We start from the raw sequence: 72,089 nt of genomic DNA on the forward strand, positions 1-72,089 counted from the left end.
TTCATAACCAGTTTTTTTTTTAATGAGCTTGCATCACTGATGGGAGATCAGAAATAGGCGATCATGTGTCCACTAGAGGGTGTAAGTGCAGTACATGGGGCAAAATGAGAATTTGGGATTAGGAGGAAAAAAAAAACTCAACAAAACTTTACATGGTTAGTTTACTCAAAAATGGACATTTCCTCACCATTTACTGAAGTGTTTTAAAACTTTTTTGATTTTTTTTCTTCTGTTGAACACAAATGAATATATTCTGAAGAAACTGACATCCATATTAGGAAAAAAAGTGTTATTGGCTGTTTGTTTTCAACATACTTCAAAATATCTTCTTTTGAGATAAACCGAAAAAAAAAATTATTGGAGGGTGAGTAAATGATGACAGAGTTTCTATTGCATGAACTATCCCTTTGAAATCTAATTTAAAATATTAACAAAAGTAATATATCAATGATACAAAATTAACATTGGTATGAAAATAAAATTATTCGAATTAGTTGCTCAATTGAAATGTTTTTTTGTTTTTGTTTCAAGCAAATAAACAATTTTTTTTATGGTTTTAGTTTTAGTTAAGGATCAAAACAGACCATATAGATGTAATAAAGTAACAGTCCACATAAACGTTTCAGATTGCATCATTTCAAAGCATGAGGACGCATAACCTCATCTAAGATATGAACTATATTCATATCGTATGAGCAGGAGAGTCATTTGCCCTTTTAGAACAACATAGATGTTGATCTGTGGAATATATGAATAGAGCCATGACAGTGACATTTAAAAGAAAATGTCATTGTTCTTCAAAAAAGAAAACCAAACAAGAAATCCTTTCTCTTCTGTTTCATTTCTTTATGAGATTTTTCCCCTAGCAGATTCAATCAGTAGGAGGTTTCATACTCCTAATCAAACAAATGACACTGGCTAGGGTCTTTCTAGCATAATAAGACAAAATTATGATGGTAAAATAGGAGTCTGTCATCAAAAATCTGGTACACTTTCTCTAATAATGTCTTTCTCAGAGCACATCTGCTCCTTCGCTTGAGTTCTAAGAAGCAGATTAATCTCTCTTTTCCTCTCTTAGCATCAATTTACTGTCAGATTCAATCCATTCGGGTCTAAACACAGCAAATGTAGCTGTTTCTCACTAACAAGTTGCAAAACTGATGAATGTACTCAAACAGTATGCTTTTATTTTGTGCTGTTGTGTAATATTTTGCTCTTTAATGTTTATCTGCTTTTGTATGATTCTTGTTGCTGCTGTTTTGCTGCCTTTAGGGAAAAACTAAAGTTGAGAGATGGAATATTAGATTAAAGCAATAAGATTTTGATATCTGGTAAGAAACCATTTCTAGTAATTTGAAAAAACTCAATTTATCATTCATTTAGTAATCTTATACCACGAGACTATAAAATACATTTAAAAAACAGACAGACAGAACCTTAAAGCTCAGCAGATCTCACAGTATTCAGAATTTGTTTGTTAGTTTGATTTTCAATTAAAGGGATATAGTTCCCATAAAAATTTTAATTCTGTCATTATGTCTTTACTCACACTCTACTTGCTCACGACCTGTGTGAGTTTATTTTCTTGCTGTTGTTGAACACAAAATAAGACATTATGAATATTATTGGAAACCAGTAGCCATTGACTTCCATAGTATTTTTTATTTTTTACATTTTGACTGGATGTCATGACTAGACGGTGAATAAATGGTGAGTTGACTGACATTTTGGGGTGTACTATCTCTTAAAGGAGAAATTAAAGTTTATGCAACCTTAGAGCCTAAGGACATTAATCAAAAAAAGTGGCAAAAACAATACACTTTAAAATGCATTCATTCATTTTCTTTTTGGCTAAGTCCCTTTATTAATCAGGGATCGCCACAGCAGAACCGGCAACTTATATAGCATGTCTAACGCAGCGCATGCCCTTCCAGCTGAAACCCAACACTGGGAAAAACCCATACACACTCATACACTACGACCAATTTAGCTTATTTAATTCACCTGTACCTTATCTTTGGACTGTGGGGGAAACCAGAGCACCCGTAGGAAACCATGCCAACATGGGGAGAACATGCAAACTCCACACATAAATGCAAACTGACCCAGCCGAGGCTCAGACCAGTGACTTTCTTGCTGTGAGACGATCGTGCTACCCACTGTGCCACCATAACACCCTTTTTTAAAATCAAACCATTTTTAATTCAATATGCTTTAAAGTGTAATTTACTCCCAGTAGGCACACAACATAATAAGAAATTAATATTTGGTTGGATTTAGGTCATGACGTCAGGTGAACAAAATTGAATGTCTAGCCTGCATCTAAGGACAACGTTATTTTGACTTCCAATAAAACGTCAAATGTAACGTTTAGATCATGTTGATAAGTGACCAAAATCCAACTATGAGCCAACATCTTAAACATCATATTGACACCAAATACTGACATTTATTTGTCAGGTATAGCAATCAAAATCCAATGTCTGATAGATGTCATATTGGTAACGTCCACACAACTTCAACCTGTAACATCATTAGACATTAATATTTTGTTGATTTTAGGTTGGACTTTGGACACTGACGTCAGCCTGACATTGGGTTCTGATGTCAACATGATTTTCATTACCAAACAAAATGCAACGTTTCCATGACGTAGGGTTACAACGTCAATCTGACATCATGTTAACGTCCAGTGCCTGCTAGGCTCCTGTGATGGCAACGCTAAATTTTTAACCTCAAATGATCCCTCAGAAATCATTGTAATATGAGGATTTGGTGCTCTTATTATTAAATATTGAACATAGTTGTGGTGCTTAATATTTAGTACACTGAAAAAACGGCTTCTGCTGCTTTTTCTAAATGCTTATTTAAAATGAGTTGAAAATGCAATTCTTACGTTTTTTTGGGACAACTTAATTGTTTTATGTTCAACCTACTTAAATTTATAAAAATGATGAAGTTAACTAAATCGATTTGTGTCGGGAAAACATGAAGGAATTGTGTGGAACCAAGTATTTTTCACAGTGTACAAACTATGACTAAAGCTGAGACATTGAGGTAAATTTTCTGCATACTTCACCAGACAGTGGTTTAGCTAGTCAATATGCCATGTAACAGAAAAAGTAAGTAAACTATTATTATTTGGAGTTAATTGTAACCCATCTGCACTGGAAATTTATGCCAGAGCCCCATTCCATCTGAAAAGGAAAGAATTTGATGACTCAGAAAATCCTAAACTTTTAACAGGAGCTGTGTCAACCACAACGAGCAATTACCTGCACTGCAGGTCAGACAGTTTGTTCTTCCTTGTATTGCTGATGGCAGGATGACATAGGTACATTCTGCCATTTAACATGTAAAGACCATAAGTGAACCCAATTTTAAAAACTCAGTGTATTCTGTGGTACCTATTATCAGAATGACGTGAAACACTTCAGTAGCGGATGTCTGGATCAGTGTGTTTTCTGGAAAAAAAATTAAAGTACAAAAATTAAATCAAGAGCTATACACTTGCTCCATTTGTTGATAAAATGAATGCTGAATGGGGATATTTGTTAAAATCTTTCTCTCAACACGATACTAGAAAGCACTAAAGCTTTTATCATTAATGAATAGAACTAAAAAATAAAAAAAAAAACAGCAAATGTCAAGCAATAAAAATGTTTTGCCAAAGTGAAATAAAATGTGAGCTTGTATTAACAATAAATGACTAAACTCAAACTGCACTTAAGCTGCTCCATAATAAGAAAATGAACTAAAAATACTTCCCAGAAGTCCCTGTGTATCAAACTTATCACTTTTAAATCCACATAGTTATAGTAAATGGCTTATTTTTCAGACCCTCTGGGTGTTTTATATTGTATTTATTTGTTTAGATCATGTTTACTGCAGTAATTTAGGGTTGTACTTTATTATGATTTGTTCTTTTCTATCTTACACCATTTACAATCTTTATACAAACATTAAACTAGATCACTTATGACGAACTTTGATTCACCACGTGGCCATTTTAGCACCTGCATTGTTATGACTGTTATCCATATTTGGTTAAGTAGGTTATTATGTTCAGATTTTATTTGTGGAATGAAATGTACTGCACAGGCACTATAGTTGTAAATATATGACAACCACGGCGTGCAACCTTTATGGAAAACAGACATTGCATTATAATTGTATATTTTAGTCTAGTATTATCACTGACATGGTGACTATATCTATAACCACAGATTTACTTAAGATACCACTAAACATGTCTATACATTCATGGATATAACTGGTGGTTTCCAAGATTTATCTAGAAAAAAAAACAAAAAACAAAACATTTATTTGTGGTTTATTTTCGTAGGGTTTATACTTTTATGTAACATTTTTTAATTACAACAAACCAGGAGTAAATATCATAAGCCACACTGTGGATAATTTTAAATATAGTGCATAGTAATATGTAATAATATAAGTATCCTATACAGTATGATAATTATACACCGTGAAATATGAGGTCATACAGTAGCATCAGCAGTAGCCTAGGTCATACTAACCACTGACCTCGCACAACCAGTATTATAGCTTTACAACACTTCTTTGGTTAACAGAGTAACCTGTAATGCTTACTCTGTTCGTGAAGTAGAACACGGTCTTCTTTGCTGGCGCTCTAGACCGACTCACGTTGAAGGCTAAAGTCGAGGGGTCTTTAAGGGAGTTAACGAGTAAGCCAATAGTTAATCTTCTCCTGCTGTGCTAAAAAATAATAAAGCAAAAGTAATAAAGTTGGAGACCAAGCGTCAGAGCTGCGGCACGTCTAACTGGAAAGACAAGGGAAGGAAACAGTTCTAGTTTGTCGCTATGGACCCTGCAAAGTTTTCCAAAAAGCTCTGGTGCGCGCGCCAACAGCTCATCCTGGTACTCGCGCCGCTGCTGCTGCTCCCGCTGCTCTTCGTTGTGCCACCGAAGGTAAAACGTTGTTAAAATCAGTCACCTGCTGCTTTGAGCCTTTTAAATCACCCAGTTCATTAAAATTACTTAAATTTGTGCGTATATTGACTTATTCTTATATTTGAGATTAGCGCGAGCACTTTCTGAAGGGATAGTTCACTCCAAAGTGACTTCTCCATCATGATTGATTTAACCCTCATGCTACAAAATGACTTTTATTTTTATGTATGTAAGTCATTTTATCCCCTGTGGAACACAACAGAAATGTGTAGTTTTTAGGAGAATTTTTAATTTTTACACCACATTGGTGCAAGTAAACGTTGATGTAGCCTATTAGATCAGGTGTTTACATGTGAAGAGTTCAGATGCAAAAACCTCTAAATGCCATTAGAAATCTTCTTCTTAAATGAGCATTTTTCTTTTTTTTTTTTCCTGTGCAGTTTCAGATATTTCTCTTTTATGTCGATCAATAGGCTACTTTCATTGCTTTTCAAGTTAAATAGCAGCATATAAACATAGGAGACTGAAAGAAAATGCTCATTCTAGAAAAACATTTCAGATGGCATTTAGAGGTTTTTGCATCTGAACTCTTCATGTACAGATGCATACATGTGATATAGGCTTACAGAGATCCACAAAACTATTTGAGCTTGAAAAAAGGTGCCATTTGTTTTACAGAAAGATAGCACAAAGGGTCTTTTGAAGCAAAACTATTTACTAGAAGAAGCATTTTAGATTTTGTAAAAATAATAGATGCATCGTCAAAATGAACGCAGATGCTTTCTGTATGTCATATGGTCTTAAACATGCTTATAGTTAACATTATGAACAACACATGCACCCTTCACACACTGATCTGTTTAATAATGAGGCAAGAAAGAGTTAGTTAAAATAATAATAATGCATAAGGGCTAAAAAGTGTCATTATCTGTTAACATATTTGCAAATGCCAGTCTGTTCAGTGTGAAAAGTGTATATAATGTGTCTGAAATACGAGAAATTCTGCTTCAAATCTCATATTTAATACATTGCTTAGGGGTTTTAACTCTCAGAGAGATTTACACTAGCATAAATGTGCTGCCTCTGACTCTGAAAATGTTGCTGATGTACATTTACTGTAGTCCTAAGACCAGCAAATTAATTTCCATTAAGTCTCAGTAATCTCCAATAACTCATCATTGGATCCACATAACATATCCATCTGTTTTTTTGTTGTTGTTGTTGTCAGGAGGGCAAATGTTTGTATGTAGTACTGCTGATGGCGGTGTACTGGTGCACCGAAGCACTTCCACTGGCGGTCACTGCTATGCTTCCCGTGTGCCTCTTTCCAACCATGGGAATCCTGCCATCCAAGAAGGTCTGTCCACAGTACTTCCTCGAGACGAACTTCCTGTTCCTGAGTGGTTTAGTGATGGCGTCTGCTATAGAGGAGTGGGGTCTCCATCGCCGCATAGCCCTCAAGGTGCTGAAGATTGTAGGAGTGAAACCTGCATGGTGAGAATAATTCTGTGTCAAAATCAAGAAACATTGTAATCTCCACTCTTCAGTTAGATAGTACACATCTATAGTGTAAATAGTGTAAACAGTGGCATGGAAATCAGGTGTCAAGTCTGATAGATTACCTTATTAAATTTTTATTTTTTAAGGCACAGTATGTAATTTTCACCTCTAGAAGGTGCATATTCACCCATCATACATCAGAGGTGTATTTTGAAGATACCATGACCATGAGTGTGGAATCATAGGTGCTGTCGTGTTTATAACTGTGTCACTAGTTAAAAAAATATCTTTATTTGAACATTCTTAGAAACATTTGGAATAGTCTAAGTAAATAAATCTGTAAAAATATAATAATAGTAGTGGTTTTAGGACATTTTAATGAAAAAAAACCTTACAGTATTGTGCCTGTATTAAATCTGTATTATTCTTTTGAAAGTTACATGTAAACGAGGATCTATTTCTAGTTTTTAAGTGTTAAAGTCCAAGTTTTTTTTAACAGTGTGGCCTATTTGATACCTTTGATACAATATGTACATAACAAGTTAATAATTGTAGATAGGATTGGCTGTGAAGTTGTTTATTTTTATGACAATATAGAGTCTATACAGAAACATAATGCTTATAGAATATAGATACTGCATCCAGTGTCTTATTGACATATTTAGCACTGATTTCTTTGTGGCTTGTATTACTATGCACAGTACTGTGTGTACATTGACAAATTTTTTTGGACCAATAATTGAAGTAATAGTTGCATAAAAGCTTTGACATGGCTTGTCTTTTTTCCCTAAAGGCTGATTTTAGGCATGATGATCACTTCCTCTTTTCTGTCAATGTGGCTGAGTAATACAGCCACAACCGCCATGATGCTGCCCATTGCTAACGCCATACTGGAAAGCCTGTTTGGAAATCTTGAGACTCTGAAAGAGAACTGCAAGACCAGGAGTGATCCAGAGGGTAAGTACAGTAGGAACAAACTCATAACGTGTGTTGCAAGAGTGTTCAGAAATGAAAGTTCCCTCTTATTTACCACATTTTTATTAAATCATCAGTCTTCATGGTATGGGTCAATGATTACTTTGGTCTGAGAATTTTTGTTTTGTTATATGCATGCAATCAACCTGCACACATGAGAACATAATATACAACCCGAACAGAGAACTTTGCACTAAATTTTTCCATCAAAGCTTTTTTGCTGGATGTTAGAATTCCTTTTAACACAGACACTGGTATGGCTTTACTTTTCAAAAGATTTTTTAAATCAGAAATTAATTTAACATGAAGGTTACTCATATTTGAAAAGTATTTCTAATTAACAAAACATAAAAATTCCTCTGCAGGTGATTCACAGGTGAAGATGCATGTGCTTCCTGAAAAACAGATATTGACTGTAGAAGACAGGTGAGTGAGACTCCTAAAGCTTAAGGACTAAAGATTTTATATACATTTACTGTGAAACTATTATTTTAATTGTGGATTGACTCAATTATTGGATAAAATTATGTTTATATGTCACAACTATTCCAGGGCTACATATTTGAAAAACCACACATATTGTATGTGCCCTGGCATATGCATTTTGTGTTGATATGGGGAGGTATGAAGATGCTGACCACTGTTCCTTTTTGCCCAAGTGTATAGGTTTTCTCTTGACAATGGTGGGAACCTATAAATCTATGAATGAATGGTGTGTCACCCACCTCACACACCTTATTCTTACATAGTGAAAATTCAGTAGTTTTGGTGCTGTTACATCTGAACATATCTACATTGATGCTAAGTCTATGCCCCTGATTTTGGCGCTATTGCACTGTTACCGAAACCAGGTAAAACAAAACCAAAAAAGGCACTATGAAATCATGGTAAAAGCATGTGGGCGCAAAGCAATTTTCTCTTCTAGTTTGTTTTTGAAAACACTATTGGTTGGGATAAGTCGATAGTCAGTACAAGCTGACATACCCACAACAATCCAACAAGGCAGACTTTTTTTGCACGAATCCAAGAAGGATGTGTAAATGCCACTTATGATGAGTAAACAGGGATCAGTAATGTATTTCAGATTTGCAGAAATGTACACAACAGCCTTTAGTGAATTTACGAGAATGATGTATGGCAAGTATGAGAAATCGGTGTTGTTCGCTTTTGAGATTGCTATAATGCACAGTACATTGTGGCCTGAAATAAATTTGTGAATTAAAAAATGCAAGCTTACGACCACATATTTCACAATTCCCAAAAATGCAGCCCTGGGCACATATTCCACTGAACCTTGGTTGCATTTTTTAGCCTAATGTAATGTGAACTACTCCATAAACGTATTAGATCATCCTTTCATACTCTTAACGACTAAAAGACTCTATTCACTCTGTAACCTCATAGACCCGACTGGACAGACAGATCCGAGCAAAGGAACCAGGAAGAGGTCAGAAGAGAGGCAGAATACCAGATGAAAGTGTGGAAAGGATTTTTGATATGCATACCTTATGCTGCAAGCATCGGAGGAACTGCAACCCTTACTGGCACAGCTCCTAACCTGATCCTGGTGGGTCAGCTCAAGAGGTATACCCTTTTTACTAGGTTGCCATGGCAAATTGCTAAAGTAATACTTTTGCATTCAAACTTTTATGCATCTGCATTCACTCACCAGACGCTTTCATCTAAAGTGACTTGCACAGGTGGAATGCACAAGCTGTTTATCTTAAAAGCATCTTTGTGAAGCAATGCAAGTTTCAAATTACTCTGAAGAGTAGAGCAAAGTGTAAGAAACAGTGAGGGATTAACATAAAAACCTCACTGTAAATGCACATGGGTTATTGGGTAACACTTTAAAAGGCTGTACTTGTTCATGTTCGTTAATGCATTAGTTAACATGAATTAACAATGAACAATACATCTGTTAAGCATACTTAATATGTGTTAATGTTAACTAGATGTTTATTAATGTGTTAATTTATACAATAGTTAACACATTAGTTAATGTATTAGTCAACATAAATAAATAATGAACAAATGTTAGTAACACATTAGATAATGTCGGTGTAACTGAGGACGCTGACAACAGAGTAAAGGATCCACATGCAGTTTATTACAAGAGTAGGCGTACAAGCAATAATTACACACAGGGCTAAACGGGAACATGCAGGGAAATCCGGAAGAGTCGTCACGTAACAGGAAGATGGTCAATGCAGAATAACAAATAAAACAAGCAAGGGTCAAAAACATGGAGAGACTAAAACAGCAAACGCTTTGTAACGTTACAAGGTTTGAAACCAACAAGACTCAGCATTGTGAGTGTTTGAGAGGTTTAAAAATAGTCTGTTTCATTAGTCCTGAACAGCTTCAGCTGTGTGTGTTTGCAACCATGGGGGATCTGAACCAGGTGTGTGATTGAAGTGCATGGTGGTATTTGTAGATCATTAAAGTGGCAGATTTGTAGTTCTTCAATGATCTACACAGGCTGGATTGCTTGTGACCGTTACAGTCAGAGTAGTGTACACTACATACGGTTCCTTATTTCCTTAACAAATTAACAAATGCTTTGTTGATGGTAAATCAAGTTATTTACTCTTGTCCTATCAGTGTTTTTTTTTTTTTTTTACTTGTCAGCCACTGCCAGCATTTTTCATGATTTTTTGATGATTTAGTTCATGACATGAACTAAGTTTGCCCTCAGAATCTTCTGCCAGGAATATATGATAGCATAGTATATTCCACAACAAAGAACCAAGCCTCTGATTTTAAACAAAAATAAAAAATAAAAATAAAACATTTTATTCTATCTTTATGTGTTTATGTTTTATGCAGGTAGGTTTCTTCATGCAAAAAATATGTTTTTGCCTTTAAAGTGAAATAACTGAACACAAACATAGGATGCTGAGAAAAATGCAATAAAAATTTTAGAAGAAAATGTCAGGTGGCACTTCATACTTTTCATAGTTATACAGTTAATTCTCAGCTCTAAAATATTTAACAGCTTAGTACATAAAGCATAATATTATCAGCCTGATAGCAGATGCTGTAAGAATACTGCTATTCATGTCAGTATTATCACTGGACGACACCAAGGCAATGTTTTTATTGCAATCTGCAGTGTTAATGAAAAAAAGTCAAAGATGAAAATATGTTTTCAGATCATACTTAATTTCACAGAATTCAATCAGTGCTGTCAAATTGAGTGCATTAGCTTTAATTAAATACCATCATGAAGAACATTTCAATTCTCATTGCCATTGGATGAACCTTGAAAACATTGGATGAGCTACTGAAATGTTTAGTATAGATTTCTATTCTTAGCTCACTTGTTTTTAATCCATGTATGAAATGAAATAAGACACAGTTTTATGGTTAATTGAAAAGCTAGGTTTTAACGGAACGCAAAATTTACTGAACTGTTGCAACTAATGCATACTAACAAGAATTTTAGACAGTGCAGGCTATTGAAAAAGCTGTTTTGTCAAGCATTTAGGTCACCAACAACAAGCCAGAAAGGAACATAGTTTGATTTCCTTTCAGGATTACCACATAGTTTGGCCAAATCCCTAGGCAACATTAAAACAGTATTACCAGGCTAGACAAATGCTTTGAATTTTCCTAGGTAAAAATAAGCAATAAGCTTATTATTATCAAATAAGCTATTAGCAAAATACAAAATATAATAATATAAAATTCTTAAAGCATAATTCAATTAATCAAAAATAATGGTAAAGTCACAAGTGAAAGGGGCTTATATTTAGCAATAATTAACACACTGGCAATGATCCATGTTACCTAACATAATTTGAGAATGGTCCAAAGAACATTTCGTGTTCTTTGCTTTGACCTTTTGTAAAGACTTTACATGTTACATACCATAGATGTACTTTTGCTTAGGAAATGCTACAGAATGTTCTGATTGTTCTGTATTATGCCATAACTAAAATGTTTACATAATTATTTAGGTTTGTTCAAAATCAATTTAGAGGCGACAAAAAAATATTTCTTTTTGTGGTTCCAGGTTTTTGAGTGCCTCAGTATTTATTTATGATGTAGTTTTAGAGTCTTACTTAGATGCCATTAGGACCAAAAGATATGGGTTTGAAAGTAAGTCCTGCTGTGTGGAAATATGTGTAGAGAGCTAGTTTAGTGAATGTAGGCGACTGTAATTTACTGCAGCTTTGTAGCTAGTTTGTTCATGACTTGAATATAAAGGATGTTTTGAAAGCCAGAAGTTTGAATTTGTAGATCATATTACACCAAATATTAAAAGAGATAAACAGAAATGTAGTTAATCTCATAGTTTGCTATCAGATCTACACTACAGGGCTGTTGAATGATTCATTCTGATTGATGACGAATATTTTAAGTGTGAAGTCAAGTTTTTTTTCCAGAAAACATACAGCTAAAGAAATTCCAGGAACATACATTTACAGTTCTTCATGATTTCAGTTATTTAAAGTACTTAAAGCTCACAATAGCAGAAAAACTAAAGACAAAGATCTTGAAATGTGTACAAGTTACATATTATTATTGGTTTTCACAGTTTTTTGAACATTTTGTATACATACACATTATTATGCCATTTTATCTAACAAAGAAAAACAGCTGTTGAAAAAAGGAAAAGACCACTTAAAGCTATTGGTTCTCTGGATTTTTTTACATAAATACATTTTTATATTCGCCTAATAGATTTTTCGCCAAATAATGCTGTAAATGATAATATTCTTGTTTATTAGTAGTTTATAAAACAAGCATTTTAACTAAAACCATGTAATCTTGACACAGTCTCTTTTCCAGTCATTTTTTTACAGAGCTGTAAACACACAAACAACAGAAACACACAAAATGTGTTGCCTCATCTGCCTTGTAACATGATTTAAAAAATGCTCCGGAAGTCCAGTCAAAATGTATTCTATAGCACAATTAAAACAAAACAATACATAAAATCAATAAAGGAAGCAGATATCATATTAAAAATATAAGGAAAAGAAAAGAATCTTGTCATAACTGACCTCAATCAAAAGCCTGACAAAAATAAAATTTAGGAGCAGTAGTAAAGGAGCAAATCTCACAGTTTGAGGCTACCATTTTAGTCAGTGATAAATTGCGTCAATAAGAAGAAGCAGCTTACTTAGTCAAACTGATCTTTGAGACATGTAAGGAATCAAAAGTTCACTCGTTTATTTTGGTGCAGTCCAAATAAAGTCATGCACACAATTACAATTATTTTTAAAATCAATGTTAAAGTTTACTGGAAGTCAGTGTAAAGACTCTAAAATTGGGGAAATGAGATTCCTCTTTTTATGTACTAGTAAGAAGCCTCGCTGCAGCATTTTGGATAATTTGCAAATGAGAAATGTTTGTTTGAGGCAGGCCACAGTAAAGGGAATTACAGTAATCTAGGGCGTGATGTTATAAAAGCATGGATTACAGTCTCCAAATCTTTGTGGGGCAGAAACTGTTTCAGTGTAGCACTTGATTTTAGAACTAATGTGCCAATTTGTTTATCAAAATTAAGAAACAAATCAAATGTAACTCCAAAAATTTTTACAAATAATAACCTCACCATTCCTAAAGTAGTTTATTAGTAGAGACAGGGCTGCCAAAACATTAATAAGAGACGCACAGACCCTGTTTCATAATTCACAATCATTCGATTCTTACAGCTAATTTAACAGCTAATTTGATTCTTACAGCTAATTTGACACAGCTATTTCTTAATCAATCAATCAATCTCTATCGTTAATTGTGTCTGTGCCTGAAACTGTATTAGTGTGCATTTTAATGGCTGATGCTTAGCTATAAAACATGTTTTGTAATCTACTGGTGGCTGGATTTAAAATAAGAAATTAGTCACACAAGCAACAGCACCTTATGGACAAACCTGTCCAATTTTTAAAATAAAATAAAGCATTTAAATTATTATTATTATTATTATAATTTTTTTTGATGATGAGGTTGCCAATTTAGCAATTGTGTTGCTTGATTAAGCAACTGTTTGTAGTACCTACAGTTGAAGTCAGAATTATTACCCCCCTCTGAATTTTGGCTTCTTTTTTCAACATTTCTCAAATGATGTGTAACAGAGCAAGTCATTTTTCACAGTATGTCTGATAATATTTTTTTTTCTGGAGAAAGTCTTATTTGTTTTATTCCAGCTAGAATAAATGCAGTTTTAAAATAAATAAAAACAATTTTAAGGTTAAAATTATTAGCCCCTTTAAGCTATTTTTTTCAATAGTCTACAGAACAAACCATCATTATACAATAACTTGCCTAATTAAGCTATGGTTAACCTAATTAACCTAGTTAAGCCTTTAAATGTCACTTTAAGCTGTATAGAAGTGTCTTGAAAAACATATAGTAAAATATTACTTACTGTCATCATGACAAAGATAAAATAAATCATTTATTAGAAATGAGTTATTAAAACTATTATGTTTAGAAATGTGTTAAAAAAAATCTTTCCTCCGTTAAACAGAAATTAAAGGAAAAAATAAACAGGGGAGCTAATAATTCAGGGAGGCTTATAATTCTGACTTCAACTGTACACTGTAAAAAGTCCAGGTTGCCTTACATTTTTTAAGCTGAATTAAATTAACCTTATTTAGTCCATTGAACTTATATTATGTTATACTGACTTAAAACAGATTGCATAACTTATATAATAAAGTTAGAACATGATTAAGTTAGTTAAGTTAAAATAAACTAACAACACATGCTGTCACGACTAATTGATCATTTAAATTTTGTATCAAACAAAATGCACACAAATTTTTAGCAATTTTTAACATTCATTTGTCTACTTTTAGCAACTTTTAAAAAGTGACTCAAATTAAAAAAACTATGGACTGCAGGCTTAAGACCTCTTTCAGTCTTTTTTTGCAGCACTGTCACTTAATTAAAGTGACAATGCATTGATCATGAACAAAAACACATTGAATGAAAGTAAAAAGTGGCAATTTTACTAATAAGTGCATGAAAAATATACACAGATTTTTAAATGAACTTAAATTATTAAAAAAACACAACAAATATTCTAAAACACTTTGGGTGTCCAAATTTCAAAACCAGACACCACAGTGTCATTTAGCAGCTTATAGCAACAAATTGTTCCAACTTTAGCCACTTCCTCTGAACATTAGTTGACAACAGTGGTGAGGTACCCAGTGTAAGCTGGTTAATCGACTACTTTATTATAGATTTAGTTTCTAACCTCTGTTGCTAATACATTGCATATTTATATAAATAATTTGTCCTCACATTACATAAACTGTACAGTATGATTGACCGATTTTACTCGTTGACCGGATGAATTTTCCTAAGGACCTAAGACTGAACCGATTGTGCTTACTTTCTTATGTTCAGCTTGCGCATACATTTGTAAATGTCATATAGTAAAATATCAAAGGGATTTACAAAATAAAAACAATGCAGTGTTGTGAATCAACCTTCAACCTTTCCAGAGGTCGATTCTGTGTGGAAAAAGCCCAAGAAGTCGAGCTGCATATGTCAAACGGAAACTTACTCACTGAGAGATTTATGTAGTGTACAGTGCATGTTTTAGTTGCTTGCATACTTCCGATGTGATTAAATGAAGGTTTGTAAATGTGTTTCAGCCATTGAAGATCCACTATCAGTTTGGGAAACATTTCCCTCAGTAACTGCAGGCTCCAATCATTTACCATAATTCATCATTTATGTTTAATCAGTGAAGAACAACATGTCTCATAATGACTAGACAAAACTGAGAGCCTGAAGAACAGCTGAGGTTACCAACAAGGTCTTTACTCCTACTTTGGACTTTAATGGAAGAGTGTGTTACAATGAATGAATATTTAATAGAACAGCAGTTTTATCAGAAGACATAAGATGACACAACTAAAAGTCCCCTTTGTTAGCAAATGAGGCTACGCACTGGTGTGCGGGAGATTCAGAGTAAAAGCCATTCTCCCAGATCAACAGTTACCTTTCCTCATTATACCCTAAGCAAAGTATTGTCAAACATGAGTGAAAACCAACCCCCAAAACCAGCTGAACATGAGAGCAAAGTTGAGGAGATAAAGTGGGGGAGAAGAACATTAACATACTCTCCTCAGGCCATGACTCAACAATTGTAAATATATTGTATATTGAAATACAATCAATCAATGTCTCTGTTGATTTCATCACTACAAAGCTAAAGTCATAAACTGTCAAATGACACCAATGATTTTTGCAATACACATTAAATATTTTTTTATATATAATTATATTATTTATACATGAATGCCGATACAATATTTAGGAAAGTGGCAAAATTAAAAGCTGTTCTGTTCTGTTATCTCAGTCTTTCCCACAAAGAAAGGCATTATTTAAAAATATAGTCTCAAATATAGCCAATATACTATTATCAAACTATAAAAAATGTTTAGTTTAACATGATGCACTATAAAAACTGCTGGGTTCCACACGATTCCTTCATGTTGTCCCAACACAATTCGATTTAGTTAACCTAACTGATTTTACAAACTTAAGTGGATTGAACATAAAACTACTAAGAGTTCCCAAAAAACTCAATAATTGTGTTGATTCAGCTCATTTTAAATATGTAGTTTGAACAAGCAGCAAAAAACATTTTTGTAGTGTGCTAGTGAATTACAGGGCTGGTTCTAACATATCCAGACTATTATCCCATTCTTTCTTAACATGTAAGAACCAGGACCAATTTGTCCTCGCAGGCATATGATGGACATATAAAAAAGACAAATTGGGCCACTAAACATGTTTCTGTTTGGTTGCTTTTGGAATACAACCTCCATCCACTGAAAAAAAAAATTTAAGTTGACTTAAAATAGTAGGCAATTGCTACCCAGTTTTTTTTAAAGTTGACTCAACTTTTAACCCAAGCAGTGAAATCAACTAATTAACTGCTGTAAGTTGTCTTACAGTGTGAGAAATCTGAAATGTTACATGTACTGTATATAATATTGGGCATTTATGATACATTTTTAATGTTGAGTATGTTATATTAGGTGTTTATTTGTCTTATTTACTCCAATTAAACGATTTTTATTATCCTTATCACTTTATGACTTCTTGGCAGTTTTAGGTGGATGGACTTTTTAATAATAATTTCTGCGTTTAGTAAACCAAAGGTGCACATAACATTGCAAAGGCTTTGCAGAATTTCATCTGGTACTCACAACACACATTCTTGGACAGTGGTGGTGAAAACATGCTGTGAACTGTTCATGATTGCACAAGATTTTTGCCAGTGGCAAGCTCTGCCTGGAAGCTCCTTTCAAAATACCTTTCATTAAAGGGATAGTTCACAGAACAATGAAAAAGTACTCAATATTTACTCACCCTGAAGTGGTTCCAAACCCTTGTGAGTTTCTTCTGTTGAACATAATAGGAAGAACAAATATGATGGAAGTCAATCAACAGACGGAAGAAACTCAAGCAGGTTTTGAACAATTGAAGGGTGAGTAAATAATAAAAGAATTTTCATTTTGGAAATGTTGCCATGCCAACAAAAAATTGCACATAATGGCTGCCTTTGGACATCCAAATCAAATTTTCTGCTTCACTTCCAGTCTCGGGAGATTCCTTCCTCTGATCAGATTTTGAAGGCAGCATAGATGTGTCTTTTACCGGCTTTGTAATTCTGTGTGTTCCATTTATGACAGTTGAGCTTAAAAAACTAAAAAAAAAAAACATGATGTCAAAAACCTCACTTACAGTGTCATTTTGTGTGCATTTTTTTTTTTTTTGTCATGCTATTTTACCCTTTACAGCACTCATTTTCTTTTATTATACATTAACCATTAACCTAATATTCCTTAATTCATTTATTATAAATAATGTATTGTAATGTATATTAAAAGAGAATCAATATAAAGTTATAATAAGAGTTTTTCCTTTTTCTTTTGTTGTAGAAAGTGCATAGGGTTCCTAGCGGCCAGATATATGACAGTGTAACTATATTTTCTATAAGTTGTAATAATTAAATGTCGAGTTACTTATTGTAATTAACAAAACTTATAATGGCTTGAATAGTATTAATGTAGACACATTACTGTCACAATCACTAGCGATCTAGCCCATGCAGATTGCTGGAGAACTACAAATCTGCCACCAAATGAACTACAAATTCAATCATACATGTACTCTCGCACCTTCTGGTGAAACTTTGATTGCAAACACACACAGCTGAAGCTGTTCAGAATCAGGACTAATCAAATGGGCTATTAAGACACACACATTGTTGCTGAGTCTTGTTTACTGTGTATGACATTATGATGCGTTTTCCTTTGCCTTGCCTTTCTGTGTTTGACCCTTGTTTTGTTTGTTTATTTACGTTGTATGCTGCCTGTCTTTTGACCATCCGCCTGTTTATCGACCACGACTCTGGATTGCCCTATACATCTATTTGTTCCTGTATTGACTATTACTTGCCTGACCATTCTGTTAAATAAGCCTTTCATTTGGATCTGCACTTCCTTTTCAGCTCATTGTCAGTTCAGTTTTTAAAAATATTGAATTCGAAGACACTGGAAAGTATAGTTTTGACTTATGGTTGTAATCATGAATAAGAGGCTGACTAGGAAGTACACTGAAAAAAATGATTAATTGGATTTACAAAATGTTTTGGTTGCAAGCAATTTAGATGGGCTGAATGAAACCAACAAATTAAATTTAAAATTCAACTTAATTTGATTGTTCAAATTCAGCCCTTATAGATTGTTTGCAACCACTTAAATTTTGTAAATCCAAGGAAACATTTTATATGTAGACGTTGACTGTAATTGTAATGGTAAAACGTCTGTTCAGTTAGATAGCTATCTAGTTTCAGAAAGGTTATCAAATATGCCTATGTGTAATTTAATTATTTATTTGAACGTTTTTTTCTTAAATGAAAGTGCTTAATAGGATAGTTTACCAAAATATGTTCCTAATAATTAACCCAAAAATCTCAGTAATTACTCACCCTTATGTTGTTCCAAACCCATTCTGAATACAAATATAGATATTCTATATCAAATCTGAGAGCTCCTTTATTCTTCAGATAACAAGGGACTCGTTCAAAGATGAGAAAGGTACTAAAAAGACATCATCAAAACTGTCCATAAGTCTTCAGGGATTCAATCTAAATATTAAGAAGCTAAGAGAGTAATTTAGTGTACAAATACAACAAAATCAATTACTTTATTCAATAGCTTCTTATACTCAGTGCCAGTGTGGGGGTGTGCTTTCAGTAATGTACATGTGTGACTTCTTTTGTCCGAAACAAAAAGCACAGGCTCATCCAAGGTAATCTGTCAGCATTCTCATGAACGTGCCCCCTATACTGACACTGAGAAGAAGCAGTGGTTAATTAAAGCCATTACTTTTGTTTTTTGTAACTAATGTCAAGGTGGAAGGAAAAAAAAAAACAGAAAAAATAATTACATTGTTTTGTGTGATTGTGTCTGTAGCTACTTCCCTGAATGTGACCTCGTAAACTTCGGGTCATGGTTTGTCTTCGCATTTCCACTCATGCTTCTCTTCCTCATTCTGGGCTGGATCTGGATTGCTTTTCTCTATGGGGGTCTCAATACACGGTAAATATGTGATTTGAACACTTACCGGGGAAATGCACTGTAGGTTCCGTATTAGGTTCACAGCTTCTCAGTGGACCCATAAATATGATCACCTTCATGAGTGCAACTACTAATAGAGGAAAAGTTGCTGTATAAATACAAACGAATATGTGTAAAATATTATTTAGCAAATATTTAGTCTCTGTTATGTTTAAGAAGCTTTTTAGTATTCAACATTTTATTTATTTTTAATTATTTGGAGCAATGCTTATATATATATATATATATATATATATATATATATATATATATATATATATATATATATATATATATATATATAAATAAATATAAATTATATATAAAATGTAGCTTATTTTTATATGTACATTTTCATGACCTGCAGATCGCTGTTTTTTCTTTTAATAATTAAATTACATATCTTAAATGTCTGTTTTTGACCAGACTTTGTATCAGCAAAAATGATGAGCGGGCTGCAGCAGAAGCTAAAGCAAATGCTGTTATTGATGAAGACTACAAGAAACTGGGCCCGATAAAGTAAGTCACTGAGCACTCACCTCTGTTGTGTTTTCGACATATTCATTCGATTCAAATATATTCTTCTCTTCAACTAGATTTGCAGAAGGATCTATCGCTTTCTTCTTTATTATTTTTGCCATCCTACTCTTCACACGAGATCCAAAGTTTGTGACCGGATGGTCGGTTTTCTTCCCCAAAGGGTAAGAAATACAGGTAGTGAAAAATATGAGTGACATGTTTTTACTTTAAGAGCGATGTAAGATGAATCCATGTCTTTTTCAAGTTTTAGAGGTGTTAATGTATTTACAATTTTAACATCTCTAATAACAAATTTACCTTGTTCTGATGGACTATTTTTAACCTTTAAGACTATAACCTGAGCAACTGCATAAATACTTTATTTTTTACAACATAATTAGTTAGATTAATAATCAGTACAATGTCATAATACAAACAACTGTTTCAGCATTAGACTAATTATTGTTGTCAAAATATGTCATGCATTTACACAATAGCAGGATGTTCATGCCCTCATTGTGCAAATGCCAAATGCATTTCATATGTGCTTAAGCAAACCTGTGCTACTAGGATTTAATTGATTTACATTCAGTAACACATTGGAACACTGTTAATATAAATGTCAATCACTGAAATTAAAGGTTAAGTTATACACTATGTCAGGTTAATCTTTAAACTGGATTCCACTTACAGTGTAAGCCAGCAAAAAGTCTTTTTTTTTCTTCTTCTTTTTTTGTGGTCCATCACACTAATGCACATGGACAGACAGGTTCAAAAATATGGACCAGTTTATCCGTTTCCTCCACTGAGCTGACCTTTCTCTATCTCCAGGATGTCAGTTCACTTTGAGTCATCTCCAAACTAGCCAGATATCCAGCAAGTAGAGACAAATAGAAGCAGAGAGAGAACAGAGTAAGACATTTCTGGGTGATTCAACACCTGTAGATGAGTGGAACAGGACTGCAAGCACGGCCAACATGATATGATGAATTGGTTAGCAGGGTTATGGCAATTACACTGATTCTCTGCTTCATATTAATGTGCTGAGATGTGATAGCAGCAGTGTTGCTTGCTTTAATGTCTTGTCTGACATTTTCCTTCACATTTAAATCTTATGTTCTTCTGTGATGTTCCAAGTTTTACACTACTTAGACCTTTAAATTGAACATTTGTAGGCGGATTATAGATTTTTGTCTTGCTCCTGACAAAACCCATGCCACACATACTACACATGTCCACTAAGTAATGAAAATAATAAAAACTATTTGCCTTAGGAATAGAAGTCAGTTTGAGTATTTTTTTTATTTCTATTTATTTGCTTGTTTATTTTACAGGGACAATACACTTGACATTGTTATACAAAGATAACCGATGTTGCGTACATAGGGCATATAGCATAAAGCTAATTTGCAGTCCTCGTCCATGGTTAGGCTTTACATTAAAAAATAAAAAATAAAAACAATCAAGAATAAAACACAATACAAGAAGGTTTTGCAGCTCTGATTATTTATTCATTCTCCTTCGGCTTAGTTTCTTGTTTATCAAGAACACCACAGCAGAATGAACTGCCAACTATTCCGGCTTATGTTTTACGCAGTGGATGCCCTTCCAGCAACCCAGTACTGGGAAACACCCATACACACTCGCATTCTTACACACACTCATACATTACGGCCAATTTAGTTTATGTAGCTCACTTACAGCACATGTCTTTGGAACATGAACACTGGCAAACTCCACACAGAAATGCCAACTGCCTCAGCTGGTATTTGAACCAGCGACCTTTCTGCTGTGAGGCAAAAGTGCTAACCACTAAGCCACAATACTGCCCCAGCAAGGGATTAGTTCACCTCAAAATGTTTTCATACTGTATATACCATTAAAGTCAGAATTATAAGCCCCCTTTAATTGTTTTTTTTTTTAATATTTTATAAATGATGTTTAACAGGGCAAGGAAATTTTCACAGCATGTCTGATATCGTATTTGTTTTATTTCGGCTAGAATAAAAGCATTTAAAAAAAAAAAAAAAAAAAAAAAAAATATATATATATATATATATATATATATATATATATATATATATATATATATATATATATATATATATATATATATTAAGGTCAATATTATTAGCCCCTTTAAGCTATATGTTTTTTCGATAGTCTACAGAACAAACCATTATTATACAATAACTTGCCTAGCTAACCTAATTAACTTAATGAAGCCTTTATATGTCACTTTAAGCTGTATAAAAATGTCTTGAAAAATATCTAGTAAAATATTATTTACTGTCATCATAACAAAGATAAAATAAATCAGTTATTAGAAATGAGTAATACAAATTTATATGTTTAGAAATGTGTTGCAAAAATCTTCTCTCCATTAAACAGAAATTGGGGAAAAAAGAAACAGGGGGGCTTATAATTCAAGGGGGGGGGGTGTAATAATTCTGAGATCAACTATATATATAACTATAACTAAATGTGCTCATATTATGAATCAGGTCAATTTAAAAGAAATGGATTATGCTATGAAGCATCATACCTTTAGAACAACACAGTGGTGAGTAAATTCTAAATTTATTTACCCACCACTGTGTTGTATAGTTTAGGTTTTTTTTTTACATAAACATAGATCAGTAAACATACATCTTATTAGTTCAAATGTGTCACATGAGACACAGAAATGAATCTCATTGGTCATCAATCATCAAGCATGCATGACTGAATTTGAATGCTGTAAACCAGTGCCCTCAAACTCAATTCCTGGAGGGCCATAGCTTTGCACAGTTTAGCTCCAACCAACTCCAACTCATACCTGCTTAATAGTCTCTAGTCGACTTGGACACCTTTATTAGTTGGATCAGCTGTTTTTTTATTTTAGGGTTGGAACAAAACTGTGCAAAGCTGCTGCCCTCCAGGAATCCAGTTAGACCTATGCTGTAAAAATTGCTCACTACAATAAACAATGCCTGATTTCACAACCTTCAATGGAAAGACAAAAATCTGTCACATGTTCTTTTTGAACATAACTATAACCTTTTATAACATCTGTTTCATCTGTAACATCTGATCACTTTTAAGCAGTATGCGTAAATATTTTAGTAAATGGCTAACAGCTTGTTAACCAAAGTAGATCCCGAATAATCACCACTGAATGGTGTGTAATCGTTTCTCTCTGCATGTGTGTGTGTTTATTTCCTATCAGCTATGTGTCTGATGCTGTGACTGGAGTCATCATCATCTCCATCCTCTTTTTCTTTCCATCTCAGCGTCCATCTCTCCGCTGGTGGTTCGATTCCAGAGGTCAGTGGGTGGTTTATTGACTTTCTGTATCCTGGTCTTACAGCAGCTGAGAGAATTGAGCTACAAATGATTAAATTATGAACTTCAAATTGAAGCAAGTCAACAGTCCATCAATAATATTCAAAATTATATGCTAAATCAAGCCAAATAAAGCAGAATTTGGAAACTGAATTTTTTGGCAGGCAAAACGCTACATGTCATCGACTCAGTAAATGTCCAGGAGCACAGTTCATTCTGGTAGCAAAGAGGTTTGTAGAACACGTGTGAATGTGGTTAATGTTGAATAAGAGGAGGAATGTTAACGATTCAGATTAGTCTGTCTCAGAGAGATCCAGTAGAGAACTGTGAGCAGAGCGGTTATAATAATCTGCAAAAAAAGATATCTCTTAATAAGTGGCTCGGTGCACATTCTACACATTTAAAAAGCCAAGTAGAAATGCATGTAAACATGTTAATATTTCTGAATCTCCCTATCTGAAACATTCAGTTATTATTGTAGTTAAAGGTGACCTATTATGTTCCTTTTTACATGATGTAAAATAAGTCTCTGGTGTCCCTAGAATGCGAATGTGATTTTGTCTGCTCAAAATGCCCCACTAATAATGTTTTATAACTCTTTGAAACTGCCCCTTTTAGGCTTTGATCTTAATTGTGCAGTTTTGGTGGCTGTCGCTTTATATTCAAATAAGACTGTGCTCTTTTTGAAGGAGGGCGGAGTGTCAGCATAGTGGCAGATTCGAAAACAAGACTAACTTCCTATGCTTATGAGGGAGAGATTGTCACTAATGGGTGGGGCTTTCCCTCTCTGATGACATGTACAAATAAAGAATGTCAACCAAAGTGTTTCTGCAGACAGTTTTTAATGAAGTGTGATAAAAAAATTAAGTTAACAAATTTTTACCATTAGAAGCTGGTTATATTCACAGACTGTTGCCACACAACTATTTTTAAAGCTCTTATAAAAGTGATTTTTGCAGAATAGGTCCACTTTAAAACTTAAATTAAATCTAGATTTCACAAGATGTACCTTTATAAATGGTTTTTAAATATCATGTAAATATAATTTAATACTGAACTCTAAAAGCTGACTCTTCATAGCAGTTAAATGCCTTTTTAGAAAGACATTTGTTTATCCATGTTGCTTAAAAGAAAAAAAACATATTTTCTTACATCAGCTCTAAACACAATTTGTCATTCGTTGTGTTGTGTATTACATGTTTGTGTATATGTAAAGGGATTAAAATAATTTATCAATTACTCCATTATAATGAAGTGAATGTTCGTTAAATATTTCTTACTTTCTGTAATAATTTAATTAAAAAAATGTTTTATATATTCCACATGGTAAACAAACAATGACTTATTATTTTAATTGTAACTATGCTGCCTATAATTATATATTATAGTTCTAGTTAACATTCTAGTTTTAAACTTAATTGCAATTTAAAAGCTTGACTAGGTTAATTGGACAAGTCATTGAACCACAGTGTTCTGAAGCCAGTCGAAAAAAATTATTTTATAAGGGCTAATAACATTGACTCTAAAATGATACACAGTTGAAGGCAAAATTATTAACCCCCCTTTGAATTTCTTTTTTTTTTTTTTTTTTAAATATTACCAAAATGCTGTTTAACAGAGCAAGGCCATTTTCACAGTAAGTCTGAAAATATGTTTTCTTCTGGAGAAAGTTTTATTTGTTTTATTTCGGCTAGAATAAAAGCAGTTTTGAATTTTTTCACCATTTTAAGGACAAAATTATTTAAGCTATATTTTTTACTGATAGTCTACAAAACAAACCATCGTTATACAATAACTTGCCTAATTACCCTAACCTGGCTAGTTACCCTAATTAACCTAGTTAAGCCTTTAAATGTCACTTTAAGCTGGATAGAAGTGTCTTAAAAAATATCTAGTCAAATGTTTTGTGCTGTCATCATAGCGAAGACAAAAAAATTCAGTTATTAGAAATGAGTTATTAAAACTATTATATTTAGAAATGTGTTGAAAAAAAATCTTCTCTCCGTTAAACAGAAATTGGGGAAAAAATAAACAGGGGGGGGGCGAATAATTCTGACTTCAACTGTATGTGTAATATTTAATTTATTTCATTAATCTTTCTTCGGCTTAGTCCCTTTATTCATCAGGGCTTCCCACAGTGGAATGAACCAACTTAATTTATTTATTTAATATACAAATTTATCAAAAATATGCTTCGTAAAAGGTTTAAATATCTTGAAAAGTTTAAACGTTTTATAAAAGTAATTCTAATAGGTCCTCTTTAAAATACCTTTATAAATGGTTTTATGGTCCCAGGTAACATATATGTGTGCGTGTGTGTGTGTGTGTGTGTGTGTGTGTGTGTGTGTGTGTGTGTGTGTGTGTGCGTGTGTGTTTCCTGGGACCACAAAACTGAACTTTAGAAACAATATGCTTATTTAGCATGACTCAGGCTAATTCTCATTGCATTAAAAGATAACATACTTTCTTACATCAGCTCTGACCGGTAATAACAACATATTCTAACTTTACAGTCTAAAAAAAAACCCTCTAATAAAATTTTTTTATTGTCTTTGCCATGATGACAATACATGTCAAATTGGGTTGCAGCTGGAAAGGCATAAAAAAAGTGCTGGATAAGTTGGCGGTTCATTCTGCTGTGGCGACCCCGGATTAATAAAGACACTAAGCCGAAAAAAAAATGAATGAATGAATGATGAAAATACATACTATTTCACTAGCTATTGTGCAAGATACTAGTATTCAGCCTTAATTAAAAAAAATGTATTTATGTAATATACAGCTTAATTAAAAATATTTTTTACTCCACTCAATATAAATAAGATATAATATTTACTCTGGTAAAAATAAATAAGTCTTTCTCCAGAAAATAAAAATAAACTGTGAAATCTTCCTTGCTTTGCTAAACATCACTTTTCTTATAAATCCATCTGTTGGTCATGGGCAGTGTTTTATGTTGAAAGCTGTGAAATGTGCCAGCATCAGACATGCTGGAGTCCACATTACCATTTTTAGTATCAACCAAACAAAGTAAAGTTCTACATTTCATCTCCTGTCAGATGCAGTTTTTTTCCTCCACCAGTTCCAAATCAATTTTCCTTCCTTGTGCAGTTCAAAAGATGTAATCAAATTGAGATGTCAAACACACAGCGTTTCCTGTAGACGCTTTGCTCAACAACATGAATGCAGAGACAGAGCAAGCTGGAGAATGAAAACATCTTAAACTCTGCATGGTGTTATATATATATTTATATATTTGTGCATTCATACAGGTTCATTCAGATTTATCGCACGACTGATATGAGTCTTTCAGCAAACTATTCTATTTACACCCCCACATTGAAAATGTTTATATTTCACTTTCATGTTTTTTTTTTTGCTTATTTTATTTGTACTTAATCAGAGGCAGAGATGGTCAGACTCATGAAGTCATAATTCATTTTCTTTTTCAGCCTCCAATACTCCATATGTGCCCCTGTTGTCATGGAGAAAAGCTCAGGAGTGCGTGCCATGGAATATTATTTTGCTGCTAGGTGGTGGATTTGCAATGGCTAAAGGCTGTGAGGTAGTTCATTACCTGTTTTTTGTTATTTTTAATGAAATAAATCTGAAATACATGGCTAATAGATGAATTTGTAATTAATACCTAAATATTCTAATGCAATTGAAATACATTATATGTACCATTATGAATTGTATAGCAATAAAACTAATGGAACAACAGAAAATAAGTGTGTCAGAATGTAACGGCAAATGTATATTCCTTTTTTTTAATAGATTTTTTTTGGTAATAGGAGTCCGGCTTAGCAGTATGGATAGGAAACCACTTGCAGCCTCTGGCTCAGGTTCCACCTCCAGTCGCTGTGATGCTCATCACAGCCTTCATTGCCTGCTTCACTGAATTTGCCAGTAACACAGCCACCATCATCATCTTCCTTCCTGTCATCGCTGAACTAGTATGCACAAATATGCCGCACATCTTTGTGTTTACAGTTTGTTGTGTAGATGGGGATTTATTCTTCATATTTATAGAAGTCTTTTATGCTCACCAAGGCAACAATTATTTATAAAACAGATCTACAGTAGTGAGTCTCATTCACTAATAACAGTTTATGCATATATTATATGTGCATATTAATAACACAGATTATACATATTTAAAGAACATTTAACCTAATTTACAAACATGTATGTGTGGTTTCATCATTGAACATTGAACTAAAGTATTTTAAATGAGCAGCAAAATCAGTGTTTTAAAATAAGTGCTAGTGATTTTTTTTTTTTTGCATTATTTATTCCTGAAATAGCAAATCTTAATTTTCAGGATTGTTACTTCAGTTTTCAGTGTTACATGATCTTTCAGATAACTAATAATGCTGATTTTGGTGCTTGAGAGATAGTATTACACTTAAAACCATTTAAAAACTTTATAAAAACCTTTTTTTTTTGTACTTTGATGAACAGAAAGTTTAAATTCCTAAATGCTTTTACAACTTGTGCTTCAGATACTCATGAAAAAACTTAACATGTGTTTTAAAGCCTTGTCAGTGAGAACTTCTGAAAGAAATATAGTTTTCTGAGCACTCAGGAATGAAGTTTGTGCACATTATTGCAGCTTTACCAAGCCTTTACTCCTCTGGGTGAGAAATATTTTAAATTCAGGACAATGGGATGCATGTATGTTTTCAGACCACAGACAAGTCAATCTTAAACTATGTTTTAGAACTCAGAACAAACTTGTTGGTCTAAAAACATCTTATTTTTAAGCCAATCTGCCAAATTGACAGGTTGTGCAATGAGACACTTTTACTAATTAATAATTTTTAATAATATTAATAATTGTGTGGCTGAATTTCTATGGGGACTTTTACATCTCTCCATGATTAGCTCTACTCAGCGATTCACCCTGTAATAGCTAAATAATGTGAGACAAACAAAGGTCTATGCAGAATCCAAATGTAAAGATGGCTCTGATGACAACAAAACACTGTTCAGTGCAAATGCATTGCCTTTTTTCTGATCCCAGCATTAAGAAACAGTAGATGAACTGTAATTTAATAACAACCCAGAACAATCCAAATCCATTTGTCTAAATTTTTTTCAGAAAGGCAATTGACCCTTTTCACAAACCTGGTAAAAAAAAAATATTTGCAGAATGGGAAAATCTCATCATTCACTGGGCTCTAAGTTTTCCCAACTATGATGACTTCCGCTACTGAGGAAACCGGAAATGTGAAAAGGGTCTATGCTGTGCCAACAATATTGGATCTGACAGTAATATTGCACCGGAGTCGATGTAATTGTTTTATTATGCGATCACAATTGCTTTGGGAGTCAATACAGATCGTTTACTATGTACTCAGTATTTTGGTGTTATTAACCTAAATCACTGCAGCGTTCGTCTATAGAAGATTTAGGCTGTCAAACAGGCATACCTGTATGCAAACAGTACGCCTATCATAACAGGGGGCATTTAATTTAAAGTCTACAAGAACAGAACAGCACAGAAAACAACAGTCTATTACTTCTAAAGTATATTTTTGTTTAATGTAAAAATTTATAATAATTATGAGTGTATATCAGGGAACAGTACAATATAAAGAACAAATAAGCCAGTGTATGTCCCTCTTAAAAGGATAGTTCATCTCCAAAGTAAAAATTTAATCAACATTTACTGTCCCTCAAGTGGCTTCAAAGCTGTACAGTATGTTTGTTTTGTTTAATTAAACACAAAAAAAGTTATTCTGAAAAAATGTCAGAAACATAACGATGGACTTCTAGGTACAACAAATACTATGTAAGACAATTGCTGCGTACCAATTTGCATACTTATACTATGTGTGAAGAAAAACTACATTCCCTTGAGTGTGTAACAGTATGCAAGATTTGGGAAACACTTTCTCATTAACAAACCGTTATGTTGCTTAGTTACGTCCCCTGTTAATCATCTCGACACATCATCCAAATTTTGTTCCTATTTAATTACCTACCATATTGTAGGTGCAGCAGCAGGTTAATCTGCCATTTGTGAGTCTTTCATGCAGAGAAATCTCCTTAGGTCTTTGGATAATTATGCATTTAGAAGTCCAAACATGTCTTTTATATAAGTTCACATTACTGTTGCAGAGTAAATATAACATGGAAAATGCAATTTACAGTTTTTTTTCAGTTGGCTGTATATGAATTAATAGTCATTCAAACAAATTTACAAAGGCCTTTCTACTTGACGATTGGTCCTGCGCATCCAACATGTTTGTTTACAGTTTTTACCTGAGGTTTGAAGCTTTAATTAAATTCACGTCCATGCACAATGTATTGTGGGCACTATAAGCAGTTCTACACCTAATTGCAAATAGTACACCATCTAGGAATCCTCGGCATACTCTATTCAACATAGTAAGGTTTGCAAATACTATTTAGGAAGGATAGTATACAAATTGGGATGAACCAAATGGTTACAGGTTTTCATCAATTTCCAAAATATCTATTGCAATTTTGTAATATTGTAATTTTGGGTGAATTATCCATACAGTAGGGGTGGCATGGTGGCTTAGTAGTTAGCACTGTCCCCTCACAGCCATAAGGTCACTGGTTGGAGTCCCAGCTGGGCCAGTTGGCATTTCTGTGTGGAGTTTGCATGTTTTCCCGTGTTTGCATTGGTTTCCTCCACAGTCTAAAGACATGCAGTACAGGTGAATTGGGTAAACAAAGTTGGCTGTAGTGAAGGAGAGTGTTTGGGAATGAGAGTGTATGGGTGTTTCCCAGTACTGGGTTGCAGCTGGAAGGCCATCCACTGCGTAAAACACATGCTGGAATAGTTGGCGGTTTATTCCACTGTGGTGACCCCTGATAAATAAGGGATTAAGCTGAAGGAATGAATGAACCCATACGATACAGAAGGTAAATCCTATACATTAGGAATACATTGTGACTTTACACCTCCTATATTTTCAGGCAATCCGTGTGAAAGTGAACCCGCTGTACTTCATGATCCCAGCAACGACTGGATGCTCTTATGCTTTCATGCTTCCTGTGTCCACACCTCCAAACTCAATCGCCTTCGCCTCCGGACACCTGATGGTCAAAGACATGGTGAGAAAACAACCACAAAAACACATAAAGATCAATAATCCTGAGTACACTGACGCAGTTTTCAGGTACGCAATAAGACGCATATGTGTGTGTGTGTGTTTACAGGTCAAAACAGGGTTTGTGATGAACATCCTGGGAATTCTGTGTGTGTCTCTGGCCATGAACACATGGGCTCTTCATATGTTCAATCTTCACTTGTACCCTGATTGGGCAAGACCTTTAAATGCTTCATTAGCAACGGTGGCTACACATACTGTAGCGGCTATGAATATGACTGGCTAGAGAGATGGATTTGACATATACATTTATATACTGTATATTGTGGATATCATGTGTATATACGACTAAAGTGAAATGGAAAATTACCTAACTGGTGGATTCCTGCTGTGGATGGAGCAACATTATCATGACCTCACTTCCTGCTCAGTCCCGCCTTCTTGTGCTTGAGGCCACTTCTGCAACTTGGGGCAGGAAATTAAAGAATGTTTTAAACTTCACAGGTATGCGAAAAAAATAAGGACAGTTGTCAGATTCTCTTGATTTATAGTTATGCATTTGAGTAAAATATTATTTTTGTTTTATTCTGTAAACTACTGATTTAAATTTAAAATAAATTATTGTAATTTAAAGATTTTTTTTGTATTAAATGATTACATGCATAACATGTTTATATTCATTTTAAGACAACAGAATACAAAGCTTTAACTTCAGAAGAGTTAAGAAAGCTGTTTATTGGTTTTAATAAGACAAATTTTCTCTCACAACATATGAATCTGTTTGCTATTCTGACTAATTGTCAGTGACTAGGTTTACATGGGCATCAGTAATCAAATTATTTGCCTTGATCTGAATTAGACAATAGTATGATTAAGGTGTTTACATGAGTTGCTTTATGAATGTTCCTTTCATGATTTATGATTTACATGTTATAGCACATAAATCGATCAATGTCATTGCATCGCTGCGCTATCCACAATTCCTCCAGAGTTTCATGTAATTTCGGGTGTTTAATTTTTAATTTGTCATCTTTAACTACAGTTTGACATTTCACATTTATTTAGGAGAATTTCATTCATGCCCCCTAGACGAACAAGATACTGTATGTGAGTATAAACTGTTGGAAGAGTGTAGTTTTAATGGAATTTAATATCGCATAAAAAAAATTCAGCAAATCGCAATTCAGATGTCAGTGGTCCTTCACTGACTCAGTAGGTGCAGGAAATAGTGTCAAACATCCGTTCATTGTGTGTATAGACTATCCTGTTACAAAATGCGGTGAAAATCTTTTACAACGTAATAGTAATAGATAGATTTTTTACATGTCTGTACTGTACTTGAATAATACGATTAAAATCGCATACTCCACGTCTTAATCCGATTTCTGTTTTCTAATTTTAGCCATATTAAGGTAGTCAAAAATTGCTGTTTACATGGCTGACTCTTAATCAGAGTATTGTCTTAAGTGCATTAAAATCAGATTATTGGTGTCCATATTAACATACATTCTGCAAAATAAAAGTGCAATAAAAACGACCATATTTTTGTTTCATATTTGGAAATGTTATCAGACCTTTAACAAAATAAAACAAAAATTTACATTTTACTCAAACCCAATCCATTAAATATGTGGATTCAAGGGCTCTTTGATTAGTTTTTCCATAGCTGTATAATTTTTTTTATACATGTAGTTTCACACAGGTAGAAAACTTATTTAAAATAATGTTATAGTTTTAAAGCAAATCTGAACATTTGTAATGCATAATGCATCTATCTTTTAGATTGTAAATGTGTTGTTTTAATATTGTAAATTTGTTTTATTTATATAGTGTGTGCTGTAACTAACAATTCATATTTCTATCATTTTAATTCTGTTTAGTATTCTTAAAACATAATTAAAACTTTGAACAAAGAAAATGATTAGTTATTGGTGAACTACTAAACCAGGGGCACAATTAAAGGGCACCTATGATGAAAATAATCTTTTGTAAGCTGTTTGGACAAAACTGTGTGTTGGTGTAGTGTCAACAGTCATACTGGGGTGATATAAAGACAATAAGTCTCTTTTTTTAATTTCCTAATGTTAAAATAGGATCAAAATCCCTCCCATTTTAAGGCCACGCAACTTGATGTAGGAGTGTGGTTCTGTTCAGCTCACTGTGATCATCAATCATCATCAAATGTGATCAAGAATCAGTTTTACAGTGCATGTATGCAATGAATTACAGTGATTTTTCTGTCTTTATAACCACAACCGCATGGCAGTATAATTATAAAAGATGATGCTTTAATCCCTCTTTGTGGACTATAAATTAAGTTTATTTAGTACAATAATGGATATCCATACAGCAGTGGATATTAACGTGAATCCTGTCACATTTGCAGTGCAAAAACAGTGCAGAGTTAAACATGCGTGCTGCATGTGTGCTTGAACTTTGTAACAACATTGTGTGTGACTCATCGTTGCAGAGAGGCTTAAATTAACTCCACAACAAATGCATTAAATAATGGTTGGATAAGTTTTTACTGTAGGATTTCTCACAAATGTTACGTGACATCTGCTTCATTTATGTCTGTCACTGTGCTGTTTATCTGACGCAGCCAAGGCGAAGATCGAGGCACACTCTGACATGCACATGGGAATGGTGGGCGGGGAGAACTAGCATTAAAGGCACAGGAAACAATAACAGCCTCAAATTGTTCAATACAGAAAATTAAAATATTCTGAAAGGTATAATAACTAATCTGATGGGTGTTTTGAGCTGAAACTTTACAGACACATTCTGGAGACACAAAAGACTTCTCTAAATATTGAAAAAGGGGTAAAATAGGTGCCCTTTAAAGGAATAATTTGTAAAATAATTAAAAGCTGTTAATTTATTCAGGATTTCCAAATGTGTTGATTTGATGTTGATGTGTTGACTTTTTTTCATTAGTAGAACATTAAGGAATATTTTAGCTGAAACTGTGGTAAAATACAGGTCAATGGCTATTAGACAATATATATATATATATATATATATATATATATATATATATATATATATATATATATATATATATATATATATATATATATAAACATATTGACAAAGCAAAATTAATACCCATTGCGGAAAAGGAGAGTACATTTATTTATTTTATTGTTTTAATTTTTACTAAACTATCTCAAAAACTCCAGTCTGCATTAATTAATACACACAAAAAACGCATACAAAACAATAACATGGGAACGTGGAACAATGGTCATGCTTACAAATGCCCCAAAACAGTAAAAATACAGTACATGTTCAATAAAAACCACAAGAAACCAGCAAGCACAGCATTAACACACTTCCCTTAGGATATGGTTTTGTTTTTTTTCTGCATTATCATGTGTTGCAGTATGACCTGTGTTTGGTTCTCATGTGAGTCTGAGCAACTTAATGAGTCATGGTGCATGTGTGTTCCGAGCCCAGCTCACAGTCATAGGATTGTGTGTATGTGTGTGTGTATATAAATATAAGTGTGAGCTTTTGGTGTCCAGCTCAATATGAAACTGGCCGGTTCAGTTATAATGATGACAAATCGTTTAATGTGAGATAAATCCATCCTCTTCTCCAGGTCTTCTCATAACAAACAGTAACAATGGCCTTACAAAGCCATCTCCGTCTGTTTTCTGTCAGGTATGTCAATATTTTTTAGCATTTTTAAAAAAGTATAATACAGCCAAATGTATAATGACTTAGATTATTATTATTATTATTACAGATCGAATGGCAAGCATAATCATTATTTATTATGTTACTGAATGCGTAACCTATAGTTGTGCATATTTGATTTGCATTACATATAGTACTAATGTATGTACTATTATGTAATATGATTAAACACGATTATTAGTGCTGTCTTAATATTAGACCTGTCATGATAAGGAATTTTGTTGTGCGATATATTGTGACAGAAATTGTTGCGATAAGTGATATTGTCATTTTGAGATCATTTTATGCCACTGATTATATAATAATGCAAATAGCCATTAACACTTTAAAATACTTAGCATTCTTAAGGCTATTTAGATTCTGTAATTTAATGTTTAAAAAAGGTAAATATCCTGTTATATATACTATTAAATTTCCAATTATAAACGTTGACAACAGTGAGGTAGAACATAAACATCATAGTAAAATGGCTTTAACGTTATATGTGAATTTGTAAATATACCGTTGACGTCAGAATTATTTGCCCCCTGTTTATTTTTTCCCCAATTTCTGTTTAACGGAGACGTTTTTCTCAACACATTTCCAAACATAATAGTTTTAATAACTCATCTCTAATAACTGATTTATTGTATCTTTGCTATGAGGACAGTAAATAATATTTGACTAGATATTTTTTAAGATGCTTACAGCTTAAAGTGACATTTAAAGGCTTAATTGGGTTAGTTAGGTTAACTAGGCAGGTTAGGGTAATTAAGCAAATCAGTGTATAATGATGGTTTGTTCTATAGACTATCGAAAAATATATAGCTTAAAGGGGCTTTTAATTTTTTTTAAACTGCTTTTATTCTAGCCAAAATAAAACAATTTAGACTTTCTCCAGAAGAAAAAAATATTATCAGACATACTGTGAAGGGGGGGCTAATAAATCTGACATTAACTGTATATTGCAATGGTAAAAATTATTGAGGTCATCTCCGAGTATTGCACGATTAGTCAATATATTTATTATTGTGACAGGCCTAATAAATATGATATTTATACACGTATTATGATATGGGATGCAAGAGAGATGTCAAAAAAGAGTTTTAAGAGTGATGTACATAGAAAGATTTTAAGAGTTGACCCATAGAAAAAGACCCCTAACACAGTCAATCCTGGCAATATTCAAAAGGACTGACTGACAGAGAGAGTCTGATTAATCTGTCCATGAACCTGTCACCTTTTGTTACATGCATTTGTTGTATAGCCATAGAGATGTGATATTTCTAGACAATTATTTCAGAGATAGCTCACAGCACATCATTTCATAAAAATCAATTGCAGTATATTATTTGCTTTACTGACTCATCCAGTTTTTTTTAGAGATAAACATTTCATTTCACCTGATAGGTCTTTAAAGTTAGGAATGATACTTTGTAAATGTAATACTGTAAGTAGTAGGTTTTGATTATCAATGTAACCGATTACTTTTTGTTTACTTTATTAATTTTATAATGTATATTAATGATTTTCAAGCATTTAAACCAGACGGTGAACCTTACAGTAGTACTAACAAAATCCTTTATCAAAATCAGCCATGGTTTTTATGAAGACCACTCTGAGATTAAATGCAGATTTAAAGTCACAACCAGAAATAGTTTAATAGTGTTTGAATTTTTTTGCACATCTATCAAATTAAACACTGACATCTAACAATGCACTAAACTTTTTCTTCTGTTAAACACAAAAAAAGACATTTTGAAAAATGTTGGAAACCAGTAGTCATTGACTAGTTGGAAAATTATCATATGGAAGTCAGTGGCTAAGTTCCCAACGTTCAGTTTTATCATTCATCATCCTCTTTTTATGTGTTCAGCAGACAAATTTAACTCAAACCGGTTTGGAGCAGTAGAAGATGAGTAAATTATGACAGAATTTTCATTTTTGCGTGAACTATCCCATTATTCCTAAATAAAAAAAATTAAAAAAATATAAATATGCTAATTCTACTTAAAGATGCCCTATCAAAAAAATCTGTGTATACCAAGGCATTGTCGAATAAAAAGAATGAAAATACTGTGAGCCTCAAACACGGTTTTTCCTCCTACTCATGTAAATTCTGTGAGGTTAAAACCCTGGTGGACAACAATCAGACCTAGGCAAGCACTCTTTAGAGTTAGTCAGAATGCAAAATGGAGGATATATACAGATTTGAAATTTGTTCAGCACCAAAGAGGCATAAGGTATTTGTATCTTATCGTGTTTAATGTGAAATAAGCCAGATATGTTTGTAATTTGAGGTATCAAACACATGAAGACTGCAGATTTTTTAAATGCACATTTAATAGTCATATCTTATTATCTTATTAGCTCATATAGCAATTTCTCTCGAGTAAAGAAATAGCAATACACTTTATTAAATGTCATCTGTCTATGCAGGGGATGATATTAATTCCTGACTATGTTTACATTTACATTATATAATAGTACATCTACATAATACATGTCTTTTTTTTTTTTTTTGATTCAGCCTATATTTTAATTTAGGTTACTTTAGGTGTCTGGTGGTTTAGATAGCTCACTCATTCTGTGCTATAATAAAACTCTCTACTTGAAGTACACATGAAATTAAATCTTTCTGTCATTAAAAAAAAAAAAAGTTTTCCATTGTAATCCAAAATTGACATCTAAAAATGCACTTCTTGTTACTGTAGCTTTCAGTTTAATTCTCGGATTACCTCTGTCTGAGGTATTGGGTGTGGTTAACATACATAGCTATGACAAACTCAGAAACATCAGAAATGGTGAAGAAGAGGTGTCTGTTGGATTGTAATAGCTCTCCCGAAACCCTTTTCCTGATCTTTTTTGAATGAAATGTCTACATCCAATCAGCTCACAGTAGAAAAAAAACAAGCCACGATCAATATTTACTCATTTAATATTCCATTTCTCTCGGAACTCCACCACAATACAAAAGAAACGGTTGCAGCTTTTGGTTTATGTGGACTTTAAGTAAAAAAAAAAAAATTAACAGGGCATCTAAGCTGCTTTGACACATTTCGAAAAGCGCTATATAAATAAACATGAATTGAATTGAATCTACCTCATTTGTTAAAATAATTTTGACCAATGATGTATGATTAATTTGCCCATGTATATTAGTGTACATTATGCCTGTGTGTATGTGTGCATGAGAAAGAGTGCAAGCTCTGAGAGCTGGCTTAAAGCTGAGCTCATTAATATTTATGACCTTTGTTATTATGGTCAACAAAGACCTTTTGATTCTAGAGGCGTTTTTGAAAGTAAGAAATAAGTATATAAAACCATTTCTGGAGGATATTTGAACCTACATACCTACTTAGTAGATATCAGAGACGCTAACTTATAGAATTTAACTTAATACATCAATGACATATACTGTATAAGTCATCTTTAATGGCTTTTAAATGGCAATGACTATGGTGGTTGAGAGAGCTTAATGTGCAGCAGTTTAAGAAAAAAATCATTTCCAAAAAACGCCAACATTGAGAAAAGATCTTCATTCATTTGACCACACATGTGCTGCAAATCCTCACAACACAGACACTTTAAAAATAACATGCTGCATTTTATCACAACATAGTTTATGAAAAAGTGCTGCATTTTCTCACAACACTCTCAAATAGCACTGAACACAATAGACATATTTCAAGGGGACCCTAAAACGTGATGGACCTGGCTATTTAGGTTATGGTTACTTAAGCTAATATTATACAACAGACAAGGAAAACAGGATATTAAAATGAACAAACAAAAAAACTCACCTTTCAAAGATCACCTACAGCTTCACCGAGCAATAGATTTTTGGGTCCCCTTGAAACATTTTCGCTGTGTTTCGTTGTTTTAGGCAAGTGTTTGAAAAGTGAGAAAATGCAGTGCATTTTTTGTAAATTGTTTGCATTGTGAGAAAATACAACACTTTTATTAATTTGTTTGTATTTTAAGAATTTGCAGCATGTGTGCTGTCAAACGGATGAAGATTTTTTCTTAATTTGCTGGTGTTTTTTGTAATTGCCACCATAAATGACACCATGCACATCAAAAACAGGCATAAATAATTTTAATATTTCCCAAATGATGTTTAACAGTGCAAGGAAATTTTCACAGTATGTCTGATAATATTTTTTTTCTTCTGGAGAAAGTCTTGTTGTTTTATTTCGGCTAGAATTAAAAAAAATAAATTAAAAAAATTTTATGTCAAAATTATTAGACCCTTCTCTTCGTTAAACGGAAATTTGTGAAAAAAAAAAAAAACAGGGGGGCTAAAAAAAACAGAGGTTAATAATTCTGACTTTAACTGTACTATATCTTTATTCTCTGACTGGTCTCTCTCTCTCTCTCTCCATGTTTTTCTATGTTAGATCATCATTGAAACAAAGTTTGGAGACTCTCTGGTTGTGTTACTCTTCTCCGACCCCTCAAGCTGCATCTCATCTGCTCACTCTGCTGGTTCTCTGCCTCTCATTGGTTGCTGTAACCTCCTCGCTGCTTTTCTATTGGCTCATTAATCTTTTGAGATATAACATCCAGACGGCACTGATCGCAGTTGGTATCTATGCCACAGCAGTGTTTATCCTGTCAGCTCTCATCCATCCATTCCGATGTGCCGTCACGCTAATCTTCCCGACACTGTTTACCCAACAGGGCCGCAAACTGCTTTTGTCAACATCTGTTATGATTGTGGTGCTGTACGTCCTACCTAACATGGCTGCCAACATTGCAACTTTAACACATGTTGTGAAGTGTGCATCAGAAAAACTCTCCCAAAGCCTCCTGAGTAGCTCAGAGCTCATAAACACCATCAAGGAAAATATGGTAACAACTGCTAAAGAGAACGTAAATCATAATTTAGTACATAAGCTGAGTGATTTTGATCACACCACAAATATTAACGTCTCTGAAGTGAAGGGACGGTTGCATTCCTTAAGTCAACATGTGAAGCAGGATTTCTCTAAAATTAAAAGTCAAGTACAGTATCTGAAGTTGCTGTTCAGCAGAATTTTTGCTGCCATTTTTGTTTTGTATTTGTTTTTGGAGTCCGCCATGTACATTCGCTCTTATTTGATGTCTGTAAGATTTGACAACACATATCTCACAAGTGGGCTTAGGAAAAAGGCAGTAGAAAAAGGGCTGGTGGTCGAATCAAAGGATGTGAAGAATGGTGTGAAGTCTACCAGTTTCAGAATAACTAAAAGAGAATTCTTCAGATGCCTGGCCCCAGCCCTGGTGATCACTCTGTATCTGCTGATGACAGTCTTTTTGATAGTGCTGGACCATTTCTTGTATTCCTTGGTGAAATCAGGTGGTCCTTGGATTTCCAACATGCCATCCACCAACGTCAGCGTCAACATCAACTTAAAGGTATAACCCATTCAAGCAGTTTCTCCCTATAACCTTCATAACTGTAAGGATATGTTTGCAATGTAGGGCATTATTAATTTTTCACATATTATTTTTGAAAATCTAAACTTAAAACTGAAAGATGCAATACAAAATATAACTCCAAGGAGCAGTGAATTGGGTTCAAGTACTAGGGCCGAGGAGTATATGTACAAATATATTATTCATTAAGCCTATTAACTAAAGAATTTTAATTAGGTTTATGGTTTCAGATAAAATTCAATAAAAATCGTGAGAATCTGTAACAGTTAAGTCGAAATGAAGGCAAGCGTTCTGAACCCAAGTGCAGATTATTCTTAAAAGTGCAAAACAAGCATAACAAAGCTAAACAATAATCTCCAAGCAAAACCATCAACATGTTTCAAGCCTTTCAAGCCACAAAAACATGGCTGGGCATGGCGAAAACAAAGACATAAACAACTCACCAACAGCGGTTTACAACGAACAAACAAAACTAAACCAAGAACAGGGAAACATGAAGGTGTATAAATACCAAGCATAAAGTATCACATGACATAAAAGAACCAATGAGAAGCTAAACACATAACAAAGATAAACCAATGAAAACATGACAAGATGACAAAACAATTACAAAATAAAAGACAGGACAACATGAAACACTTTACATCGGACTTGGGCCATGAAACAACAGTAGGCTTGGGCCATGGAGCAGAGGCGGGCCTTGACCATGGAACAACAGCAGGCATGGCAACATGGCCAGCGCCAGCAGAGCAGGCCTCGTGGGCAGTGACTCAAGCTCTACACCCCTGGAGCTTCATTGAAAAATATGAAACACACCCTGTCTCTTTAGCTGAAAATCAGTTTTAATTAGTTAATTAGTTAAATAGTAAAATGTATAGTTTATACAATATAGGAAATAAAGGCAAACAATCCGTCAAATGTGCAGAATCGGTGTACGGGGTTACATAATTTAACATTATAAGTATCTTATCTTTGCGTTCAGCAAATACACGTTACCTGAGAACAAGTAATATATTCCAAAGACCGAAGAGTCATTAGATACTAAATCTAAAAAAAATTATTTAATTAATCTTATTTAACAACTAAAGTAAGATTCAAATTGACCACTCAACATGTGACCATATCTTAAAACCCCCAGGGACCAGGGTACACACACAGGCCCTGATCTTATTAGTATCTGCCTTTGGAATCTGTATGGACTTTCTTGGTGAAAAGAAATGTTTTGCAATATAAACAGATGCATATAATAATTTGCATTCTTACATTACTTCCCATCATTGTGAATAACGATTCTGTCTTCTGTTCCTCTTCTGTTTCCAATAATTGTAACTATTCCAGGTTGGAACAAAAGTACCCATTCTTCAACTTACAGGCACAGACGGTTATAATGAATTGTTCAACTTCAACAGGACTTACACAGCCCTCATTCACTCTGATCCAAATATCTGTGAAGCTCAGTCCAGTCAATTGAATCCAGGTGTAGTGACTGCACTGGTGTTTCTCTATCTGTTCAGCTACACTTTGCTGCCACTGGATGTTTATGCTCGACGTCTTCGGAGGAAAGTTGCAGCTTCGTTCTTCCAGCAGCAGGAGGAGAGAAGAGTGGAGTTCCTTATTAAGAAGATTCAAAGTAAACAAAAAGAAAGGAAAAAAGTGTTCTTTATAGAGACCAAATTTCAAGATGAAGACGTCTCTGGAATGATAGACCTTTCCCATAAATAATATGCTTAATATTAAGCTGTGTATAGTCTGTTTTTTAATTAACTTGTACATATTCTAAGTAACATATTCAAATAAAAAATCCATGTTTGTATTTGTCAATTTAATATTTTGATTATCATTCATTTTCATCAGAAGACATAATGGAGTAGAAGATTTAAAGGGAACATATTTTGCAAAGAAAAAACAATTATAATGAGTTTGTAAATATATATCCAGCTTCTAATCGTAAACATTTAATATTGATTGACATTCTCTATTTTCCCATGTTTGCCCATGCCAGACATCACAGGAGTAAGTTCTGCCCATTAGTGACAATCTCTCCATCATTAGCATAGGACGTTAATCCATACTTGTCAACCCTCTTGTTTTTCCCTGGATTCTCCTATATTTTACAATTATATCCCGCTATTATCCCTTAAAGGTATTTTCCCATATTTCTCCCGTATTTTTTATATTTCTATAAAGGGTGACATTAAACATTGAAAAGCAAATTCTCCCTATATTCAACCCATACTGCCAAGCCACCAGGGGACGCCCCTTGCTCTTAAATTTGAATTTGTTTTGTGCTTTCATTTTATTTAGGCAGGAAAACACCTTTTAAATATAAAAAAATATATATCCCTTCCTTTCCATTATAGGCACTATTGCCCCTCCTATGCAATATTCAAAACAGTCAGTTCATGGAAGTGCAATACTGTCAAACGCATGCCATAGTGATAAATAGAGGCTGCTTCCCAAACAGATTCTGTACACACGATTTGAAGCAGAGCGAAAGTGGACACACTGGGTTTTGGGTGTGTGTTTGAATACAGACACATACACATAATAATAATAATAATCTCTGTACAATAATATAATAACATCTACACATATCTTGTTTTTGAATCTGCCCCTACGCCCTCTTTTGAAAAGAGCACACTCTCATTTGAATTTAAAGTGACAGTCACCAAAATGGCTTAAATAGGATCAAAGCCTAAAAAGGGCTGTTTCATAATGTTAAAAAACATTATTTGTGATGTATTTTGAGCTAAAACTTCACATACACATTCTGGGGACATCAGAGACTTATTTTACATCTTGTAAAAAAGAGCATAATAGGACCCCTTAAAAGTTTCATGTCTCCTTTGATAAAAAATTCTGCTCTGTAAACACTGTTGCTTTTAAACAATGCAGTTATTTCTAAGGGGCCCTAAATGTGGCTAATATAACTCACATCATTACACCCCTATCAGCAAGCTGAAAGGATAATATAATGAAAAATGGAGTTTAATAGATGTCCAAACATTACCTAAAACATGGCTAAATGTGGCGAGTCAGTGGAATCTAAAAACAGTCTACTGGGAAATGTAGCACGATAGGGTAAAATCAACTTGGCAAAGTGGTTTAGCTACATAAAAGCTATTTTTGCAATTTTCATTTTTTTTAAACCACTGTTAAACCACTGTTTGTTAAATTTGCAAGTTCTGTTTTTACAAACAAAGTTTGTTGATTTGCCGTTTCCCAAATCTGTCGCTTCAGTGAACATTAGCAAATTGCATCACAAGCTTGAGCACACGCAACTGCAGCTCTGGAGCTGTTGTTAGAAACATAGTTCCTGGCTGTGTTCTATTCCCACTTATCCCCTATGCCCTATTTATTTAGAACATTCTAACATTCACAGTTGTTATTAATAAAAAAAAAAAGTATTAAGGTCATCTCTCTAAGGTGTAACTTGTTTTTTAAACTATTTTTACAGTTCAGTTTTACCGATATTTATGTTTACAATTGTGCTCCCTTCACAGTGCACTTTGAAAACATTGATGTCATTTTGAACAAAGCCTCATGGCGAAAGCTATAGGTGACCTATTATTTATAAGCAGAATTTCTTTTAAAAATGTCATCAAATTGAACAGAATGAATGACTACACATGCCTATTTGAGAGCTGTATACTATTGTTAGACGTATATTATATCGCTGACAGTCCAAATGTAGCTTTGTTTTAGCCAAGACATCTATGTTTGGATGTCTAATAAATGTATTTAAATGACAACAAAAACAAATTACTTTCTGAGGATATACTTTCATGTTGTTTATGCCAAATTCTGACCAAAACATTGGACTCTTTTCACAAGCCTGTTGTGATGTGTTTAATGGTCATCAGCATCTTAAATCCTTGAAAGTTTTTATTATTTAGATTTTTTTTAAGAACGTATGAACATTTAATTGCATTTTCCTATGTAGTATATCATCTTTGCTTCAAATGACAAAAAACTAATTACCGCTGGTGCGAGACATTTTTATTGCAGTGTCTATGGGACAGGACAGTAAGTTTGACGTTATTCTCTTCTCTGGCTTCCGTCTCATACAATTCTTTCCCTTTTTCTGAAGTCTTTATAACATAATTGTGGAGTTTTTTTATTTATTATTTGAACAAATAAAATTGTAAATTATTTGTTTTATTCTCCCATCCACTGAGCTCTAAGTTATGCCAACTATGATGACTTCCACTACAGAGAACCTCGGAAATGGGAAAAAGGTGTATCGGTCAATCTTGCTGAAGCTTTCTGAATTGTATAGCCTCAGTTTGTTATCTTTAGATGACCGTAGTACCACCATGTCTTCTGCTGTTGTAGCTCTTCTTCATGTTTTGACTTGTTGTGTATTCAGAAATAATCTTCTGCAAACGCTGGGTGTAGCAAGTGTTTGTTTCACTAATGGCTCAAGCTAAAAAAAAAATATTTTTGAGTACATTTCCTATATAACAATCGATCTTACTGTACACGTATGACTGTTTATAAATCTTTTCCAAAAGAGAATCAATATTAATACAAGTATGAGCTTTAAGTGTTACTTTAGTGTTGTGTCAATTCACCGTCCAATGAAGTGCTGAAATGACCATCAATCCAACTAGAACATGATTGATTATCGAAATGAATAAGTTATTTGTATTTTCTATTTCTGTTTTTATATATAATTTTGTCATTATTATTTTATGAAATAGTACTTTAAATATATACTGTATAGATTTGCTGATTGCAATCTATAACATATATATTTGTAATTCACCTGTATGTAGGGACCCCTAAAATATTCTCAGATTATAATATGTTTTTTTGTTTATTTCTAACTGTGTGTAAGTAGTTAATCCAGCAACATTTGATTTTGTATTTTTATGACACAACATATTAAGAAAGCACTATTTTGCTGGTCAGTTACTGTTCCTTTAAGATGACATCATAACGTAAGCTGCGTGAGAGAGCGAGAGAAAAAAAAGAGAGGAGCCTCGTGAGAAGCAGCTGCAGATCGTCCTATGTGTTTTCATAGTTAGGAGGCGATATATTGGTAATATTAAGTCTTCAAAGTGAAAGTAAAAGTGACTGGGACTCAGCTCGTTTTATTTGCTTTTCTCTCTGTGGAGTTTTCGCTTTGCGATCGTCGTGTATCACGCGAGTGTATGCTCTCAGCTGAGGACACCATGCTCGTAGCATAGCTGCTAACGCTAATGACATTTACCTGAGTGAACAGTGACTGTGCTGATTGAGTTGGTGGTGATGCTGCTCTGAACTGGACAGACCTGTTTCAGCGCTGGACGTGGAATTATCGCGTGGGACAGCGGTAAATCACAGCTTTGTGCAGGAGGGATTTCATTATATGTTTGGCTTTCATCGGATGGACGTAAGTGACATCATCATTGCATTTTGAGAGATCGTTCTGAAACAATACAACTGTGAATGTGCACCAACGAACTGGGCCCCAACGTTAAAGTATGCATACTAATGTTTTTTTGACTGAGTGACTTTGTGACTGTTATGACTGTGACTGATTTATAATAAGTTTGTGAACTAGACTGAGATCATTTAAATTGTAAAGATTTGGAGGTTCACTTTATTATTTTTTTGTTTACAATTGTGAAACGATCTGAGTTAATAGTGTTTAGGTGTGTTATTTCAGAAGCGTTTAACTTTAGCTTTAATGTGATTTTTATCTCATCTGTTGATTTGAGGTAAAACAAAATGTAGGGAAACATAAGAAATATAGAACAAAGGAAGTCAGTAAAGAACAACACTTAGACTTGTAAGGCTAATTTACATATTTTATTTTGAAGAATTAAGGTGATAAATTTTGACTGAGAGTAAAACTTTATTTAGTGGGATTTCCATTTAAATTGTTTATTCTTCTTTATTCTATTCTATTGTTGTTGTTTTATTATTTTCTTGTGGTGTAGATAAAGGGCTGATTCTTTTATTTTATTTATTTTCTTTTTACTTTAAACAAAATTGTAATAAATTGTTATTATTTTTCTTAAAATCAAAAGTTGACATCTCATTGTGTTTTTGTTATATATTGAATTCATATATAAAACACAAAACAAACAAACTGCAAATATATACACACTGTAATAGTTTAATTCAGCTAAAACTAGTTTTTTAGAGTACAAAGGAGTAAAAATACCGGCTAATTCACCATTCAACTGCCGGGAACCCAGGTATTTCTGAATAGGATAGTTAAAAATAATTCTTAAGGTTAAGAAAAGGGTTACATTTTTGGAGGCACCGCTGGGATCTTGTTTTTTTCCTTTTTACCAGATTTTTTTTTCTCTTTAGCAGAAATAAAAAAAAAAAATTATCTGAAATAGTGTTAATTATTATTGATAAATTTTTGTGGCTTATTTTGCGTAGTAACTCATTAGTTGAAGTATGGATATCTCTCAGACTGCTCAATGGAGTACAGAGGAGAACATAAATTCCTCACGTGCCATTGTGTTAAGCAATGTTCCTTTGAACACTAGTGATGAGACTATTGAGAAAGTGTTAAACACAGTGAAGGTTTTTGGTCGTACTCAAATTCATGGCCGACGTGGTGATGTGACTGGAAAACATTTGTTTGTGTTAGTGGAGACTAGAGCTGATCTTGATCCAAGCACCATACCACCTGAAATAGGTATTGAAAGTGAAGCTGGACCCTGGCCTGTACACTTTGTAGGTAGACTACAAGTTCAGAACCCTGCTCCTGAAAATGACACATTTCAGTCCAAGTTGTTAACATTAATGCAGCAGGAGGGCAAGTCTATGGATGAAGTGAAAGCCATTTTGATGGGGGAGCATTCTCCTAAATCTGATATTAATGTGGATTTAGTTGATGCCATAGGTAAATTAGTGGACAGGTGTAATCAAGCGTCTAATGATGGACCCAGTTACAGAAAACTAAGGTTGTTCTCAGGCCTGAAACCTGTTCCTCCAGGTGAGGAAGAATATGAAATCTGGATGGAGCAAGCCGCACAAATGATCAGCGAATGGCAATGCACTGAAGCTTCTAAGAAACAACGCATTGTTGAGAGTTTGCGAGGTCCTGCTGCTGATATCGTTAGGTTTCTAAAAGTGAGCCAGCCATCTGCCACTGCAACTGAGTACTTGGCTGCTCTTGAAACTGCGTATGGAACTACTGAGTGTGGGCCTGACTTGATGGCTAAATTTCGTCACACTTACCAGGATAATGGAGAAAAACTTTCAGCTTTCTTGTATCGCTTAGATAAACTTCTTCACAGAGCGTTGTTAAAGGGTGGGATTGATGTAGCTGGAATAAACAAAGCTAGAATGGAGCAGCTAATTAAGGGAGCACTTACCAATGATATGGTTGCTCTGCGAATCAGAATGACTCACACTTTGCAGAATCCCCCATCTTTTACACAGTTAATGAAGGAAATACGTGAGGAGGAACACTGGGTGGCTGCAAGGGAAAATGTCAAAGCTTCGGTTGCCACTGTTATCTCTCCTCAGTCAGATGGGCCTTCTGAGTTACAAAGCCTGAAGAAGGAGGTGAAGGAGCTATCTTCACAGATGAGTCACCTATTGAATGTGGCTACTGCAACGTGTGCTTCTGAGTGTGCTCCTCAGAAAACATCTAGTAAAAACTCTGAGAGTGTGAAACGAGACAAATCACAACCAACTAAACTCACCCAGCAACCAGTGCCTGGGATCTTTTGCTACAAATGTGGTGAGGATGGACATAAAAAGTGGGAATGCAAGGGACAAGAGGACCTCAGGAAAGTAAATCAAAAGCTGATCAAAATGCATTGTTTGCAGGGAAACTGGGCAGGAGTTCAGTGAAGGAACGGCACGGGGCTCCTGGGACAACACGTTCCAATTGTGATTCTTTTTTACTTGATGCCAGTAAACCAAGATTGCCTGAAGGGTTGATAGGACCTGTTTCTGAAGTGCCTGTCCAGATAGAAGGTGTTTATGCAAAAGCCCTTCTTGACAGTGGCTCACAGGTGACTCTATTATACCGCAGTTTTTATGACACTTATCTAAAACACTTGGAACTTCAGCCTGTGGAAAACCTTGAGATATGGGGTTTAAGTTCGCATAAATACCCCTATGATGGGTACTTGCCCCTTAGACTTGAGTTTACAGAGAGTGTAGCTGGAGTGCATCAAATAATTGACACACTTGCGATTGTATGCCCCGACCCAGTAAAGCGAGAAGGAATAGCCATTTTGCTCGGGACTAACACTAGTCTAGTGAAGAAGCTACTTGAGTCTTGTCGTAAACAAGCTGGCGAAGAATTCCTTAATGTGCTGACCATACATCCTGTAATCAGAGAAGCATTTGAGACTATTCAACTAACAGATTTTTCTCAAGATGACTCCGACACGCATGGGACAGTTTGGTTCATAAAGCATAACCCAGTTGTCCTAAAACCGAACCAAGTTAGGCAGCTTCCTGGTCTATTGAAATTTCCTGGTCAATCGACTGAGTCATTAGTATTAGTTGACAGAGTAGCAGATAGTGACACAAGTTCTGAGCACCTAGATGTGAGACCTGAACTGCATGCAGCATCTGTTGTATCCAGTCGGCAAGTTACAGTGACTGTGAGGAACATGTCTAATAGAGAAATATGGGTGAAGAGAGGAACTCCGCTTGCACACGTTCTTCCTGTGTCCTTAGTGCCACAATTGACTGCTAAACAACCACCAGTACAAAATCCTTTGTCACCTGCTTCTTTTGATTTTGGGGATTCTCCAATGCCTGAGAAAGCAAAACAGAGCTTACGGGAGAAAATGATGCAGAGAAAGGATGTGTTTTCTCTACACGAGTGGGACGTGGGCTGTTCAAAAAGCACCACTCATGAGATAAGGTTGAATGATTTGCGCCCTTTCAGAGAGAGATCTCGTCGTCTTGCCCCTGCTGACTTAGAAGATGTGCGACTGCATTTACAAGAACTGCAGAGTAGTGGTATTATTTCTGAGTCTCGCAGCCCCTACGCTTCACCTATTGTTGTTGTGCGTAAAAAGTCAGGGAAGGTTAGAATGTGTGTCGACTATCGAACACTTAATCAACGAACTACACCAGACCAATATACTGTGCCCCACATTGAAGATGCTCTCCATAGTCTATCGGGAAGTAAGTGGTTCAGTGTTCTCGATTTGAGGAGTGGGTACTACCAGATACCCATGAGTGATGCTGATAAGGAAAAGACTGCGTTCATATGCCCGTTAGGGTTCTATCAATTTGAACGTATGCCTCAGGGTATTTGTGGAGCACCCGCCACTTTTCAAAGAGTCATGGAACGTACTGTAGGGGATATGAACTTTTTGGAAGTGCTTGTATACCTTGATGATTTGATTGTCTTTGGGCGAACCATTGATGAGCACGAAGAGCGTCTTTTGAAAGTGCTCGATAGGCTAAGTGATGAGGGACTAAAGATCTCCCTTGACAAGTGTCAGTTTGGTAGGACTTCAGTGAACTATGTTGGACATATAGTGTCACAAGATGGAATTTCGACAGATCCGTCCAAGATAGAGGCTGTTGTATCCTGGCCAAAGCCCCAGACAGTGACAGAGCTCAGGTCTTTTCTAGGATTCTGTGGATATTACAGGCGCTTTGTTAAGGATTTCTCGAAGTTGTGCCGCCCTCTTAATGAATTGCTGAAGGGATATCCATCTACCAGGAAGAACAGAGATTCACCTGTTTGCAACACTAAGCCCTGCTATAAGTCCTCTGAACCGTTTGGTTCTCGATGGTCGGCTCAGTGTGACACAGCTTTTGAAATGCTGAAAAAGTGTTTGACACAAGCGCCAGTGTTAGCCTTTGCGGATGTACAGAAGCCATATGTCTTGCACGTGGACGCAAGCATGGATGGGCTAGGAGGAGTTTTGTGTCAAGAACATGAGAGCGGATTACGTCCAGTAGCTTTTGTCAGTCGCAGCTTATCCCCTTCAGAGAGAAACTATCCAGCCCATAAACTGGAATTCTTAGCACTGAAGTGGGCTGTTGTGGATCGACTGCACGACTATCTATATGGTGTTCCGTTTGAGGTTAGAACCGACAATAATCCTCTAACCTATATAACAAAATCAGCAAAACTGGATGCGACAGGTCACCGTTGGCTGTCTGCCTTGACCACCTACAATTTCAGCCTAAAATACAGACCTGGCCGCAGAAATGTTGATGCTGATGCGTTGTCGAGGCGTCCGCATACTCACCTTAGTGAGGACGATGAGTGGCAGGAAATTCCAGCTGTGGGGGTGAGGACTTTTTGTCAAGCTGTGTCCCTTGAAAAGAGAGCAGAGAACGGATTTTACACTTGTGTGGTGAAACAAGCTGGAGCACACATGTCTGCTGTCCCCAAAGCTTACTCTCATGTTATGGAAGTAGCTGCTGATCACCTACCCTTGTTTAGTTCAAGTGACCTTCAAACAGCTCAGAGGAATGACTCTTTACTTGGCGAAGTGTGGAAAGCTGTGTGTGATAAGAAACCTGCTAGTAGCATTCGAAGTAGCCATCCTAGTATGAAGATTCTGAAACGGGAGTGGGAAAAATTGGTAGTAAATAATGGGATGCTTTACAGAATTGTCAGACAGAGTAATCACAAAGTGAAACAACAGCTTGTACTACCAAAACAATGTCACAGCTCAGTGTTGAAGTCTTTGCATGATGACATTGGACATTTAGGGTTTGAGAAGTCCTATGGTCTAGTCCGAGATCGATTTTATTGGCCACACATGAAGCCTGATGTGGAATCCTACTGTAAGACCTGTGAGCGCTGCATCAAAAGAAAGACGTTACCTCAAAGAGCGGCTCCTTTGTCACATATGCAGAGTTCAGGACCTCTGGACCTTGTATGTATTGATTTTCTTTCCATTGAAGCTGACTCTCGAAATGTGTGCAATGTCTTAGTGGTTACTGACCATTACACACGCTACGCCCAAGCTTTTCCCACTAGAGATCAAAAAGCTTCAACAGTGGCAAAGACTTTGTGGGAGAAATATTTCATACATTATGGTCTCCCTACTCGAATTCACTCTGACCAAGGCAGAGATTTTGAGAGCCAGTTAGTGTATGAAATGCTGACTATGCTAGGGATTAAGAAATCTAGAACATCACCATATCATCCCCAAGGTGATCCCCAGCCTGAGAGATTTAACAGAACTCTGTTGAATATGCTGGGTACCTTAGAGCCTAGTCAGAAAAGTAAATGGAGCCAGCACATAGCACGTTTAGTACATGCTTATAATTGTACTGTCAATGAAGCTACAGGTTTCTCTCCTTACTTTTTGATGTTCGGCCGAGAAGCTAGACTGCCTGTTGATGTTTGCTTTGGTGTGTCTGCTGATAGCTCATCATCTGGTTCCTATTCAAAGTATGTGTCCAAAATGAAGCAGGAATTACAGACAGCTTATCAGTTGGCTCAGGTTTCCTCTGAAAAGATGAATCAAAGTAACAAAGCAAGGTATGATCAGAAAGTTCGCTATCATAGTTTAAGTGTGGGGGACAGAGTTCTGATCCGAAACCTTGGTCTCAAGGGAAAACAAAAACTTGCCGATAGGTGGAGTGAAAATCCTTATGTAGTGGAAAGTCAATTGTCTGGTATTCCAGTTTATCGTTTGAAGCCTGTTGATGGTAATGGACCAATTAAAGTCATGCACCGGAATCACCTCTTGCCTTTAGGACAAGAAGTAAGGCTAAAGCCCAAGGTAGATTTAGGTCCTACTTCTTTACCTAAGAATTTGAGGCATAGAAGTGTGAAAGAGAAGCGTAAAACTGCTCAGTCAGAAAACCCGCCTATTGCAGTTGATGTTTTCTCAAGAGAACATGATTCTTCAGATTCAGACTCTGAATATGGGTGTTATGTTGAGGATATGGCACCGATTTCATCTGAAAGTGCTCAGGAGATACAGAGTGAAACTCCTGAACAAGCTGTAGAATGCTTAGACTATAGCAATGCTCACCGTGTGTCTGAAATACCAGTTATCCCATGTCAAAGTGAAACCTCTGAATTTCAGTTAACCGATGCAGATAGGAACACTGATGTAGTGGATGATGTAATGACTGAAGTTTCTGAGAGTACATCACAGACTACTGTTCAGACTACTGATAATGAAACTCAGCCAGAGATTGTACCTTTTGAAGTACGTAGGTCTAATAGGGAGAGAAAACCTTCTACCAGATTTACTTATGACAAGCTGGGTGTACCATACCTTCATTCTGTATCATCTAAATGCTGTGGTATTAATGCACTTACTACAGATGTGCTTAATGTTTATGGGAGTTTAAATAAATCACATGCTTGGTGGTGTAATCCCAATGCTTTGTGTAAAACCTGTAAAAACCGACCTGTACTTGTGCCCTGTAAACAGATGGTTGCTATGTAATTGATCTGCAGCAATTTAGTAACCAGCATGGGGACATACTGGATATTTGGTGGGGGGAGTATGTAGGGACCCCTAAAATATTCTCAGATTATAATATGTTTTTTTGTTTATTTCTAACTGTGTGTAAGTAGTTAATCCAGCAACATTTGATTTTGTATTTTTATGACACAACATATTAAGAAAGCACTATTTTGCTGGTCAGTTACTGTTCCTTTAAGATGACATCATAACGTAAGCTGCGTGAGAGAGCGAGAGAAAAAAAAGAGAGGAGCCTCGTGAGAAGCAGCTGCAGATCGTCCTATGTGTTTTCATAGTTAGGAGGCGATATATTGGTAATATTAAGTCTTCAAAGTGAAAGTAAAAGTGACTGGGACTCAGCTCGTTTTATTTGCTTTTCTCTCTGTGGAGTTTTCGCTTTGCGATCGTCGTGTATCACGCGAGTGTATGCTCTCAGCTGAGGACACCATGCTCGTAGCATAGCCGCTAACGCTAATGACATTTACCTGAGTGAACAGTGACTGTGCTGATTGAGTTGGTGGTGATGCTGCTCTGAACTGGACAGACCTGTTTCAGCGCTGGACGTGGAATTATCGCGTGGGACAGCGGTAAATCACAGCTTTGTGCAGGAGGGATTTCATTATATGTTTGGCTTTCATCGGATGGACGTAAGTGACATCATCATTGCATTTTGAGAGATCGTTCTGAAACAATACAACTGTGAATGTGCACCAACGAACTGGGCCCCAACGTTAAAGTATGCATACTAATGTTTTTTTGACTGAGTGACTTTGTGACTGTTATGACTGTGACTGATTTATAATAAGTTTGTGAACTAGACTGAGATCATTTAAATTGTAAAGATTTGGAGGTTCACTTTATTATTTTTTTGTTTACAATTGTGAAACGATCTGAGTTAATAGTGTTTAGGTGTGTTATTTCAGAAGCGTTTAACTTTAGCTTTAATGTGATTTTTATCTCATCTGTTGATTTGAGGTAAAACAAAATGTAGGGAAACATAAGAAATATAGAACAAAGGAAGTCAGTAAAGAACAACACTTAGACTTGTAAGGCTAATTTACATATTTTATTTTGAAGAATTAAGGTGATAAATTTTGACTGAGAGTAAAACTTTATTTAGTGGGATTTCCATTTAAATTGTTTATTCTTCTTTATTCTATTCTATTGTTGTTGTTTTATTATTTTCTTGTGGTGTAGATAAAGGGCTGATTCTTTTATTTTATTTATTTTCTTTTTACTTTAAACAAAATTGTAATAAATTGTTATTATTTTTCTTAAAATCAAAAGTTGACATCTCATTGTGTTTTTGTTATATATTGAATTCATATATAAAACACAAAACAAACAAACTGCAAATATATACACACTGTAATAGTTTAATTCAGCTAAAACTAGTTTTTTAGAGTACAAAGGAGTAAAAATACCGGCTAATTCACCATTCAACTGCCGGGAACCCAGGTATTTCTGAATAGGATAGTTAAAAATAATTCTTAAGGTTAAGAAAAGGGTTACATGTAGATAAAAGCATTCTAGTGCCTACAGTGCTGCTAATATTGTGGAGTGCGCAATAAAGAAATAGAGTCTGCACTTACCTACATTTATCATTCAAGAGGTGGTCTGCACTTTACTCCACAAAAGGTAATGGTTTTATCAATGCTGAACAACGTGAGTGCAAAGATGGTGACCTTGAGCTATTTTAAATACGAGCCAATATGCAATATACAGTATGCATAGTTTTCATGCATATACCGTAGCTACTACAGTCTAAAACATTCATTCATTCATTCATTTTCTTTTTGGCTTAGTCTTTTTATTAATCTGGGGTCATCACAGCGGAATGAACCGCCAACTTATCCAGCATATGTTTTACGCAGCGGATGCCCTTCCAGCTGCAACCCATTACTGGGAAACATCCATACACTCTTTCACACACTCATTCACTACAGACAATTTAGCCCACCCAATTCACCTATAGCGCATGTCTTTGGACTTGTGGGGGAAACTGGAACATCTGGAGGAAACCTACACGAGCACAGGGAGAACATGCAAACTCCACACAGAAATGCCAACTGACCCAGTCTAATACAGTAAAACAGTCATTTTTTTGCTTATTGATTTTTATATCACAGGTGTTTTATTCATTTAAAAAAACATTTCCAACCCCGCTGAAGTTGTGTCCACCCAAATCTGTGTACTTATTATCTGTTTACAGTATATTATTGTGTACCTAGTAAAGTCTCATTCACACACCCTCTCTCATACACTACGACCAATTTAGTTTATTCAACTCACCTATACCACATGTCTTTGGACTGTGTGGGAAATCGATGGAAAATAATGAGAACATGGGAAAAACATGCAAACTCCAAACAGAAACATCAACTGATCTAGCTGAGACGCGAACCAGCGACCTTCTTGCTTTGAGTTGACAGTGCTAACCACTGCACATTCATTTATTAGCTTTAATTTTAATGGTTGATTTCCCCAAAGATTAAAATAAAGCTGAATGTAATGTAATATTAGAGTCATTTTTGTATAAAAGATGAGTAAAATACCCTTTTAACCCATTTTTGGTATCTCTGCTATTGTTGTTAGACAGCTCCTCGGATTGGTTAGAAGTTTGTTTTGGGACTCAGTCAGACACCATTTTGTGGGTTGACGATGTTCAAAAGTTTCAAAAGTTTCACAAAAGAGGTAAAAGCAGGCAATGTAAAATCAAGTTAAAACTATGTGGTCTCAGCTCACTTTTTTATTTTACATTACATTAACATTATTGATTGGGTTTAGGTCAGTGATTCGCTATAGGGGATCTGTTTGTGTACATTATGGTTGTCTAAACTCAGTCCTGGAGGGCCGGTGTCCTGAAGAGTTTAGCTACAGCCCTAATCAAACACACCTGAACCAGCTAATCAAGCTCTTACTAGATATACTAGAAACCTCCTGGCAGGTGTGTTGAAGCGAGTTGGAGATAAACTACATAAAGGTTGTGTATCTGAAACGTACAACAAAATGTACCATACGTATAGTATTTCAGATTAGCCTTTCCTCATTTTTCCTGCCTTTCCACTTTTTTTATTATTATTTTTTATTCATTTGATGATCATGATTCAATCGCACTATAGTAAACTGTGTGGTGTGATCTCACCTGACACTTTAAAAGGATAAAAAGAGCATAGTGTTTAACAGTGAAAACAGCTTTCTGCTTTTACCTTACAATTCACAATCCATTAAGGTACAGTGTTAGTGACAAAGCTCCCAGCCTGGAGGGACTGGTGATGGAAACATGACACTAATGGACAGAAAATCAAAAAAGCCTTGCAGCAAGAATCAACTGTGCTGAAAAATGTTTAGGATGTTGCAATGTGTATCATTTTGCTTTATTAAATGGTTGCGGTATATTACACACAAGGTTATATCAGAGAATTTTTTCCATCTCTTTTTATGAAAAAGATCTAAACTCTTACTGACGTCAGACAGATGAAAATGCGCAACTAATGAAGTGAACCCACACACAAGATTTATTTTTAATGAGATCTCTAATGGTTTCAGTCTGCTTTTAGCAGTTTGCGCTCTTTAAATTGATAGCTCTGTTCATTAAATGACTCATATTACTACTCTTACAGTTCATGCATCTGAATTGTAGGTTCGCATTCTGTACAGTAGTCTGAAGTAATAGACGGTATCACTTTTAGATTCAATTTGTTCACATGGACAGTAGAAAATAATTTAAAATAATGCATTAATTAATTTCACCAGCGGCGACGCAGTGGCACAGGTAGTGCCGTCGCCTCACAGCAACAAGGTCGCTGGTTCGAGCCTCGGCTGGGTCAGTTGGCTTGTTTGGGTGGAGTTTGCATGTTAGAGCCGCCATTTTGGAATAGGGTAGCGCTCCTTTGAAATGAATGCGGGACCAAGTGCAGTGGAGGACTGTGGCCATCTAAAGCCAAATCTATACACATATACATATATATATATGATCGGAAGTTTTCCTGGATGTCAGTATGGATTTATTTTTTTAAATTACAAAAATTATAATTTTACATCACTTTTCTACATTGATGGATCAGTGATTGCACGGGCATTCCTGACAAAAAGCTTGTGTTCCTGTGTATGGAAATGTACTATCCACCCTCCCTGTTAAATTTAGTCTAATCCATGTCCTGAAACACAGCTCCTCTCTTGCTTTTACTTCTCATACTGACAGAGAAGGCGATTCGTTTGTAAATGAATCTCCGTCATGAAAGACTACCTCGCTTAGCCGACAATAATACACGTTTCTGGCAGCGCAGCATCTCATTATCATATTTCATTTACATTTTTTGTTTATTTTATTCAACAAAACTAGCATAAGCCGAGTATAGTGTGAGTTGGTGCTGCTTTGCCTTTTGGTGAATGCAAGTGACTTGTATTATCATCAATTACATTTAGCGCAAAAGTTCACTAAATCTTACCTATGAAATGTCCTTTAATTATACAGACTTAATATAACTTAATTTAAATTAAATGAATGAGTTATAAAAATAATTCACCCCCTCACAGTTGCCATAAAGGGTAAAATTAGCTATATGAACCAAATTCGTTCTTTGTACCAGGCTGTAAACACCTTTTTTTCTGCTGTAAAGTTGGCCATTTTAACAGTGGGGTTAATAGAAATTTGCAACATATGGAGCCAGGACTAGTGGAATTTCGATGAATTGCAGTTTCCAATACTTCCGCATTGGCTTCCAGAGGGAGGGCACATGTTTCTAACACAGGGACATTGAAGAAACCATTTAAACTCAATGACTGACTTAAATGATAATTTAAAATGTTCATAAATAATGTAGGAGAAACTGAGACAATTGGATTTTGCTGATAAACTGGAAGTCATCTTTTTATACAAAAATTGTACTTAACTAATATTACTACTTTTATAGTTTCACTAAAAAAGGCAACAATATTAGAATAATTAACTGAGTTGCTAACATAATCTAACGTAATTTTATAAGTTACACAAGCTGTTTTAAGTCAGTTTAACATAATATACGTTTAATGAATTCTTAAGGTTAATTTGATTCAACTTAAAAATTTAAGGCAACCAGGATTTTTTAACAGAGTAAATACATGTTTTTAGATTGTACTTATAAGTGATTAAATACATGCATGAAATTACATCAGTAATTAAACTGTTGGCCATCCTTTAAATTGTAACCCACACTTAAATTAGTATCCCACCTCAAGAGCAACAGAAATGCTCTGCAATACGAACACAGTAAGTACATTGTATTTATTTTTTGATGCAGGTACAAAGTAGTCAAGGCCACTTAATCTAAAGTGGCAGCAAAACTGTGCATTTTGTTTGTTTACTTAAACAACAACACAAGTGCACTCACACACTGTGTTTCTTCAAAAAGTGACATCTACATGGCCTGGCATGCACAATCCAAATTTAGTTGAACTGTGAGAATTAGATTGTTTAGGAAAAACTCTTAAAAAAGGTAATTACCATTTTAGTACATTGTCATTTAGTAAACATACCCTCAGAAATACAGAACAAGTGTTATGGTTATGAATTGTGTTGAGCTTTACATCACAAATCTTTATTCAACTATTTTTCCCACATCTTCTCTTTCGGTATTTCTTAATGTGCCTGTCAAAATGGCCCTGTCGATAACAGTCACTATCACTCTTAGTCTAAAAATCTAATGGAAACTTGATAACTTCAGATGTGAGCTGTATGTTTATACATTAGAGGCTGAATAGCTGCCGTAAACATCTATTCAAACTTTTATGAAGAGTTTTTCCAAGTCCATCAAAGATGGATGCATGTAGGAGAGGAATAACAACCCTTACTTTGTAGCTTTGTTCAAATCCTTAGGGGAAACCTCAGTGGTCACTTTCTTGAATCTCACTTTATCCCTGCCTTTGTAACAGTGCATTTAAAAAAATCTGCTGCAGCGGCACCAACACCTGTCTCATAGCAACTGCACATCACCATGACATTGGAAAGCTAATACTCTGACAAATCCATTTCAGAGAAAGAGCTAGCATTAGTCAAAGTAACAACAGAAAGAAGATATTTAAAGGCAGATCTTAACCAGGTAATTATTAGCAGTGAGAGCCCTTTATTAAGGTCAGATATTGAAAGCATAATGGATGATAATGGAAATGTGTGCAGTCTCAGAGAAGACTAAAAACAAGAAATGAAAGGCACAAATGAAGAAGAAGTTGAGGAGGAAAAAAAGGTGAGTGTGGTGATTATGAAGATGAATAAAGCGGATTGTGAAAACTACAATTTCAGGCCAATTTAGAGAGAATATTAGACACACTTTAAAGTAAAAACAAGACTCTAATTAAAGGGATTAGTGTGATAATAAAATGATTGTAAAAATTATTTTGATATTTACTGTATACTTATATTTACTCACCCTCATCTCATTCCAAATCCATATCAGATCTAAATCAGATCTGAAGAACGGAAAAGTTTAAAAGTTCATCCTTTGAACAGATGGAGCTTTTAGCCTTCAAAAAGGATGCAAAAGCTACCACAATATCAAAGATGCAAACTACAAAACATTTTATGAAAATGGTAAGTTATACACGTAGCTACGTCTATGTATCGCGCAAACAACTCTAAAAAGTCCACCGCTGTCTGTGCTATGCGGTTGTAAAATCTGTAAAATCCCGACGTATCGTCACTTGATGTCAATGAAACCATACTAGATCAGAATTATGTGACACTTTATTGCGTTTTGGTGCACAAATTTTGTACATGCATTATAAAATAAATTTTAGTGTATCAGGAAACTATTCTACCTATTTCAGGAATATCAGAAATTATTCTACCTATGCTATTTACGTGTTCGATATAAGCCCACCTAATAGATAAATAAAGAATCACAATAAACAATAGATTCATCATTTTTAAATAGCGTGAAAAGTTGTTGAGTCATAGCGCCCTCTTGTGGTCTGAATACACTATAACTCAATAAGGTTGGAAATGGATTAGAATTTAAATTATGATCATGAAGCCTACTTATTCCCTCATTTATTGTCGAAAATGCGTATACTCTCTCTTACTTTTATTGTAATTACTTACTTTGCGATTATTAAAATTGCATTTCAATAAGCTTGAATGTAGCATACAGACGTCACAGTGGCGCAGTGGGCAGCACGATCGTTTCACAGCAAGTAGGTCGCTAATTTGATCCTGGGTCAGTTGACATTTCTGAGTGGAATTCGCGTGGGTTACTTCCGGGTAATCCTGTTTCCCGCACAAGTTCAAAGATAGGTGAATTGGGTAAGCTAAATTGTCTGTAGTGTATGTGTGTGTAGTGTTTCCCAGAGATGGGTTACAGCTGGAAGGGCATCTGCTGCATATAACATATGCTGAATAAGTTGGTGGTTCATTCTGCAGTGGTGACCCCAGGGCCCAGATTAATAAAGAGACTAAGCCTAAAAGAAAATAAATGAATGTAGTATTTACATTCGCCACAACTTGTGATTTTTCAACTAATTACAATGTTGTGTCCAAATAGGTGGATTTAGAGGTTTTTGCCAAAAAAAAAAAAAATAAATAAAAAAGCACAAGTGGAAATAGCTGGTTTGACGCAAAAGAAAAGCTGCCTTGTTAAAAACCAAAGAATTGTCTAAAGAGACATTAAAATAAAAAAAAGTAATTTTATTTACCAGCAGAAACGTCTGAACCTAATTTTGGGAGCCTGATAGAAAATGTCTGATGGATTTAGAGGGTTTTGCATCTGAACTCTTCATATACTCTCATATACTTACATCTATTTTACTTATTACGATCAATAAAATACATTTAAACAGCTTGAATGATGTACGAATGTAACCTGCATTTACTACATTCACCATATTGTCATTATGACCTCTCAGGACCTCGTCCTCTCATCATCAGTGTCACTTCTATTCTCAAATCATGTGCCATGGCCTAATTCAACAGAACTAGGCTAGAATTTTGCATTTACATACTTTTTTAGCTGGGAAACTGTGCTGTGGAGAAAAATCTATTAAATGTAAAAAAAACAATATCATAGCTTCTTTCAGATTATGTACAATTGTCTAAACAGCAGACTGCAGACTGCATTTTTGCGCATCAATTAAATGATTTTTGCCTTTAACAAATTGACAACATGGACAGTTTTGTCAACCCCATCTTAGTTAATACTAATTAAAATGCATTCCCTGCTTACAATAGAGTTTATCATCCAGGTAATACAGGATATTTGTAAACATTTGAAGCATACGCATAATCAGACACACATTAAAACATGCAAAATAATAACATTATTTGGATTTTCTCCAAATATGATTATAAAACTGACAGAGAGGGAAGAGCTAGAACACATAATATAATGAATCAGCCCTAGACAAAAACAAGCTGGCTTGATTCCGATTGAGTTTATTAGTGCTGCTGTGACACAGGCAGTGATTCAGTCTGATGATCATACATTCAAAAACACTCATTATAGAGACTCCATTCAGATCTCTTCTATAATTCACTTCATAAAAGTCTGAGCACAATTTTCATTCCTTTTATGTACCACATTAATTTGTACGTCTGGTTTTTTGGACAATTCAGTTACTGACGTCTGTATTTCTATATATATAGCTGCATCCATGTTCTAAATAGCTAATGTCATTTTTAAAAAAAGCGTTGTAAAATTTGGACAAGACCTAACACAACTTAAGCATAAACACCCATTTAAACATTATTGTAGACCTATTCCAGAGCACTGAGACTTTTTTTTTGACTTTTACATCATTTTAAATTCTTAGGTTTAATAGTATCTTTTCCCCAGTCATTCAATTAATTAATTGATTCATTTTCTTTTCACCTTTGTCCCTTTATTAATCTGGGCTCGACACAGACTTATCCAGCATATGTTTACGCAGCAGATACCCTTCCAGCTGAAACCCATCACTGGGAAACATCCATTCACACACATGCACTATACGGTCAATTTTAGCATACACAATTCACCTATAGCACAGAACATACAAACTCCACAAACGCCAACTGACCAAACCGGGGCTCGAACCAGCAATATTTTTGCTGTGAGGCGACAGCGCTAACCGCTGAGGCACTGCGTCGCCTATTTTTTCCATATACTATACAAATAAATGAAGTGTGAATAACTTTAACTTTCACCAAAACCAACTTTCTTAAAATTATAACTTTTTAAAAAATTATAACTCATAAATATTCTATGATAACTGAATAATCAAAATATCACATCATGTCATTAGCTGTTCTCTCGTTTTTTTCCAACTTTACTTTTTTTTCCATAGACTGCACAGCAATGACTGCTGTACTTGAAAATGCTTTCCCCCTAAACAAACAGAGACACCACGTGGAAATCACAAGAATTGCAGAAGGCTGCGGCGAAAGTTATGGGTTTTAAAGATAAACATAAGTTCTCTAAATTGTTAGGCGTAACATTGGCAATATTATGCTCTTTTATTAAGGAGTTTTACCCTAATTTTAATCCCTTTAGTTTACACCCCCTCCCCTCTCCAAAGTTTTATAAAAAAAAAAATGAATTACCCATTTGTTTTCTCTGTACTAGTTAAACAGTTCAGCTGAAGCCATTCAAAATGAAGATGACTTTTTATGCAGTGTAACAGTTAAATTATTTTTAGATGAAACACTGGTCCTTGGCGATTTGTATAATGCAAGCAGAATAAAATAAAATAAAATAAATAAGTAAAACAATAAAATATAATAAGTTACTTAATTATTAATAACTACAATTAAGAATAAACAAATAATAATAATGATGATAATAATAATAATAATAACAATAATAATAATAATAATAATAAACCTAGCTCTTTATGATACAATGAGGAATTCATTTAAGCCTAATCTTAGGTTTGTACAAACTTATGAAGGCCTATTAATAACATTATCCACAGCCTTTGCAAACCACCCTGACCTTATTCACAACAATCTGGAGTACTACATAAAAAATTGTGTTGTTACATCATAGAAGTGTTGAATTTAAATATGATGGAGACTTCTCAAGGAAGTTAATATATAAGGTCAAATGGTTTGATGAACAAAAAGTCAAACAAAAATGAAAAAGAACAAAAATTAAAACAGCAATCACATTTTGTAAAATATTTTGTCAGCAATGTTCACTAACTTAATATTTAATTGTCATGTTGTCTGAGAGGCAATTTTGTCCCAAAATTCAGATAAGATGAATTTCAATTGTGGACATTAAAAGCTATAATAGCTATTCAACTGTTTTTGGAAAGGACAGAGAAGGATAGAGAGAAATTGATAATAATCAGGGAGAATAAAACTGTAATCAAGTAATCTATTAAAAGTAACTGTAATCTGATTATTTTAAAGGAATTATAATCTAATCACAAGTGGGCTACTGTATTTATGGAATCTGATTAGCCGACATAATCAAGATTACATGGAATCCACACTGTTTACAATGCACACAACAAGACACAAGAGGAATAATGAATGGATTGTAATTGCATAATAACACCACAATAAAATATTTAGTCATAATATAAAACATACAACTGTCTTATTACGGGTGATTACAAAATAGCTCACGAATAACAGGTAACAATAATAAAATCATATTGCCTTTTGCCTACATGTATTAATGGCATTTATACCCTTAAACGTAGTCTTTACACAATTCTACAATAAGACAGCTATTCATAAACTAAACTTTGATTTGTTCATATACACAAAACATACATAATGTCAAGCAGGTTTATATAACAAGCTCATCTTTTGCTGCACCTGTGCGCCGTCTTTAAATGACGCTCACGCAGGTACCTTGCGTCACGCGCAGAGGCGGAAACGCGGAAGCCAAGCGCGAGCAGCACATTCCACGTCACTTGTGGTGGATTCACAGCGAGCGAGACGCGATTCTGACATGACAATTTAGCACTTTGACGTGAAACTCGCCGGATGTGATGCCACGAGTGTTTTGGCTTCAGGCTCAAACTGACAGCAGGCGCAATATCAGCGAGTTGTGAACAGAGGATTCGCGTGAAGGTAATGTTTGTGTGCGGATTCATGGACTGCGGGAAGAGCGCTTATAGCAGGCGGCTGCTCTATGTCGCTGTTTTATTGGTTATTCAGCCTTGAGTCCATCATTGTTAATGATATGATGGCGATATACAAAATAAGGTCATTATTTCGCAATGGCTACGTCCCAAAACATAGCTAGTTTCCTGAAAAGGCAGCATTTCTTGGGCTCCTAAATATGATTCACGCGCTTGTTGATGCCCAAAACATGCTGTTTGGAGAGGCAGCTCACATCATTTTATAGGTTATTGGTCCTTTTTGTTTTGACTCATTGGTTATCACACGTAATAAGTCTTTAAAATATCTTAATTGCTTGAAATAATTCCTCAGATTTAATGCAAGTAAATGACTAAACCTGTTTTTCTGTTTGTTAGTGTAAACCTCCAAATGCCCTTTGCAGTATGTAATTGTGATGCACCTGTCTCAGGAACTATTAATTACTGTAGGTTGTATGCCCTTGTAAGAAAACAAGTTTATACATTATTATTATTATCATCATAATTTGGGTAAATGTAATATTGTTTGTCATTACGTATAAAACATCCCCAGTCAGTCAAGCTAAGTCAAGGGTGTATCTTGAACTGTCACAACAGTGTTATGGGGTGTGTACAGTACATGTTTTGCAAATTTGTTGGAGGGAACACCTTCATATTACATTTACTGATTCACAGATTTTTTTTTCAGCATAGCACTATATTGGCAGTAGGTCAGCATAGTTTGCTTAATGTGCTGTAATTAATTGTGCTCAGCAAACTGTAATGCAAGCCTCCTGGATTTTTTTTACCCTTGTGAGTCTAAATCTTACCTTTTTTGCTTACCTGACATTGCAGATTGCAGAGGTTTTATAGCCCCCTTTTTTTAAATTAAACTTGTATATATAATTTAGATGGTTTACAGTTTTACAACATAAAAAACTCAAAAATTACTGTGATTGAGCTTTTTTTCGGACCTCCTTTTTTGATAATTGGACTGTTTTTTTTCTGAAACTCATTTTATGCTACATTTGTAGCTGTTGTAGTATTTTATCTTTCATTTAAACATATACCGTATCACCGAGTGCAAAGTGAATATTATACAATGTCATATTATTTAATGCAATGAACAGTGTATACTGAACGCTTGGTTGCAAAATCTGATATTTATTTTAATATTAAAAATATTTTTTAAGATCCATCAATTTGAAAAACAATCAAATTTGAATCGAAACTTGATTTTTTTTTTTTAATCAGCTTACAGCTTAATTTACATACATACAGTATTTCAAAACAATGCAGTATCCCGATAAGTTTGTGTGCACTAGGATTTGTATTAACTTAAAGAGAGTTCAGGCAGTTTTCATGCATTGCACAGAGAGAATGGCATCAGTATGGAGTAGTGGCAAGCTGAGTATAGTCCAGGATAGTTTAAAACCAAATATTCAAAGTTGCTTGCTGCATTTTACATTTTTGAATTAGACAGGATTGTGAAACAAGGCAACTATGAACACTAAGAATGTACTGTATGCTCCTGTGCATTTGCACTCGGGTATTGGATTTTAATCTATGTCATATCTGAAGTCCTGGTTCCGACACTTAATACAAACAGAAAAACTTACCAATAATGTAAGTTAATGTAATATATATGTAGTAAATGGTTTATAGACAACTGCATAGCTGTGTAAATTGTGGTATTTTTCTCCAAATGACCACTATCATGTGGGTTTGCTTGTGAAGTGTACTGCGCACATGACTGGCAGAGCAGCACTGAACATCATGTGAATTGTTTCATAGTGTTTCTAATAGTTTAGTTTTCTTTCAGATTTCTTGTAATGTAAAGGAAATTTGGCCACAGTGACTGCCTTGTAGAAAATCCCAAACTGCAAAAAACTGAATCAATTTGGCGTGAAGTTCCGTTCCTGTATGTGTCTGTTTATCATTCTAATGTTGAGTGTTTTTCCCCCTTCTTTACAGAGTGTCTGATCTGGTGCTCAATCTTCATGGGTGAATCAGGGACCCGTCGCTCCACCCTGGTTTCCAGGCTTCCTATCTTCAGGCGCAGCGCCCGAAAGAGGCAGGACTCCCTCCCTTCCTCACCCTCTTCTGGCGGTGTTGGCAATGGCGTCCACACTTCTTCCCCCTCCAGCACGAACTCCAGCTCCAGCAGCACGAGCAAGCGCCGCAGCCTTTTCCGCACACCATCCCTCAGCTTCCACAGCAAGAGGAACAGTGACCCAATCCAGCTCAACCTGGACAATCGCACCCAGGGGACTGATCCCACTTTTCAAGATGGTTGCATCTCAAAGACTCGCCATTCATTTGGATTTGGTGGACACAAAAAGAAGATCACCCGATCTCATACGGAAGACCTTGAGAAAGCTTCTGCCAACAGAAACAGCGTGTTTATTAACTGCATCAGCTCAGGTACGAATGAGGGAGATGATTCGGGGTTTCTTGATGACGTGAGCAGCAAGAGATCTTCCAAACATAAGAAGCACCTGCTGCCCAAGTCCTTCTCCGCTCATCAGCGGTTACCCAAGAACTCTGCTAATATCCCAGACCAGGTTAAAGGTCAGGACGGGGTGGAAGAACCTCCTAAAACTGGTACCCCAGGTTCCTGGCCTGGAGAACTGGCGGAGAGTTCCCTACAGTCACCTATGATCTCAGAAGACCGCACCACTGCAATCACACCATCTGATTTCGTCCATGTCACAGAAGACTCCGTCTCGGAAGTGGATGCTTTGCCGGCTCCCAGTCCTGCTGCTCCTCCAGAAACCTCCAGCCAAGCTGTTTCTACCTCGCAGGTGTCCTTCACTCCAGCCGAGGGCACCTCGGAAAAGCCCCTACTGCCAGATACCAGCCACACAGCCAACACACAGTGCGAGAGCACCACTGCCCATACAGAGCCAGTCACACTGCAGATGGTGAAAGAGCTGAATCCTAATCCAGAGCAGTCAGAGGCCAGTGAGATTGATCAAGCTCCAGAACTCAGTGAGGACAGCAGCTCCAATCCAGATCCCCGTGAGAGAAGGTCCAGAAATTCTGTACTTATTCAGCAAACAGGAAGATTATCAGGCTTGAGCAAACTGGAGACCAGACCAAGTCACCTGAGAAAGCCGCACACAGGTAATGTGTTTTGTTTTTCTATTTTGAATATTACCGTAGAGGCTGTTTTCTGTTTTAAGAGGAACACATTTAAAGGGAAATTGTTTGCATACTTGTTCCTTAGCAGAAACACTTTAATCAGTTTTTAACCAGTTCCTGTAAGCTACAAGATTTCATATCTACAGTAGCTGCTATGACCTCGTAGCGTCCTAGATGATTTGGTGTTTCTGCCTTGATTATAAAGTGATGATGTGAGGAAATCTTTAATATTCTACTAGGCTAAGAGTGTGGGTGAGCTGTCAACTCCAGAAAATGTAAAAAAATAAAATTTTTAAATAAATAAAAACAAAATTAAAATATGTATACTCACACGCTCACTATCGATCAAACATTTTTTTTTGTTTGTTTTATTAAAGAAAATCATTCTTGTCATCAAGGCTGCATATATTAAATGTAAAAAAAAAGAATAATAAATTATTCAATATTTATAAAAAAATGTGAACAACTGCTCTCTTATTGTATTTATTTTCAAATGAAATTTTTACTCCATTCATTATTGCTTTTATTACTATTACCATTAATATGAATAATAACAACAACAACAACAACAGCAGCAATAATAATAATAACAAAAATAATAATAACAATATAAAAAAACAACAATAATAATTTATATTAGAGGCATTACTGAAGGATCGTGTGACTGAAGCTGAAAATTCATCATTAAAATCACTGTAATAAATGATTAAATTAAATGATAAACTACTTTACTTTTAAACAGTTATTTTTTAGTGCAATAACATTGCACAATTTTACAATTTGTACTGTATTTTTGAAAAAATAAATGCAGCCTTGGTGAGCAGGAGAAGTTTATTTTAAAACATTTCAAAATCATACTGACCCCAAACTTTTAACTTGTTGTGTATATGAAAAAGGTTCTGCTATAGTTGCCCAGATATGTATTACCTGTGTTTTTATTTAGTTGTAAAAATAACAACCAAACTAAAAGATATTGGTTTGTCCATCATGAGTAGGAACATTTGCAGATAACTGTCACTTTGCCATATTACGTGGCTACTTGCATAAATAAATGAATTATGCAGTTAAAGCATACAGGTATCGTGGATAAAGTATGTCTGCTAACCTGGACTGATGATGTTATTTAAAGCCCACATTTTCTTTTTAATTCAAATTCAGTATTTGAAATAAAGAGAATCAATTAATGAATATGGAGAATGTGCTCCAGTATTTCCTTCATTCCTTCCTTCCTTCCTTCCTTCCTTCCTTCCTTCCTTCCTTCCTTCTTTTCAAGTAATGATTATGAGTTGGATCTTGAGCAGATTTCTTGCTTGACTGGATTAATTCAGCAAGAAGTTTTAGAAAGCCACTTGATATGCAAATTAAAAAGTCTACTGCTACAAATTATTTATTACTTCTTGAAAATCTATCACGTGGTTAAATCATTTTAGATAAGATAACATTTTATTGAGAGAAGGCAAAACATTGAAGGGTAAATGAGTTACAACTTGTGTGCAGTTTTTTTTTAATTCTGTCAAATCAAGAATTCTTGTTCATTTTTATTTTTTCAAAGCCGTTTTTTTTAGAAAATTTGTTTTTTGCTCCCATTTTTGTTTAACTTTTTCATTTTCTTTTTTTCTTATTTTTTTCTCTTTTTTGTGAGTTAATTGTTACGATAGTGTATTACATTTTTTTGTAATATTTGAAAATCAAATATCTTTCTATCTATCTTTCTTTCTTTCTTTCTTTCTTTTTAAGAAAACACATAATCTATTAACGGATCAGCATGAAGTTTTCCAGAAATCCATTTGATATGTGAATTAAGAAGTCAGTCACTACTGCTCCAAATTATTTATTACTTTTTTCAAATCTGTCACATAGTTCATCATTTTAGTTAAAATAGCATTTTAGCCCTCATTTATACAAGCTTTTCATTATATGTTGCCTAAAAAATACAAAACTGGTCTCCACTGCTCTGAGAACTATTGTAAAGTAAAGTATTCTTGCACACGCTAACAACAACTGGAAAAAAAACCCTGCTTTTACAAACGATGCTTTTATGCGCCAGCTCGTCTGCATTTTTCTTATAACCTATGATTTTCCCTTCAGTAGAGGATACTTTTACATTGCAAAAGCTTTCACTCCGAAGTGCCTGTGGCTTAGAGCGTTATGGGAAACTAACCAGCTCCTCTATATTGAATTTCCTCCACTGGTGACCTGATATTGGCTTTACTATAGATCGTCTTGCAAGAGAGAGTGAACTTTACACTCAGTGGGTTCAAATACAGGCTTGGAGAGGTTTATTAATATTCATGTGAATGATTAAACTCCTTTTAAGATTATTAGGATGTTTTTAAGTCATGCATATTTATTTAGATCGGAGGAAAGATGTCTGTATATAGTCAAGCCTGTTTGTACAGTAACTAGTTTTTGCACTACAGAAACTTTTTTGTGAATATATTTGCTGTAATAAATTAGATTGTTTAGTAGTGCTTGTTGGGCTTGTCACTGTATCAGGGGTTTTCTTTGCAATATTTTGGATATTTGTATCAACGTGGTTCAGGTTTTCAAGCATTTATGATTATAGCATTGTAATGAAGAAAACTGTCAACACTGTGTTGGTCTCTTTCATCTGTTGATGTCATTTAGCATTTAATCATTTAATGACTAGTTCTAAATGATTAAACCATTCATTTAATTCAGATCTCCTGGAGTGGTTGAGAAGTAGTTTGTGCCCCAGGATTAACACTTCTTTGTGTGTTTAATATGTTTGTTTACAAATGTTTTACATTCTTCAGATTGTGTTCAACAGCCTACATTATAGTCCACTGAGAGCTTTCTATACATACAATAAGATACTACACTCTATGTTAGTTGTCACTGGGTGGTACCTTTTCAAAAGGTACAAATTTGTACCCAAAAGGTCCATATTAATACCTCAAGGGCACATATAAGTACCTAAAAAGTACAACATTTTTTCTCTTAAAATATTTAGGTACTAATATATACTTTTTAAGGTACCAATATGGAACCTTCAGGTATAAATGTGCACCTTTGAAAAAAGTACCACCCCAGTCACAGCTTACGTACCATTATTTCTGAGAGTGTAGGCACACACTTATATTTATTGAAAGGGAAGAGAAATCTATTTGTATTGAGTATAATAATATTTTGACTATAAAACATATTTTATTAGTATTTAAATCTCTAAATGATATCATCTTTTAAGGGAAAGGTGTCTTCTGGAGGATTTTGCTCCATGCAACAAAAGACATTTGTTGATACTTTAAATATTTATTCCTAATGTTAGCTTGAATATAGTCAATGCTGCTTATATGGCATTAAAACAAACAAATAAATAAAAATACATACACATATATATATATATATATATATATATATATATATATATATATATATATATATATATATATATATATATATATATATATATATATATATATATATATATATATATATATATATATATATATATATATAAAAACTATCAAAAAAACAAAACATATTTTTACCTGTGGAATTGGCAATCATTTACAAAATGTTTAAAACTATATTCATATGCATTAGGGCTGCAGAATATATTGTTTCAGCATCGATATCGCAATGTAAGCATTTGCAATAATCACATCATTGGATCTGCAATGTCAAGCATGGCTTATTATTGACCAGGAGCTTGAAGATTATTAGCAAAGTTTATTAATTGCATTTTTTTAGGTGTGTTTTCTCTTCCTGTTAATCATATAAGGGGGGGTTGAAGCATACAGGGACAAGCATTTGTAGCTTTAACAAATATTTTTCAATATTTGAGTTCAACTGCCATTAAGACTAAACAAATATTAAGCAGTTTTTTTTTTCTCTCATTTGCATGTTCCCCCCTAAAAATCTAGTTTAACGTTAATTTGAATAATTTATGCGTGTATGCAATGCCCTATACAAATGACCTTGAAATATGGAATTCTTCTCAAAAAGAGTTTTTTATCTGGTGAAATATGTTTCATATCGCAATGTATATCTTGCAGCCCTAATATGCATGTACTATAACACTTTGTAGTAATTTATAAAATAAATATAGTTTTTAGTATTTTTGTATTTAAAAGTATATCTTAAATACATTACCTATTTTAATAATTTTGTTGTTTTTATTATTATAAAACCATTTTCATCAAAGCCAAAAACATTTAATCAAAAGTACAAGATAGACCGTTTTGCTGTTTAGTATTAGAATTTGAATATACTAGTTCTTTTTTCTTTATTATATTGTAATAATTGATTGGTTACTGTGATGGCAAAGCTTAATTGTACACTGCCAATACCAATGTACAAGTAACAGTTAGTTCAGAAAACTGCGTAATATTTCTGTGATACATTTGTTAAACGGCAGTAAGCCATTAGACTGTAATTGTACAGAACTGCCCATCTATATAATCACCTTGCTATTTTTAAAGTTTTCACATTTTTTTTGTTTTGCTTTTGCTTTGAGCAGGTTCATAAGATCAGTTAAAACTTTTATTTAAAATTTTTTTTTAATTTTTTTTTTTATAAAATCAGTTGTTCACTCCTATATATATATATATATATATATATATATATATATATATATATATATATATATATATATATATATATATATATATATATATATATATAATATATTTATATATTTATATATATATAAAATTATTTTGAAATATTTATATTTATTGAGTAATATATCGGTTATCGGCCTCCAAATCTTAAGAGTTATCGTATCGGCCAAAAAATCCATATTGGTCCATCCCTAATATATAGACTTCATGTATATTTTGATATATTATTAAAATATTTTATTCATAAAGATAATAAAAGTTAATCATGAATTTAAAACTATGCTAAAACGCAGATCTTATCTCAAGTTATAGTAAATAATGAAGTATTGTCATAGTTTTACGCTTTTTTTTTAGAACTGCTTCATTACTATTGACTTATTAACCAGCAGCTTTTTGTCTTTAATTTGTGTTTTATATCCTCCTCAGTGTCCATGTGCAGTAGCGTGAGCCCATATCATGAGGTGATGCGTTTGGAGAGACGTTTACGCTCGGCCTCTGAGGGTGCAGGAGGACCCAGACTTCACCTCAATCTCAGGGATCCTCACTGCACGGATGCCAACACTTTATCCAAGCAGAGAACTAGCTCTTCATCCTCCAAACTGGGCAGCCTGGTAAATATGAATGCAACCCCTCCCCTGCTCAGACGTTTATTTTTAAAAAGTCTATCATAGTCTGTTTGATCTATATGCATGAGTGTCTTTGAAAAATCATTGATGCAGACTCTCACTGCGTCTTCTGAGGGATTACATTCCCACCCAGTGATCTAATCGCAGAGCTTAATTAAACAGACAAATCCTCTCACACCATTTTACCCAGCAGGTCAGCTGGGCCAGTATCCATTGGATAACTTTTTTTCAGTGGCAGATGCCAATGCTTGATGTAGAGTGCAAGTTAAATGAATTCAGCCCTCTGCAGCTATAGTTAAAATTTCTCTGTAAATGTGTACTTTAGTCTTAGCATTTATAAATATTGTTTATAGTGATAAACTTGATATTTACATTTATTGTTTTGTTCTGTACAGTTTTCCATGAGCGAGGGACTAAAATATAATGTTTAAAATGTTACTGAACATTTTGTTTACACTATTGAAATGCTTAAACACTAATCCTAATTATCTTCTCAAAAAGGCAACTTTACATTGGGCATTTTATATATATTGTATCTGTACTATGTAATTCATGTTTTTATTTTCCCCAGTTTATTTATGCATTTGAATTCCATTATAGGACCTTGATCCTTAATTAAACAACTTTTAACCTTGAAAAGTTAGAAAAAAAATACTTATTAACATTTTAATAGTGTAAGTGATACATTGTCTGGGTTGTATTATGTGGTATTATGGACTTATTTGTTTATATGTTATATCTAATACTATATATTTTATTTCAAACTACTAAAATGTCATGAAAAAATCACTTTGTTAAACTGTAGAGTTAAATTTTCAACATCAAAAGTTGACAAAGCAGAACTCAAGGTCCTACATTGCAATTCACAACTGTACACATATAGATATATTTAAATAAGCCATAAATAAACAAAAACATTTGTGAATATATTGTTAATCAAATTATATTTTTTACAGTGTATGGACAATTGACCTCCACACCCAAAAACATTAGACAAATGCATTAGACAAACGTTTTTTGTGATTTTTTTTTTAAAATTTATTTTTATTTTATTTATTTATTTTAAAAATGACAAATTTTGTGGTGGAAATTACGGAATTACTAGAAATGTGTGTGCGTGCGTGCGTGTGTGCGAGTGAGAGAGCTAGTGCTTCCCCTACGATAATACACCTAAAACACACCTATTGTCGTAAAACTCGTCAATGACAATGAAGCGTTTTCTCTCGTTAACTGCAGGGAAAGAGTTAAACAAAATAATTTATAGATTTGACGC

General features: G+C 34.5%; 3 protein-coding genes across 14 annotated transcripts in view; all 3 read left to right on the top strand.

The window, feature by feature from the left end:
• The first annotated feature begins 4,798 nt into the window (after positions 1 to 4,798).
• On the top strand, positions 4,799 to 31,854 carry slc13a3 (solute carrier family 13 member 3). 2 transcript variants are annotated; one of them, NM_212902.1, is given in 13 exon segments: positions 4,799 to 4,950; positions 6,161 to 6,426; positions 7,226 to 7,389; positions 7,773 to 7,833; positions 8,812 to 8,991; positions 18,867 to 18,992; positions 19,437 to 19,529; positions 19,607 to 19,711; positions 22,738 to 22,835; positions 26,306 to 26,418; positions 26,648 to 26,809; positions 29,808 to 29,945; positions 30,051 to 31,854. In NM_212902.1, coding segments are annotated over 13 exon segments (1,791 nt in total). In that variant the 5' UTR covers positions 4,799 to 4,842; the 3' UTR covers positions 30,228 to 31,854.
• A 1,612-nt stretch (positions 31,855 to 33,466) lies between these two features.
• ocstamp (osteoclast stimulatory transmembrane protein) lies at positions 33,467 to 40,869 on the top strand. Its single transcript, NM_001014340.2, is given in 3 exon segments — positions 33,467 to 33,607; positions 38,023 to 39,022; positions 40,382 to 40,869. Coding segments are annotated over 3 exon segments (1,422 nt in total). The 5' UTR covers positions 33,467 to 33,569; the 3' UTR covers positions 40,766 to 40,869.
• Positions 40,870 to 62,235: 21,366 nt separating this feature from the next.
• Positions 62,236 to 72,089, top strand: part of ccser1 (coiled-coil serine-rich protein 1) — a 149,096-nt gene continuing 139,242 nt past the window's right edge. For all 11 annotated transcript variants that reach the window (XR_015498065.1, XM_087264857.1, XM_087264864.1 and 8 more), the window contains exons 1-3: positions 62,236 to 62,452; positions 64,435 to 65,586; positions 70,617 to 70,801. Coding sequence is in view for 10 of the 11 variants with exons in the window: in XM_087264857.1 (XP_087120983.1) it covers positions 64,461 to 65,586; positions 70,617 to 70,801 (1,311 nt within the window). In the remaining variant the exon portion in view is untranslated. The remainder of the gene's footprint in view (positions 62,453 to 64,434; positions 65,587 to 70,616; positions 70,802 to 72,089) is intronic.

The sequence above is a fragment of the Danio rerio genome, chromosome 8 (assembly GCF_052040795.2).
Source record: "Danio rerio strain M-AB ecotype USA chromosome 8, GRCz13ab, whole genome shotgun sequence".
Classification (NCBI taxonomy): Eukaryota; Metazoa; Chordata; class Actinopteri; order Cypriniformes; family Danionidae; genus Danio; species Danio rerio.

What these genes read in the sequence shown, in the direction of transcription:
- slc13a3 (XM_087263024.1), top strand. Translation starts at nt 8,879, where the DNA reads ATGAAAGTGTGGAAAGGATTTTTGATATGCATACCTTATGCTGCAAGC. An exon ending in CTGGTGGTTCGATTCCAGAG is followed by an intron (nt 22,836 to 26,305) that starts GTCAGTGGGTGG and finishes TTTCTTTTTCAG; the next exon opens with CCTCCAATACTCCATATGTG. An exon ending in CAATGGCTAAAGGCTGTGAG is followed by an intron (nt 26,419 to 26,647) that starts GTAGTTCATTAC and finishes TTTTGGTAATAG; the next exon opens with GAGTCCGGCTTAGCAGTATG.